The sequence below is a fragment of the Camelus bactrianus genome, chromosome 11 (assembly GCF_048773025.1).
Source record: "Camelus bactrianus isolate YW-2024 breed Bactrian camel chromosome 11, ASM4877302v1, whole genome shotgun sequence".
Lineage (NCBI taxonomy): Eukaryota > Metazoa > Chordata > Mammalia > Artiodactyla > Camelidae > Camelus > Camelus bactrianus.
Genome location: NC_133549.1, coordinates 81,973,927 through 82,045,239, shown reverse-complemented (window position 1 = coordinate 82,045,239; position 71,313 = coordinate 81,973,927). Strand labels below are relative to the sequence as shown.

Here is a 71,313-nt window from a genome sequence, read left to right as displayed (position 1 = left end):
CACTCTGCCACCATGTCCTTAGACGACCGTTGTCTCTGAGATCTGTACCTGGATGCAATTACTACTAGTATGTATACCAATAACTGACACTTGTTGACTATGCATTTGTGACTTTGGATTCAGCAATGTTCTTAATTCTTATAAGAGAATTAGGAGGTAGAGAAGTTTTTCTCACTTACAGATGAGAAGGACTGAGGTCTGGTGTGCTCAAAGAGACACACCATCATGCAGCAGCTGGTGATCCAGGTCTGTCTGAATCCATTACTTTCTCCTACCGGGAGCTACAGCATGGTGGTTCTCACCCAGTGGACACAGAGAATTTAGAGCAGTGCAGTCCAAGGTCTGGTGTGGGAGCCACTAGCCACACATGGCTACTGAGCACTTAAAACATGGCCAGTTGAAATTCAGCTTTGCTGTGAGTGTGAAATGCACACTGTATTTTTTGTAAATGTAAAATACCACAATAATTTTCATATCAATTGTATGTTGAAATAACATTTTCATATATTATTGGATATGTTGAGTTAGAGCAAATATATTATGAGCATTCATTTCACCTGTTTCTTTTTTCACTCCTCTGGATGTGGCTGTTAAAAAAAAATTGAAAATAACAGATGTGGTTCATGTGCGTGGCTTGCAAATTTCAGTGGGACGGTGTTGATGGAGAGCGTGCATAGAAATCCAACCTCCATTTTGTCATTTTGTCGTTTGGCTTTTCAAGACAAAAATGGCCAAGAGGAAGACATGCCCCCCAAAATAGTTCAAAAACCAGAAAGGAGCATTATGCATTTAACTTAGTTTCTCCTGTCCTTGGTCAGGATCATGTCACAAGCTACATTTCAGGAACTTCCAGGGAAAACAATGTGCCATTTCCTTAAGAACGAGAAGGGAAGAGAGAGGAATCATGAATACCCTGAGTGAATGCTAGTGAAATAAAAAGATGGAATTTTTTTTTCAAAGCCCTGAGGCCTACCTTCACATTTCCTTTATGAACCCACAGAGCTCTCAGCCAGAGGACATGAGCTCCTCCTCCACCCATCACTGAGTCGCCTGTTTCTGCAGCTGATACAGGAAAATGGGGTGCAAGAGATGGTTGTGTCCCAGATTTTGGCTGAGTCCCTGGGACATGCCCCACCAAGTGAGGGTCCTTGGCTTCTCATAGGAAAGAATTCAAGAGTGAGCCATAGCACAGTGAAGGTAGATTTATTCAGAGATGCCCACCCCATAGACAGAGTGCAGGCTGGCTCAGAAGGCAAGAAAATGACCATAAGGTGCCAGGTTCTTAGTCTTCATGGGCTTGGTAACTTCATGTGCTAACAAGTGGGAGGGTTATTCCAACTACTTTAGGGAAGGGGCTGGGATTCCCAGGAATTGGGCCATCACCCATGTTTTGACCTTTTATGGTCAGCCTGGGAACTGTCATGGTGCCTGTGGGACTATCATTAGCATGCTAATATATTACAATGGGCATATAATGAAACTCAAGGTCTACTGGGAGTTGAATCTTCCACCATTTTGGTGCCAATTTCTGTGTCATCTTTTACTGGTTGTGCCCTGGCCCTGCCCTCCTGTCTCACAGCCGCTCCCAGTCTGGGGGGGGTGTTGCCTGCTGCACCCCTCTGCCTGACCTTCTCTGCCATGCAGCCGGTGGCCATTACAGCTCCACACCATGAAGATGACCAGAGAAACGAGATGTCATTATGCAGCTGCGGAGCAACCATGGCCTGGCTGGTGGTTCAGGTATCGCCCCTGAGCTACCTGCCTGTCCAACAGTTGAAAAGGAGTCAGGAGCCTCAGGCCCAGCACAGGGCTGAGGGCACAAGCATGGTGTCCACAGCCCAGGATAGAGTTTCTGCTGAAGCCTGGAGTGTCCAAGCTGCCAAGGTTCTAGAAGTGGAAAAGAAATTGGGATTCCTGGAGAGACTGGGCCTGTGACTGCAGCTGCACAAGGACGCCCTTTGAGCTGCTGTAGGAAACTAGACTCACAGGAAATTTCTCCCACCGTGTGTGGAAACTGCATGACGATGCAAAGGGAGTTCTGGGGTTGAGGGGGTTCCCAATAAAAACAGTAATAATACTGAGGTATGATGACTACAAGGAAAGAAAGATGATTTGAGGAATCAGCTCCTCATTTGAACGGAACAATGTCATCCAGGTACCTAAGAAAACAGCTTCATTAGGGAGAAACAAGAAGGAGAAGGACTCGTAATGATTCTTCACTTCCTGAGTGCCCAGAGCTGGACTAGGGTGGGAGAGAAGTGCATAGATGTTCAAGCTCAAGGTCGTTCTGGTTGGAGGTTGGCTCCTGAGAGAGCCCATCTTCTTTAAATGTTGGGCCTTTGGTGGGTGGCTGGCTGGCTTCACCCTGGTGCTAACCTTGACCAGGAGATCTGTTGAGACCTATTTCCATTAGCTTATTTAATTCATACAAAAGCTTACGGTTCAAAACTCTGATTCTCAGTTTAGAGAATTTCATAAACTTTCCATTTTTGAGATAAAAGACACTGAGGCTTAGGTTCCAAGTCACACAGAGAATAAGCTCACACACATTCCCTGCCCTGCACAGCTCCCTGGATTTCATCTCTACCGTTTGCTCAGAAAGATTTCTGAGTTTTTCCAACCATTCAAACAATGCTGGAGGGCAGGTGGATGACTCTGGTCAGAGTCCTGACTTTGTCACTGCCTAGCTGTTTGATGGGAGGACAATTACTTAGTTTCTTGGTTTTAAATTGGGAGGGTTTGTTTTCAGGATGAAATGGAAAAAATGCACATCAAAGGCTCAGCAAAGCGCCCAGCACATGGTAAAGTCAGGAAACACTAATGCGTGTTTCCATGCCCAGGTACCTCCAGCAAGTTACTGTCCTTGAGGAGCTCATAACCTGGAGGCAGGACAGAAAAAAAATAAGCACAGGGGGTGAAGGAAAAACTTGAGTTTCCCAGGCAGATGGTGCATTCCAGGTGGCTGTAGTATAGCCTGGGATCTTTTTAGGAAGTGTTGGGGGTGGGGTGTGGTCCCAGGATACCTGGTATGGAAGAAGAGGGGAGAAGACAGGACTTTGGACAGGATGTTTGGCCTGAGAAAGTCAAGACATCAGCTAAGGAAGATGGTCATCACTGAGCTGTGAGACGATCACCAAAGAAGGCTTTGAATGGAGGGCAGTCAAGGAAACCCTTGGGATCTGGAAAGTGTATTGGTTAGAGAAAATGCATTTTTGCCATGAGGGCTTGCCCAGCCCAGGCATGTGGTTCTTTCACACTCTGATCTGAAGAGGCTCCGCTATTCAGGAATGAGTTGGCCCAATCCTGGCACCACAGGTAAGTCAGGGAAGGCTGAGAGTGGAGGGTAAGCTCCAGAACTTCCTTTCACCCATTTCAGGACGTAATCACTATTTCCTGCTATATCTCATTCACACAGGGATGGGTCCTTCGTACCTCTCCCCACCTGACCACTTCCTATGTCCTTTCCAGATGTGCTGCTTTTTTTTTTTTTTTTTTTTTGGTTGTTGTGGTTGTTGTTGGAATCCACCACCAACCCACTTCTGATCTGCTGTCCTAGAGGTACTGGCATGTGTGGTGCTGGAGAGTGAGAGGAGTGTTAGTCCATAGCATGAAAAGGGTCTCCTTAGCAGCCATGAGCAGAGAGAAGCTGGAGGCCCTTGGGGAGAGCACAGGTTTAGGAAGAAAGGACTACAGAGGCTGGAGCTCCCTTAGACAGGATCCTAATTCGGACCCCCTGTCTCTTAATGCCTTGGGTGGCCATGGTGAAAGAGGGAAGGGGGATAAATGGGGCATGGTTATCAGCTAGATCATTATTCTTACCTCCATTTCTAGGTAAAGAGATTGGGGTCCAGTGAGGTTCTGTTCCACTCAAGATTACCCAACTCACAGATGACAGAAGTAGGGTTCCCCTTCGACTTGTGTTGCCTCTGAAGTCCAAGCAATGTCCAGCACTACTTGTGGCCTCTCAACCATAAAACTAGCACCAATTTTCCCATCTTTCTGCTCTTACTTTGAATCAATTCTCTATTTTTATTGCTTTAGTGACACTAAGGAGAGGATACCTGGGCGGGTCTCCCCTGCTCCACCCACTTTCTTCTGTGTTTACACAAATAGGATTGGTCTTAAAATTGCTCCTGGCTAGTCACTTGGCCGCGGCCCCGCCCACTGGCCGCGGCCCCGCCCGGCTCTCTCACAGCTCTTTTTGCTTCTGGTGACTGCAGGACTCTTCAAGACCTCTGACTTTTTCTTTGAACACTGCTCCCTGGGATCATGGCCCCTAAAAGGAGGTAGAAACCTCTCTTCCTTTGCTGCCAACATCCCACCACCTCAAAAGGAAGTAGAGATTTAGCAGTCATTGTCTCTTTCCAGATAACATCTTGGGAGCCTCCTCTTTCACATTACAATGGAATACCAAGGTGTTTTGCTAAACAAAGACCATCTGCTCTGTAGTGAGATTGCTCCACTAATTCAGGTTCAGAACTCAGCAAAATGAATTTGGGGTTTGCTTTGTTTTTACTCTGCTGCACATTCACAGACACAAAGTGGTGCTTACTTTGGACTGTTATCTGTTAAGGTCTAGGGTGAGACTACCATCCAATATGTGGCTCATCACACATCCCATTGGTGCCTTCATCCCCAGTGTTGACACAAGGGACATTACTAGCCTAGCTCTGGTGTACCAAGGAAGGCCAGCAGGAGGAAGTAAGCCTCTCTGTTCTTTGAAGCTGTTGGCTGTTATCGTGCCAAGATCGTCAGACATTTTACATTTGGGCATTGTTTTAAGCAGTCTTCTGGCTCCATTTTTTAGATGAGGCAGCTGTGAGTGTTGTAATTGCAGTGACAAGCCCCTGACAACTTCCAGATTTCCTCTTAAAAATATTTTTTCAATTATAATTTAAGTTTATAATTTCATCATCAAATCACTCAGTAGAAAATGCTACATTTAGGCTCCAACATGGGTGATCACCTGAAAGAAGTGGGTTTCATTCCAGAAAAGACCCAGGTCAAGCAAGTTCTTGGTGAACTTATGGCTCATGAAGTCAACCCCCTTGGTGGGCTCAGAGCATTCAGTCCCCTAAGACAACTTAACTGGGAAGGACTAGGCACTGCCTTTCTCCACTTCCCTTTCTCTGCACCCTGAGTCAGGTGCCCTGCACCATCCTGTGACAAAGAAGTACTTCTACTTCCCTTTTCTTCCAACATATGACCTCACTGGACACTGCAGTGGAAACTGCATAGTAAAGGGGACACAGGTCCTTAGGGGTTGTGGTGAATGTTGACTTCCCCCCTGCAGGTTTGGAGGGAAGAAACCTGTAGAGGGCACTTTCCTCCTCTTTTCTTATTGCATTGTTGTCTTATTGTACCCTTCTCTGCCCCAAAGAACATTGTCTGTTCTAGACATCCTTTTTCTTACTTGAGGTCCTGTTTCAGTTCATGGAAACATTGGTCACATGCATTTTTTACCCAGAATATGAAAATCATAGATTAAGAGCACAGCTCCAGCTTGTTTGGCTGTGAGGCAGAGGGCAAACTGGACCTTTGTTTTCTACTTGATCAGTCTTCATCATAACATCATCGTCCACTGATATGCACAGCACTCAAAGGTTACCACTCATTCTTATCACTTAGAGTCACATACTTGGTTAGAAAGTAGAAGCAGAGGTAACTCCCCACCCCCCAACTCCTTGTTATAGAAAGGAAAATGAATGCTAAGGCAGGCAAGGTGCCTTTGTCAAACAAGAAATTGCTAGGTTCTCAACTATTTTAACTTTACCAGGATGTATCAAAGAGGACATATTTGCCTATTAGTCTATTAAATACTAGGACATCATTATTTGGATGTGAATCTGTTATATAGACACAAAAGGGAAACTTATCACCTGGAACTTTGATGACACCAGCAGAGCTTCAGACAACTCCTAAGGTATGTGAGAACTAGTAAATGAAACCAACCAGTGGTGGTGATCACATTAAAAAGCTAATTGTGCAATTTGATAAAGGGCATGTATGAAAAGCTCACAGTAACATCATACTTACTGGTAAAATGCTGCATGTTTCACCCCTAAGATTAGGAACAAGGCAAGGATGTCTGCACTTACCAGTTGTATTGAACATTGTACTGGAAGTTCTAGCAGGGTGGTAATTAAACAAGAAAAAGAAATAAAAGTGATCCAGATGGGTAAAAGTGAAAACTATATTTGCAGATGCCATGGTCTTGTATATAGAAAGTCCTAAAGGCTCTACTAAAAAACAAAACAAAACAAAACAAAACTAATAAAACTATTAAAAATGAATTCAGCAAAGTTTCAGGATACAAAATCAATATACAAAAATTAATTGTATCTCAGTATACTAGTGATGAAAAATCTGAAAGTGAAATTAAACAATTCCGTTTATGATAGCATCAAAAATAATATACTTCAGAATAAATTTTACAAAAGAAATGCAAAGCTTGTACATTAAAAACTACAGGATATCATTGAAATAAATTAAAGAACACATAAGTAACTGAAAAGACTTCCTTTACTCACTCATGGACTGGAAAGTTTAACATTTTTAGAATTACTTTCCATAATCTACATATTAGTGTAATTCCTAATCACTTCTTTTTTTCGAAGAAATGGGCAAACTGATCCTCATATTTACATGGAATTGCAAGAAGCTCTGAATAGTTGGAAAAAATCTTAAAAGAAAAACCAAAAGTTGGAAGACTCACACTTCTCCATTTTAAAACTTAGTACAACTCTACAGTAATCAAGACAGTGTGGTACTGGCATAAGAATAGACAAAGAAATCAATGGACCAGAACTGATAGTCCATAAGTAAACCCTTACATTTATGGTCAGTTGATAGGAGTCCAGACCCTTCAGTGGGAAAAACAATCTTCTCAACAAATGGTGCTGGTACAACTGGATAACTTCACGCAAAAGAATGAAGTTGGACCCCTACCTCATACCATATAGAAAAATTAACTCAAAATAGATCAAACACACAAATGTAAGAGCTAAAACTATAAAAATCCTTAGAAGAAAACATAGGGTAAATCTGAACAACTTTGAATTTGTCAATGAAGTTTTAGATATGACACCAAAAGCACATACAACAAAGAAAAAAATGTTAAATATGATATCAAAATTTAAAACTTATGCATCAAAGAACACTATCAAGAAATTGAAGAGACAGCCAATATAGGAGAAAAATATCTGCAAATCATATATCAGATAAGGGTCTAGTGTCTAGGCAAATAACCCAGTTAAAAATGGGTAAAGGATTTAAATTGACATAAAGGAGATAAGCATGTTGCCAAACAGCATATGAAAGGATGCCTAATATCTTTAAGGAAATGCAAATCAAAATAACTTTATACCCACTGGGATGATTAATAAAAAAGACAGACAATAGCAAGTGTTGACAATGATATGGAGAAATTGGAGCTTTTGATACATTGTTGATAGGAATGTAAAATGGTGCAGTCACTTTGGAAAACAGTTTGACAATTTTTAAGAAAGTTAAAAATAGAATTACCATATGACTTAGCAATTTCACTCCTGAGAATATATCCAATGAAAATGAAATGAAAACACATATGCACATAAAAACTTGTACTTCAATGTTCATAATAGCCAGAAAGTGGAAACAACCCAAGTGTCTATCAAATGACGGATGGATAAACAAAATGTGGTCTATACACACAATAGAATATTACTTGGCAATAAAAAATAAACTACTGAAACATGCCATAACATGGATGAACCTTGAAAACATGATAAGTGAAAGAAGCCAGACACAAAAGACCACATATATGATTTCTTGTATATGAAATGCCTAGAGTCAGCAAATCCATAGAGCCAGAAAATAGATTATCATTGCCAGTGGTGGAGATGGTTGAGGGTGGAGATGGGGAGTGACTGTTAACGGGTACCAGTTTTCATTTGAGGGTGATGAAATATTCTGGAATTAGATAGTGGTGATGATTGCACAGCCTTGTGAATATACTAAAACTCACTCAATTGTACACTTTAAAAGGGTGAATTTCAATTTTCCCTTTAATCATTTACTTGCTCCTCTTAGGTCTAGTTCTAGTTTCTCCATAAATTTTGGAAAATATGAAGCATAGGGATGGGTGTCAATTGTGGATTGATCCAAAATCAAGTGCAATTTTGTGGGGTCATCACTCCTGTCAAAGCAGCCATTCACTTAGGATGGAAGTTTGGGGTGTCTATCTGGCTGTGTAAGGTGGATCTGCATGGTAGTAGGCACAATTTCAGCTGTGCCTCCAGCTCATGGTTAGCTGTTACCATTCATCCAGCCTTCTGGCTGCTCATAGGATTTGTACAAAATCCTGGGCATTTATCCATCCCAAGAACACAAACTCCAACAGATTCCTCAAAAAATTAAAAGTAGACTTACCATATGATCCAGCAATCCCACTCATGGTCATATATCTAGAGGGAATTCTAATTCGAAAAGATGCATGCACCCCAATGTTCATAACAGCACTATTTACAATAGCCAAGACATGGAAGCAACCTAAATGTCCATCGACAGGTGACTGGATAAAGAAGTTGTAGTATATTTACACAATGGACTACTATTCAGCTATTAAAAAAAAAGAATAAAATAATGCCATTTTCAACAACATGGATGGACCTGGAGATCGTCATTCTAAGTGAAGTAAGCCAGAAAGAGAAAGAAAAATATCATATGATATCACTTATATGTGGAATCTGATAGAAAAAGAGAGAATAAAGAGAACACTAATGAACTCATCTATAAAACAGAAACAGACTAGCAGATGTAGTAAACAATCTTATGGTTACCTGGGGAATGGAGGTGGGAAGGGATAAATTTGAGAGTCTGAGATTTGCAAGTGTTAACCACTAGATATAAAAATAGATAAAAAACAAATTTCTTCTGTATAGCACAGGGAACTATATTCAATATCTTGTAACCTTTAAGGAAAAAGAATATGAAAAGAAATATATGTATATATATGCATGACTGGGACAGTATGCTGTACACCAGAAATTGACCCATTGTAACTGACTGTACTTCAATTAAAAAAAAAATTTTAATAACATGAACTGTACCTGCTATCCTGGCTTGCCTCCTCCTTCTGAACAGTCTCTTTACATTTTCCCTTTGTGGTATCCTGGAATGTAACTTCACACGTACCTCCATTGCTGGGAGTGGGTGGGGAGAGTGGAGGGTAGGGTAATAGGAGTGAGAAAGGGCACAGGCTTCTGAATCAAAATCTTTTGGGATCCAGTCCCAGCTTTCCCACCAGTCCACGGTGATACAGAATGAGCCAAAAGTTCACTTGCCTGTAAAATTAGAATAATAGTACTATTAGTAGTACTTTCCTTGCAAGAGTGTTGTGAGAAGGAAGGAAGGAAGGAAGGAAGGTAGGAAGGAAGGAATAGAAAGTGCCCAGAACTGTGTCCAGAACACAATCATCATTAATGTTAGTGAGATAAGATTTTAAAAACATTTTCTTCTCCAAAAGCTCAAAATCCTCATGAAAAGAACTGTCCATGAAAGGGTTCTGAACACCTGTTGGCTTTGAGGAAATGTACTGAGGGGAAAAATTAGACATTGTTCCTATTTTTATGAGCAACTTTTGTAAATAACATGGGCAATCCCACCAAACCAATCCCTTTCATATCATCTGAAACTAATCAGGTTTTATTATTAAATATTTATGAATATTTACCACATTTGCGGAAATGCTCATTTTAGAGCTCAAATAAATGAGATCTAATTCCATGTGCTTATAAAGCAATTCCTACATAATTTTAAAAGAATTTGAGACAGTTTATAGTAAAAGCCACTTTTACAATTCCAGTTAATGATACAGTGAAGTTGGATTTTTACATGGCATTACCATTTTTTAAAGCACCTGCACATGAAGTCCTCTTGTGTAATTAATACACATAATGCATTCATAATTAACATTTTAGTGAGCGGCAGTGCAAGGGGCATTTTCCTCCAGGACAGCACACTGGGTATAGTTTGCTCTGTGCCTTTAAGTAGCTGTGTGACTTCAGGCAAGCCTTCACGTTCTGAACTTCAGTTCCATCATTGTAAACCTAGGCATCTGAAAGAGTTCTGTGATGCCAATTACTGCTCCAAAATATTATAAGAATAAAAGTCATCAGTTCACATTATTTCAAGGATTTCAAATTGCTATGTTCACTAGCTTCTTGTCTTGAGTCATGTTATTTTTCATCTCTTTGATACATGTGTGTGTGTGTGTGTGTGTGTGTGTGTATAATTTTATGAAAGAATTTGATCTGGAGTACAATTCCTGGGTACCCCGGTGCACATATCTCTGGATTTGCTATCAAAAAATCTTATTCTCCATTACCGGCTACATGACATTAAGCAAATGAGGTAGCTAGCCTCCCTGAGCCATATCTCCTCCCTTCTGCATAGCTCTGCTCCATTCCAGACTTCCTGTTTCTCCAAGGTCAGGGAACAAAAGATTGCTCATCTTGACCTTTGCCACAGCTGCACAAGGCCAGCACAACACATACTTGTTTTTTTGTGAAATAGAATTTCACTTTTTTTGGTCATATGCTTCCCCGCACCCCCCCTCCCCAATTGATTGGCTCATTTGGAAAATTATGGTAGTATCAGATTCCTGCTGATATGGAAGATTATTCTGACGACTTTTCAATGTTAAACCAGCCTTGCATATCTGGAATAAATCCCACTTACTGGTGGTTTATAATTCATTTCATGCATTATTGGATTCACTCTGTTAATATTTTGTTCAGGATTTTTGCATTAAAGTTCATGAGAGATACTAGGTTGCAGTTTCCTAATTTTTTGTACTGTCTTTGGTTTTGTATCAGTGCAACCTCATAAAATGAGTTCTATTTTCTGGAAGAGATTATGTGAAATTGATGTTAATTACTCTTTAAATGTTTGGTAGAATTCTGCAGGGAATTCTTCTGAGTCTGGAGATTTCTTTGTTGGGAGTTTTTAAGTTGTGAATTCAATTTCTTCCGCTCTTAAAGGTCTATTCAGGTTGTGTATTCTATCCTCATTAAGTTTTGCTGGCTTGTGGTTTTTGAGGACTGGATCCATTTCTTCTAAGTTATTGAATTTATAAGAGTAAAATTGTTCAAAGTATGTCCCTCTTACCCTCTTAATGGCTTCAGAATCTGTAGAGACACCCTTTGTTTCATAACTGATATTGGTGATTTTTGTTTTCTTTTTTTTTTTTTTCTATGTTAGCCTTATAAAAGTTTTACCAATTTTCTTATTTTTTAAAAACCAGTTTTCATTGATTTTCTCTAATGTTTTTCCTATTTTTTTGAACTTTGTGAATTTCTGCTATTTATTGCTTTCTTTCTTTCATTTTGGGTTTATTTTGCTCCTTTTTCCCTAGTTACTTGAAGTAGAAGCTTAAATTATTGATTTGAGACCTTTCCTCTTATCTAAACTAAGAATGTAGTACTATAAATTTCCTTCTAAGCACTGCATTAACTGCACCCTGCATAGTTTGGTATGTTGCATTTTCATTTTGATTCAGTTCTATATATATTTTATTTCCTTTGAGACTTTCTCTTTGCCACATGGGTTATTTAAAATGCGTTGTTTAATTTCTAAGTTGTTGGAGATTTTCCTGTTGTCTTTCTGTTATTGCTTTCTAGTTTGAGTTCCATTATGGTCAGAAAACATACCTAATACGATTTCAATTCTTTTACATTTATTGCGGTTTGTTTATGACTCAGGATATAGCTCTATCGTGGTAAATGTTCATAGACAACTTGAAAAGAATGCATATTCTGCTGTTATTGAGTAGAATACTCTGTAAGTGTTAATTAAATCCTACTGATAGTGTTGTTCAGTTCTTCTATGTCTTTGCTGATTATAGTTCTATCAGTTGCTGAGCATGAGGTATTAAAGTCTCCAGCTGTAATTGTGGACTCACCTTACAACGCTGTCAGTTTTTACTTCATGTATTTTAAGGCTCTGTTGTTTGTTTGGTGCATGCACATTTAGGATCATTATGTCTTCCTGGTGGTATATATATTTTTTATCATTATGTAGTGTTCCTTTCTGTCTCTGAAATTTTCTTTCCTCTGAAGTCTACTTTATCCGATATTAATATAGGCACTTCTGCTTCATTTTTAAATTAAAGTTTCCATGGTATATCTTTATCCACCTTTTTATTTCATGTCTGTATTTCATTGTGTTTGTGTATGTCTTGGAGACAGTGTATTTTTGACCATACTGTTAAATCCACTCTGTCAATTTCTGTCTTTTGCTTGATATTAGATCACTTACATTTAAGGCAATTTTGTTATGACAGGACTTAAAGCTGAAATTTTGTTGTTTTCTTCTGTTTCTTATTCCTCTATTTCTCTCTTCTTGCCTTCCTTTGGGTTAGTTGAACAGTATTTTAGGATCCCATCTTGATATACTTATGGTGACTTTCTTTTCTTAATTAAAAGTAGCAAACATCAAATGTCATGAGCTTTTTCTGTGGGAAGGGCTCATTCCAGGCACTGCATGTGACTAAGGCAAAAGTCACAACATCCATGACCCAGGTGTCTTTGGGGTGGAGCACCTGTAACTGAATACAGGGCTTTTTCCACCCTTCAGCCTGAGAAATCTTTGACAGAACTTATTCTCTGCAGCAATGGACACTCTGGATGTCAATAATCACCAGGACCAATCTTCTGGGGCTGAGAAAGGATTTCTCAAATTTATCATGGGAGGGAGATGCCAGAGGGCGAAGATAGAATTTCTCACAGCTTGCAGGATAGATGCTCCAAATTTAATCCTATAAAGCTGTGTTGGCCTCAATTTGTACCCCAAACTCATGCAAACTATTCCAGACATGCCAATTCTAGCTCTTCCTTAGCCAGAAATAGCTATCTAACTGCAATCTTCCCTGGAGTGACATTTTGAATCCAGATTATCTGCCTTAAATGGCAGAAAAGATAGAGACAACTTCCACCACCCTGCATTCCCCACATGAGATGAGAGTGCACGGTCATGGTACTGTAGCAAGTATTTCCTCCAAGATGCTCAGAGCTTTCACATACTCAACCTCATTAGTCCTTGAGTTGAAGATCAAAGTCTTTATCTCTTTCGTATGAGTGGGAAGATTAAACAGCAACAGATACTTGCTCAGAGTCACATGCTAAGGCAGTCAGTGAATTAGGATTCAAACTCCCTCCTTGGATATATGAGATAATTGACTACCCCAGCTGATGTCTGCAATGCTAATTGTTTCTGATGCTTAGTTTGTAACCAAAACTGAGAAACTCTGCCCTCTCAGAAAGGAGCCTGTGGTCTGATTCAGGTAGACTTGACTCGTTCATGGTTTATTTAGCATGATACATAATGATGTCTGTGATGTATAATGATTATAGCTCACCTCATTCCAAAGCTTTCGGGACTTTTGCTGGGAGATTTCATTGGCTTTATCCATTCATTACTTCCTTCATTCATTAAACAATCTGTCAGATGCCACTAGAGCCCAGGAGTGCTCCCTAGTCAGGAGCTGCAAAGGTAAAACGTGAGGAAGGTGGCCAGGTAGACAAGTAATTAGAGACTCAGGAATACGTGCAATCAAAAAGGAAGCTATGAAAAGCCAGGAGATAGAAAAAGGAGCTGAAGAAAACTTTTCAGAAGGGGCCCTTTATTCAGAAATGGGGCAGGCATCCAAGAGGACCAAAGCTATTCTAAGCAGAGAATGTTCTAGATAGAAGGGACAGCAAGTGCAAAGATGCTACCTTGAGTGTTAATATGCATCCATGAGAGGCGAGGAATTCAGTGCAGCTGGAGACCGGGGAGGCAAATGTAGATTTATGGGAAATTAGGAGAGAAGCTGAGGCAAGATCATGGAAGGCCTTAAGCATCTACCATTTCCAGAGCAGTGCACTGTGGTAGAAAGAGCACCGGCTTTGGTGTCAGATCTAGTTTTAATACTAATGCTGCCTCTTTGATGGGATTCTTTGCTTTCCCCTCCTCCCAGCCACCCAGACAGTTGTCCAAGGTGTCGAGGCATTAGACAAGGAATAGATTTACAAAGCCATAAAAATACCAATGCAATGTCATCTAATAGTTTGGGTATGTGTCTGGATTTAAAATCAGACAAGTGGGGCTTGAAGCCTTTGTGCTCTGGTTAGAGGATCTGGTGAAGCTTCAGAAAGTGGCTGGGGACCAGACCGTGTAGAGTAATTGTTTGCCAACATCTGCTTCCAAGGTACCTGGAGCCACTGTCTTCAGTGGTCAGATTTTCCACTGCTTTCTTACAAACGTCTTAGGAGTGTGTTCCCCAGGGCAGAGCTCAGCATTAGGAATGCTGACATGTAGATCTTAGGACAGTTTATGTGCATCCACCAATGGCACCTGCATTCACACACTCATTCTCAATGCCTCCCTGGGAGAGAAGCTCCTGGGATCATTATCAGTCAAAATGGATATCTTTTCTCTTCTGCCTCTTATTTTTTTAAATTTCTTTTTTATTTCCTCCAGAGAAGATGATTGATTGCATACAGTAGCCCAAAGTGGAAAACATCTAACGCGGTGTCTATTAAACCATAACCAATCGACTTACCACTCCGTTTAGAAAGCTGTCTGCACCTACACTGGGTAACAGCTGTGTTGACAGCCCTGGGATGAATGAGGAAAATGTTACAGAGATTTAAAACGTGTGACTAAATGACTCAGTTCTTTGATGCTCCACTCTCAGAAGAGGGCTACTTGGAAAACTTTGATTCTTTTAGAGCTGAATTCAGCAACAGTAAGGGTGGTCACAGTTTTTCAGGTTTATTTAAGAATAGCCATTTGAATGGAAGCAATCTATATATTCAAATGGATTATATTTAAATTATAAAATGTTTTTGAGGCAAGGTTTGAGATAAAAATGGTTGGTATTTCAACCATACTTAAAAACGAAAATCTGAAAATTGAGTAAGACAGAAGAAAAAAAATGGACTTTTTTTTTTTTTTGCTCAGAAGAAAAAAGAATGGTCATTTGATGTATACACACTACTTTGTACATACCTCACACTTAAAAATACATATATCACATTGACACACACTCACCACAAAATGCGTGCCTGTATCTTCCAATTTCAAAGGGCCATTACGAGTACTACCATTAGGCACCTCCCGTGGAAAGAGAAGCAGGTAGATCAACATGACCCCAGTTGTGACCACATATACCTATATGTTTGGCCAGGTATTCAGATAACAAATCCTCTCAGTAACCCTTTCAGGCAGGCATTGTCTTTTTCACTCATAAGCAAGAAACAAAGGTTCAGTGAGGCTAAGTTATTGGCTCAAAGTCACACAGCAACTGACTCTAAGTTTGTCTGATTATCAAGCCCATTCTCTACCACTTCAGGAAAACAGACCATCCACTACAGACAAGTGAGTCAAAAAAATAAATATGAAGAGGCCCGATATCCACAAAAAGGCATAATTACCTCTTCTACCTTGCCAACCCATCATTCACAAATTAAGTCATTCATTCAACAATTATGTATATACAGAGTCTGCTGCCTGCCAGACACTGCACATTTTGAGAAGTGCATCCCAGCCAGAACCGAACGTGCTGAGAAAGAGCTTCAGATCTAGGATTGGGTATTATTTGCATCTCACGTGGCAAGAAGCAGGGATAATTTCCCAAGTCAGGTAATCAAAGGAATAAGAAGTTAGTGGTGTCTATAAACATAAACACCATGACAACTATTTCATCAGGGATACCCCTTCTCGCTTCTGAGTCAGGTGTGTTTGTTTCCCAGGACTGTTGTAGCAAATCACCACAAATCGAGCAGCTTAACACACCAGAAATTTAGTTTCTCATAGTTCAGGAGTACAGAGTCAGAAATCAAGATGTTGGCAGAGCCACACTCCCTCCAAAACCTCTAGGGGAAGATTCTTTCTTGCCTCTTTCAGCTTCTTTTGTTTGCAATCAACCCCTGGTGTTCCTTGGCTTGCGATAGAGAAATTTCTGCCCCTGTCTTCACATGCCTTTCTTTGGGTGGGGGGAGGTAATTAAGTTTATTTATTTTCTTATTTTACTTTTTAATGGAGGTACTGGGGATTGAACCCAGGATGATCTAACACTGAGCTATACCCTCGCCCTACAACATGGCTTTCTTATCTGTATGTGTATCTGCATGTCTTCTCCTCTTCTTACAGGGACACCAGTCATGTTTAGGGACCACCCTAGTCCAATACGACCTCATGTTAACTAATTACACCTGCAAAGATCTCATTTCTAAATAAAGCCATATTCTGAGGTTTTAAGTGGACACGAATTGGGGATGGATACATAAACCAACCCACTATAGTAGGAAAGAAATCAGGAAAACCCTAGCTTGTTCTCTCATCTACTCCCTTGCTTCCAACATGACAATCTACAAGTTTCCCAAATTTGTCCCTTGGTGCCTGCTTTTCTGACCCTGTACCTCTTGACCTAAGAGAAATCTTGGTTAGAAATCACTCTCTTGCCCCATGAATCCAAGCCCTTGGGCAAGTAATCTTCCTTCAGCCCTGGACCACCCAGGACAATGGACCCAGTGCTCCAAGACTCTTAGCCCAGGGAGGATATGAACCAATGCACAAGATGAGAGCTGGACCAGACTAGCAAGGAATTCATTTTCAGCCCTACTACCAACTAATGAGGTTATAGGAAACTCACTTAGGTTCTGTAAATCTCAGTTTCCTCCTCTGTAGAATGGGGAATGTATAACTCAGAGGTCTAGTGAAAGGAGTAAATTAGGCAATAATTTTATGTCATTAAATAGTAGCTATTAGTAGTAGCATTCAAGTGGAAGAGGCACAAGACCCATGGGAAGACTGTACTAAGCTCTAATACTTGGTTCACTGGGAGGAGAATGGCTTGGATGAAAAGAAATAGGAACTCCCTCCTCCATTCAGATTGCTCTGGAAATCGTAGAGTCTTCCACCCACTGGACCTAGAGATCTATTTTATTTGAAGTAAGAGCTCCATTGGGAGAGAAAGGGGTGGGAGGCGGTATCTGAAGATGCTTAACAGCTGTGTCCTTGGCCATGAACCATGAATAGTGCTTCTCTGGCACTTCCTGGAACTCCTCTGTGTTGTGCTTCCAACTGTCCATGAACTCCTCTCTCATTACCTGTCTCCCTCCCCAGTAGAAGAGTAAAACTAAAGGACTAGCTTACATAATTCTGAAAAGAAAAAAGAAAGGGAGTTAAACGTATTAAGACAGGTGAAAATCATATTGCATAACTATAATAATTAAAGCAGTGTGGTTGTTATGGATTGAATTGTATTAATAATAATAATAACAATAATAATTAATAATAATGTTAATACAGTGAAGCCCTAAACCCTTGGTGCTTCAAAATGTGAACTGTATTTGAAGATCGAACCTTTAAAGAGGTGATTAAGTTATGATGAGGCTGTTAGGGTGGTCAGAAGAGTAATCTGTCTGGTGTCCTTATAAGAAGAGAAAATTTGGACACAGAAAAAAAGATATCATGGGTGTCTTAGGAGGAAAGGCCATGTGAGGACACAGCAAGTAGGTGGCCATCCATAAACCAAGGAGAGAGGATACAGGAGACCTCCTGACATCTTGATCTTGGACTTCTAGCCTCCTGAACAGGGAGAAAATAAATTTCTGTTGTTTAAGTGGCCTAGGCTGCGGTATTTGGTTATGGCAGCCCTAGTAAACTAACACAGTTGTGCTGCCATGATAAAAACTAGACAGGCAAGGTGAAAACAACTATCATATTTCTGTATATAACAAGAAAGTCAGAAAATTAAATACAAAAATACACCATTTAGAATATTGCCAATAAATAAATAAACAGAAAAACAACAAAAAGGGGCCTGTATCCAGAATATACAAATAATCCCTACAAATTAGAAAGAAATAAGGCACAAAAAAAAAAAAATGGGCAAAAGACCTGAACAGAGATTTCACAGATCTATTAATAAATCTAATAAAAGTTGTACAAGACCTCTACACAGAAATCTCTAAAATATTACTGAAAGAAATTGATATAACATCTAAATAAATGAAGAGGTCTATTATGTTCTTGGATTAAAAAACTCAGCATTATAAAGAGTTTAATTCTCTTTTAAATTGACCTATAGATTTCAGGCAATCCGGATAAAAAAAAATCAAGTAGGTTGTTTCGGTGCAAATTCCCAAGCCAAATGAAAATTTATATGAAAATGCAAAAGGGCTAAGAGTAGGCTAGGTAATTTTAGCAGAAAACAAAGTCAGAGGAATTACTCTGCTGAGTATCAAGACTTACAAAACTTCAGTAGTTTTAAGAGTTTGTGATATCAGGAAAGAATACACAAAGAGATAAATGGAAAGATAGAGAGCTCAGAAACAGACTCAATCAAAGGTAGGTATGTAATAAATGATGAAGAGGAATTACAGAGCCATGCTAAAGAAGGCCTTTCTGTGCGGTGGTGCTGTATCTGCTGGAAGTCCTTTTGTGCAGGCGGGGGAGATGAAGCTTGACCCCTCTCTTACATCATAGAAACATACCCAAAAATACTTTCCAGGTGGATTATGACTACAAATGTAAAAAATAAAGTTTTGGAGAGATGATGAAGGAGAATATCACATGATTTGGAAGATGCAAATATTCCTTAAACAAGTGCTAAAAAGCACTAATCACAAAATAAAGGATTGATCTGATAAATAGGACCTCATTCAACTGAAGAATGTCTGCCCATTGAAATATACAATTAAGAAAATGAAAAGGCAAGTCGTGGAGTTGTAGAAGACAGTTGCAACATATCAAACAAAAACAGAAAAACAACAAAGGTCTTGTATCCAGATATATATCCAGAATATACAAATAATCCCTACAAATTAGAAAGAAAAAAGGCACACAACACCAAAAAAATGGACAAAAGCCCTGACAAGAGATTTCACAAAAAAGAATATTCAAATGATAAATAAATCTATGAGGTTTTTCAATGGCATGAGGCATCAGAGAAATGCAAATAAACACCACAGTGAGATGCAAATGGAAAAAGTGGAAAAGACCAAGTGTTGGACAGAACATGAAGCAACTTGGCATCTCTTTCACTCCTGGGAGGGGTATAAGTTGGTGATATTTTCACTTAGATAAATGGTATTGTTCATAAATGTGGGAATGATATCCGTGTGATAGAATCTGTGTGTGATATTTACATGATAGAATCTCTACATAGATGTTAAATGAAATCCATCCGACATGGCGACATGGAGATATCTCAAAAATACCAATGGAGACAAAGAACAAGATGAAGAATAAGGTACAGGGAACCACACCATTTACCTAAATTCAAAACTCACCTACATACAGAGAAACCAATACCACATATTCGTTATGAAGATATATGTTTGTAAGAATATAAAAAGTGATGACTGGAAAACATACACCACACTTATCACAGTTGCCACATAGGAGGGAGGAAAGAAAGAAGATGGCAGTGAGTGGTTAAAAGGTATTTTAGTTCATTTGAGAATATTTTCTCTCTTTAAAAATAAAAGAATATGGAAAACAACAATTAATTCTAAATGGGAGAAATATATTTGTTTACTTTTTGATTTTTTTAAGAATTTAATTTGACTTTTTTTCTCAAAACATGGAAATGAACTAGCTTCAGTTCCCTTGACACCTTTGGGAATTGCCTGATTGCCCCTGCCTCTGCACTGACCACCATCTCTATCCTCGTTTGAAACATCAGCTCCCATTTTTTCTTCTAGGAACCTGTTCTGCATCATAGCTGGACCTTCCCCTTCTCCAGCAGCTCTGTGACGAACTCTTCGAGAAGACGGTCCAAATGGTCTCACCTACTCAGCCCGGCCTCTCAGACCCAGGCTTCTCCTACAGAAGAAAGAAATCAGGTCATCCCAGGGGGTTCCCCAGAATTCTGGCTCTCTGCTCTGCTTGTGGGGAGGGCAAGGGGTGAGGACCCAGTTAGAAGGCAGTCCCGCTGTGTCCATTTGGGACTGGTTCAGATTGAGCAAAAACTCAGTTTGGAGCTATCCAGATCCAGATGCTGAACTTGGCTCCATATTGAGTCTCATTTTCAGCTGTGTTGAGGAGAATCATCATCAGAGGTGAGTGCACCTGTGTGCCTGCCTTCAGCCTGGGGCCCAAAGCCATGGTTAGGTCAGGTTAACATGGCTGTCTCCCCTTGTCCTCCAGTATCACACATATGACGATTTGGTGCTCATCAGCCCCATCAATTATTTTCTTTTATTTCATTTTACTCTATTTTATTTTAATTTTTATTTATTTTTTTTGTCCTGGGGTAATTAGGTTTATTTATTATTTTTAATGGAGGTTTTGGGGATTGAACCCAGGACCTCGTGTGTGCTAAACACACGCTGTACCACTGAGCTATAACCCTCCCTCTGAGACCCATCGATTCTTGACTCAAGCGAGACTCTCAAAACCAGACTCCTGAGTAAATCCCAGGTTTTGAGACATCACGGATTCTACAAAAGGTGAGAGAAACTGTGGGAGAAAGTGGCATTGTAGGGGCAGAGATTGCCCATGAACAGGAAGGAGAAATTTCTCTCTGGACCACAGAGAGATTTCTTTCTTAGCTGGAGTCTGAAGTTTGTGCAAGAGAATAAGCAGAAAATAAGGCCTGGGAGATAAGCCCAGATCCTTTTTTGGAGGTCTGAGAAATCGGTACTTTCTGTTGAGAACACAAACTACAGTCATTTTCAGAGCAAAGTAGAGGTATCACTGGATGCACTTCAGCATCAACGCTTAGTGAGCTACTCGGTCTACAAAGACATGGACGTCCGTCTACTGCCTCAGAGTCACTCATCGTGGGAAAAGTAGGCACACATGCCTCCAGGGGAACATCTGCTCGTCTGCGCCTTGGGAAGACCTGGATGCTGACAAAGTGGTCGCTGCCCCTTAAGCCAGACTCCTGATGTGTGCACTTTGTTCTCTCCTTTCTCACATCCTATGTCTTTGCTCCACTTCCCTTCATTTATTTTATATTTTTAATGACTCTCGGGCACAGATTGGTAAGTACCCATGTGGTTTGACACTCCTGAAGTGTTCTCAAGCTACAGAGCAGCGAGCAAGCCCCAGAAACCCACCCACGCCATCCTCAGGGCCATCTGGGGTGCAGAGTACCCAGCGCCCTAAAGCTGCTCATGCCCTTTGCCCCACCCACTCGCTTTCTAGGAATGACCCTAAAGAAACCCCAGGGACACAAGATGGTTTGCGTGTGGTGCTGTTACAGCAGCCGTGTTTATAGGAAGAGATGAGTTAGATAAATCACAGCCCATCAGATGACGAAATGGTGAGCAAGCTCTAAGACACATTTTTTTCCCTAAGAAAGTTGAATAATGTGGGGAAAATGCTTCTGTTGAAATCACAGGTGAAGAATCAACTACATATGTAAAAATTTATATAAATGATGACCCCAGCTTTGTTAACTATATATGTAAATGTATGCATCTATTAAAGACCAGAAGAAGATATGTTTAAACTTTGATGTGTATTTGTCCAAGTTGTGGAAATTTAGAGAATTTCTCTTTTCCCCTTTATACTTATCTATATTTTCAAGAGTTCCTCTACTTGGACTCATATCAATTCCATAACCAAACACAAAAGGTGTTATTTAAAAAGAAGAATAAAGTACTATACTTAACAGATATTTCCTGAATACTTATTACGTGCCTGGCACTGGTCTGTTCAAAGTGAAGAAAAAGAAAGAGAAAGAGGGAAAAAAAGGAAAATAAAGCCTGATGCTCTTCAGAAAGGGGAAAATGTTTCCTCATATGCCACACTCTGCTGGAGGGTCACAGGCTGGGCTGGAGAGACAGACGTGCCTCTTTGTGCTGCAGAACTGAGCTCAGATGCTGAGGCCACGTGGGTCCACATCCGGGAGCGGGAGCGGAAGCGGAGCGAGCCTTTCTGGCCCTTCTGGTCTGCAGGGTCCTGGCGGGCACTCGGCTGCGAGGCAAACTTCTGGTTCCAGGCCCAGCCCTGCCCCTGCATCTGGGTGACAGGGAGCCTTCCCCTAACTCTCTGAGTACCCCGTCTCTGCCACTTCCAGCAAATGAAGACACGGAGACACTCTCTTGCTGTCTCGCGGCCGTGAGATCCTTCTGGATAACAGATTGCATCTTTCCTTTAAGCATGCGTGCCTTTCTCCCAGATCCAGCTGTCCCATCCAGATGTCCTCCCAGCCCAGTTTACAGTCCAGGTCCTGGCGTGGCGGAGGCAAGAAGGACAAAGATCAGAAGGGGTGGATTTGCTTTCTTCTTCTTGCTCAGCTGTAAACGACGCTGCTCTGAATAATAAACTGGCAGAATTACTTTAAAACGCCCTTGGACCCCCCCAGCACCACCACCTGCTTGATTTCCCAGAGGTGTAAGGTGATCCCCGAAGGCTTCAATCACTTCCACGTGTCCGCTGAGCCGTGCCGCCTTCTTTCTGCACTCTGTTTTGTCTTTTTCCTCTCTGTCTCTTCACAGATTCTTCTGCAGAGTCTCTGTTGTTCTGTGCCTTTTGCAATAACGCATACTGTGAGCAGAGTCTCAGCCCCATCTGTGTTCTCCCTGAAAATGAGCGCAGAGTCAGCTGCAGACTGGGATTCCATTGGCTCCGCCCATCCGGAAACCGGGGTCTGGTTTCAGGCACAGCGCAAAGGAGCCACCACCCTCTGTCCCTTTGCCCTGCCCTTGGATTACCGAGAAGACGAGAAACAGCACTACCACCTGCTTTCCTGATGAGGTGATGAGAAGCATCAATTGGGCTTTCCTGGGTTAAAGAGCTCTGAGATTTGCGAGGTCCTGTGCAGGGGTTAGCCGTCGTGATTATTAGCTGAGAGGGGGTCATGACTCACAGGATACAATTAGAGACTGATTCCCTGCGAAATCCTAGGGCCCTGACCACAGCTGTGCCGAAAAAAGGCTGCCAACGAGGCCAGCATGACCCTGGAGTAGACGGGCGGTGCCCGGAGGAGAGAAGGGAGGATCAGGAGTGCAAAGGCCGAGGGAATGGATGCAGGGGACAGTGCGCAGGCGCGCCTGACCTGCATGGCGGGGCGTGGTCCTGAGCTACCTGCCCGCGTGCACACACAGCACTGGCCAGCACTGGTCAGTCTGAGGGGGGCCCATCCTCTAGGTGTGTGTGTTTGTAAACCCTTAATTTGAGGGTTTCTGTTTAAATTCCAGCTTAGAGCGGAACACAAATTTTAAGAGCTAAATTGTGGTGTTGAGAGGTCTGGTGGGTGTGAATTTCAGGGGATCATGCCTGGTCTATGTCCTGGAGGAGGTCATCCAGTCTCCCAGTGCCTCAGTTTGCCCATCCGCAGTATAATAGAACCAGCCTCGTTGGGTTCTAGTCTGTGCGAATGAATACACGGGAGCCCCCTCATGGTAGGGTCTGGTGCAGAATAAATGTTAGCTATGATTGTTATAGTGATACCTGGAATTTAAGTTTAGATCTGCCCATGATCTACAGCTACAATCTGAGCAACTTCAATTCTCACGTTCCTCAAATGAGTGCAGGTGCCTTCAATTACAGTTGGGCACAGAGCAGGTGATCACACATAGCCAGGAAATGCTAGAGATATTCATGGGCACCTTGCCCGGGCTGCTATAGGCACATGAAGGGGTCCGAAATCCCCACCCTCCCAAGCCCCAGGCTAGCGAGGGCTTCTAATGACCAATGCCTGTGGGGAAGCAAGATATGCGATGGGACAGAGCAGGTGGGCCCAGAAGTCACCCAGCTCGGTGTCCGGGGAGTCCCGCCACCCCGCCGCAGACTGGGAGCCAAAAGAGCAACCTCCCAGCTCCAGCCCTGCCCCTAGGTGAGCTGCCCAGGCCACTGACCTTCTCGGGACCCCACTCCTCAGGCTCTGAGAGGACTGAAAACAACCTGAGTTGAGGCCCAGCTTTCCAAGCACCATCGCTCTAACCGGCCTAGCATCATCTCCTTAGAGATGGCTGGATTTGCTCCCTGCGCTCAAGCCTATGAAGAGGATAAGACACACTCATAGCCCGAGCTCCTCCCACATAACCAAGCCCAAGGCAGAGGACAGCGGGTGGGGAGGGCTGCACACGAAGATGGGAAACCTTCTCAGCCAGCTCTGGGGGACAAATCTGGAATAGTTTTCTGCATTTGAGCTGGGCTTTTATCATGGATCTGATATAAAAACTGCAAGTTGAAAGGGGGCAGATGAGAGGCATTCTAGGAAGAGGCATGAGGAAAGGAAGAATCCAGAAATACTCAGGGACCATTTCTGAATCGCTTTACATATGTGAACACCTAATCTATGCTAGGGATATGCAAGGATGAGTAGGCAATTGTCCCTAGGCTCAAGGAATCCCTACTAGGGAGGCAGAGAGGCTGCAGAGAACAGTCAGATAAAGGATGTGAGAGTGGCATGGGGGCCACACCTGCAAAGACTTAGGGCTGGGGGTTTGCTCAGGACTGTCCCCATTGTAGCACCCAGTCTTGCATTTTGAGAAACCCCCTAGTCCCCTTCAAACCAGGGCAATTACTCCCCTATAGTTGGGACTTGGTGTTCTGGGCCAGGGTGCCCCCAAATTCATATGTTGAAGTCCTAACACCTGATTCTTCAGAATCCAACTGTATTTGGAAATGAGGCCTTTAAAGAGGTAGGTTAAAAAGAGGCCATTCAGATGGACCCTCAACCAATCTGACTGGTGTCCTCATAAAGACAGGAGGTTAGGACAGAGACATGCACGTACGAGGGAAAGACCATGTGAAGACCCAGGACAGAGACATGCACGTACGAGGGAAAGACCATGAGAAGACCCAAGGAGAGAGGCTGGGAACAGATCCTCTGCTCACCGTCCTCAGAAGGAACCCACCCTGCCCACACCTTGATCTCAGCCCTCCCAGCCTCCAGAGCTGTGAGAGAGGGCCTGTTGTATCAGCCACGCAGGTCGTGGTGTCTTAGTATAACAGCCCTGCAGGTTAATACACGGGGTGAGGTGCAGCCTTGAAACGAGACAGGGGTCATTCATTCAAGAGGCCCATTCAAGAGGGAACAGCCACAAGTGACCAGTGATGTTGTGGCTTCATAAAATATCCAAATGGGTGGCTTGGCCAGAGACATAGACAGGACTCTGACAATTAAAGCCACAAGTGCCAGACGGGGAGCTTGGGAATTTACCTCAAGGACGAGGGGATGCTGGAAGAAGAAGGAGGGCCTGTGACATCTGATCAGGTTTGAGTTTTAGCCTGTTTCTCTGCTGGGTAGAATCAGAGGCGAACGGGCTTGGAGAAGCCCAGCGGAGAGACTCAGCAGCAGCTAATGGAGCAGCTCAGAATCCCACAAGATGGTCACTTCCACCTTTGTCAGTAGGATACTGACATGTGCCATCCGCGGGTTCGTCCTGACCTACAGCCCTCAGTTTCTCCAGACAAAACATAGGTGTTACCTTCACTGCCCACCACCCTGGCAGGGGTAGGATCCTCCCACACAGTTCACCCTGCAGAATTTGAGGACAGGACCCCAGCAGTCCCCCCTTCTATCAGACACCCCTCTCCCTCTTCTTCCTAAGGAAGTTCTGGAGATGGTGGGACCGTTTCAGCCCTGTCCACAGTGAGCCCACCTGATCCTTGTGTCCACCTCCACCCTGGGAGCCCCACCACATTCCTAGTGAGTGAAGCTACAGCCCTCAGCACACACATGCTCAGTGGAACCGTCACTGATGGATCATATGGGTAGGTGCCGGCACCAGAAGGACAGACACAATCACAGATGCAACGCAGAATGGAAGGTCAAGGTCAGCCATCCAGCTGCTCTGGGCCCAGCCTGGAGGCCTAGTCTATGCAGAGGACATCTGCAGATGGTGAAAGTTCTCTGACCTTCATTCTTGGTCTGGAAAAAAAAAAAGCTTGTTGAATCAGGTGGGGAGAATGATAACTTTGGGAGGGTTCACACAGAGAAGAAGCAGAGATGTTACTGAAGACATTTCCAGCCCAGACTCTTCCAGGTGGTACTGGATCCCGCCTGTGGGATCCTGGAGGGCGGTTCCTCTCCCTCCGCTTCTGTGGCCTCTACTGAGACACGGGTAAGCACGCTGGATGATGGGTTCACGTCAGAACCAGGTGACTTTTGGAGACCTGGCTGATCGCAGTGCATTGAAGACTGGCTGGGCCACGTGTGCTTGTGAGTGGCTGAAAGTCCACTTGGAGGGACCTCTGCACATCCCTAAAAACCAGCTGACCACACATTGATGGTTAGGCAACAGGATCATTCACTGCTGGATGCCTAATTTAATGTTTTAAATGGAAAACATTTAATGTTCTAAATGTTTCAAATCTGTGCACTTGGCAGCTTTACCAAAAACATTTAAAATATTTATTAAAGTCTCCAGCAGTTTATATTTGATGGATTGGCAGGACCTAAGAGAGCTGTAGACGTCAGGGCTCCGGGACGTCTCTATTTTCTGGGTACCCCCAACCCCCCTCTCTCTGAGCCAGGCAGTCCAGGGAGGTCCATGCTCTGACTGCCTCTGCCTTTCCTCCACCAGAGAACTACCCCCTCCCTATCCCAGTGCCCTCCAGCATCCCTGCAGCAGCACGAGCGAGAAGTCCCTTAAAATATCAGTAAGCTGATAAAATCACCCCATCCAATAAGAATTACCAAACTCTATCTAAAGAGTCACAAGAAACAGTTGTTGAAGAATCTGTGTATTTGATATGTTCACTGGGTTAGTCATTTTGCCGACTGATGTGTGACTGAATTGGCTTTCGTTGAATTGGGACAGTAGCTAAGAGCAGCCCGGGAGAGACAACGAAATCTGCAACAGGACAGTAGAGAATCGGACCTAGAGACATGAGACGGGGGGCACCAGGAATGGATGTGGCCAGGGGGTTGAGGGGGTGGTGAGGATGGAGGGGGAAGGAGCGAGAAGCGTTAATTCTGCTGCACCTCTCTGAGGGTGCGTAGTCTGGATTATTATCAAATAGTAGAGAATCATCTTCCCATCTTTTTTTTTTTCTCATTTGATCCTCACACGATCGTGTGAAGCACAGCAAGTATTTTAGTTCCATTTGCAGATGAATAAACAGGCCTAGAGATGTGGTTTTCCAAGATTAAAGTTAATGCTTTACGGAATTCAGAGCTCAAACCCAATTCTTTCGACTCTACGATCCATGTTGTTGTCCATCTCACAAATGAACTCTCAGTAAAGGACAGAGACCCAGAGGGTGGACCATTGTGTTCTTGGGGCTTTGCAGACAGCAGGTGCCCAGCAAATATATTTTTAATAAATGAATAATGATAATGATGACAAGGATAATCATAAATTAAACAGCTAATCTACATTGAGTTTGCAGGGATTACTTAATTTTCAACCATATGTAGTAGGTCGTATTATAAATCCCACTCTGCAAAGGTGGTTTAGATAAAGCAACGGGCTTCAGGTGGAGCCAACAGACCTTGTAATGAGGCATGAAGAGAACAACGCTGGACCAAGCACTGCTTCCCCCCAGGCAAACTGCAGAGAGTGGCTTGACTGTGTAACAGGAAACCGCGTCTATAATCTAACTCCTGGGTCCTTAATTTATACCTGGATTCCTGGGCCGTGTGGTTCAGATATTTAGAGACATTCTAAACAGCCCAATGGTGCCTCTTGGCTATTTATCCTTATAGGGGATGCTGTGAGGAAGTGCTCAGAGTCCTTACCAGCCTCCAAGTCCCAGGGCTTTGCCCATCACTTCTGCCCCCTCCTTCTCTCCTCCTGCACTGGTCCAATTATGCATGACCTCTTTCCCAGAGACAAGTGTCTGCTCTCTCACATCAGCCTGCCCAACAGACCACAACCAGGGCTCTCTGACTTAAAAGCAGCTCAGATCACAGCACTCTCCTACTCAAAACTGCTGAGACTCTTCCCGAGACCTGGGAGCAGAGGGTCTCAAACCCAAGCCTGCATCAGACGTTGCTGGGCTCCACTCCCAGAGTTTCTCATTTAGTAGGTCTGGGGTGGGACTGATAATGTGTATTTCTGGTAAATTCCCAGGTGATGCTGCTGCTGCCCATGCAGCTGGTCCAGGGTCACACTTTGAGAAGCACAGCTTGAAATGAAAGCCAAAGGCCTTGCTCTGGCATTTGAGCCTTTTCCTCATCAGGTGGCAGTCCACTGTCCTGCATTTTATTCCGCTAATCACCTTCCGCACATTCATTCAGCTGTTAATAGTTAGGGCTTCCAGGTGCGTTCCTGCTTCTGCATATCCGCTCATCCTGCGTCTGCCAGGAATCCCTGTGCCCCTACCCTTCCCCACCTGCCCCCCAGCTTCTCTGCACATCTGTATCTTACAGATTCCTCCCCTTTTGCTCCAATCCACCTGCTCCAGGAAGCCTTTCCTCACCTCTCTTAGTGGGACACGTTCATTCCTCCTTTGCTCTTAGAATATTTTATCAGTTCCTTCCTTCTGGTGCTTATCAATTTCAGTCCTATAGAGCTCTGCTTTCTGTGCCCTGCTGGAGTGTGGGCTCCCACAGAGGCAGGGTAGGGTACAGGCTTTGAACTCTGACTGAGCGGGTTTCAAGTCCCCTCTCTGCTACTTACTAGCTGTGTGAACCACCGTGGTCACCTCAGCCTCTCCAGATCTTAGTTTCCTCACCTGTAAAAGGAGAGAACTAAATACTGTCTGCGATGGTTTTTAGACATGTCTGAAAGTGCTTTGATCCTCCCACCTTGATTATGGTCCTACCTCAGTGACTGGCTCGTAACAAATGCAGTGGAAGTGATGTTACATGATTCTGAAGTGAGGTCACAAGAGGCTGGACAGCCTCTGCCTCATCCCCTTGGGCTGCTCTCTCTCAGCACCCAGTCACTGTCTGTGAAGAACCCAGTACAGATGTTCCAGCTAACAGTCCCAGCAGAGGGTCCAGTGGCAGCACGCCAGCCAGACCTGTGAGTGTGCGGACCTCAGGCGAGTGTGGTCCTCGGCACCACCTGGGCCACACCCACTGCCAGCTGAGCCTGGTCCACCCAGAACCACGAGGATGAATAAGGAAATGACTGTCGCTGCTTCACACCGCTAGATCTGGGGGTTCTTGTTTCAGCAACAATAGATAAGCCACCTTATGTGCTTATTTTAAAGGTTAAATGAGACAATGGAAGAATTTTGATTACAACTCGGCATACGATACAGTGAGCACACTCAGAGGAGATGTCTTGTAGCACATGTCCTTGGCCGTCCCATCAATCTAACTCACATTAAAATTCTAGGTTTTGCCTCTACACCCTCTTCCAAGTTTTCTACTCTGTCACCCAGATTAGATGCGCTGTCCACATGCCACAGGCCTCTCCCAAAGCTCAGAGCAAGGCTGCAGCCGTTAACCTGACGGTTGGTCCTACCCACGACCTGGGACAAATGTGATCTTGACCGTCCCCTCTCACCTCCAGTAGGGAGATGCATTCAGAGGCTATGTGACGATGCCGGGGCTCTTGGCACAGATGTAGCTTCAATCTGTTCTTCACCTGGCTCCCTAGATAACTATCAGGAAATTTCACCCTGTGTCCGATCCAAGTTCTCAGAGGGTCATTGTGAATTTCACAGTATGAAGGCTGTGAGACGTGGACCCACACTCCTTGACACTCTCCCTGTGGAGAGATGGGCTACACCCCCTGCCCTTGAATCTAGGCTCAGCCAATAGAGCATGGAACAGTGATGCTCTGTGACTTCTGGGGCTCAGCCAGAAGAGGCCTGCATGCTTCAGCCTTCCAGTAAACCCTCTCAGATCATCCCTCTCGAGCCCCTGTGTGTTAGAGTTCTCTAAAGAAATGGAACTAGGAGAAACAGACTTAATAAATAGAAATAATAATGTGTTTTAAGGAATTGTCTCAGATAATTGTGGAGGCTGATGGATCCAAAATCTAAGGGGTGGGTAGAGTGGCAGGCCAAAGACCCAGGGAAGATCTGATGTTGCAGTCTGGAGTTCTAGGGAAGTCGGGAGGCAGAATTCCATCTTCTTTGGAGGAGGTTAGTATTTTTCTCTTAAGGCCTTCACCTGATTGGATGCAGCCTACCACCCACATTATGGAAGGTAATCTGCTTTATTCAAAGTCTACTGATTTAAATGTTAATCACAACCTAAAACAAGGGAAAACAAAAACTTCGCAGTGACATTTAGACAAGTGTTTGACCAAATATCTGGGTACTATGGCTTAGTTGAGTTGACATATAAATCAACCATCATAGGCCCTGTCTCTTGGAGGCCTTTGTGCTGTGGTCAGCAGTCCCAGTGGATCCTAACCTGCCGGCTGTCTAGCCCAGGTGCCAGATGTCAAGAGAAGTCACCTCCAGAAGATGCCAGTTCAGCCCTCTGCTGTTACCATCACTCCTGGCCATTCAGTTCTTCTGAGCTGAGACCCTCAAGTTCATGGAGAGGAGACAAGCCACCCCCTTCTTCTCTGTTCAAACTCATGACCCGCAGACTCCGTGCACATAGTGAAATGGTGGCAAAGTGGTTGTATACCACTATGTTTGGTATGGCTTGATAGACAGTAATACATACCTGGGATACTAAAATTTTAGGCAAAATATTCCTATGAGCTGTCACATGTTGCTGAGGGAGGATTTTGCTGGCATGGCTGAAAGCCTGTAGCCTCCCAAACAGTCCTCATTCAACCAAATCATAAGACTTCTCACCTTGACCTTTCTCATCTTTCTTTGTTTTCCTCCCTCCAAAATCCGGCCTTCTCTGAACCATCCCAAGAAGTCTCAGTCTGGAAGCATTAACTCCCCAGTTCTCTTCGTCTCATCTTCTTATGTTCCACTGAAGCCTCAACAACCCAGGTCTATGGGATGGATCAGCTTAAAGCTGAAAAAGAAATCCCGTTATGTATAGGCTCTGGAATTTTTACTTGATAAATTACTTAGCTGAGGATACATCAGGGGTTACTCTACTAATAAAAAGAAAAAAAAATCATAATTACTGGAGTTAGTGAGTGATTCTTTCCATCTACAAGGGCTCTCTTGTGAATTTCACAGTTAGCCTTGAGCTGGCCGGGAGCCACCTGTAATGAAAGACACTGAGAACATACACAAATAATAAGGTTGCTTTGGAGGGACGTGCATTTCTTTAGGAAGGAAAGAGAAAGGAACAGGCTATTTGTTTCCCAGTCTCCACTGCCCAGACTGGTGTAAAAAGCCATGTGCACTTTTGTCGAGGGCAGGGGACAAGGGGTTGGAACATCTGGTTCTCCGCACCCCCAATGCAGAAGGACATGAGGCTTACCCCTTCTCTTTAATATTTTTTGAGGAAGAATGTTTGGAAAGCTGTCATTAGAATCTTGGTGTATCTCTAACATGACATGCTTTTGAATTTCAATAAACGGGGGAAAGAGAGAACTTGAATTTCAGGGACTTAAAGGAAATGACAGGAATCTGCCTGTGAACTCTTTAATTACTGTATAGCACGCTGAAGCTCGTGATGATTTTCAGTGACCTGGAGTAATGAATCCGAAGTTTAAAAATATCAAACTTACTTAACCAGGAATAAAATCCAAGCACGTGTTTGAAGAGCAATTCTTTATTTCTGCTCTGGAAATCTTACAAAAGGGTTTAGACATACGGACCTCCCTGGGCGCAGACTGGTAAGATGGAGTTCCCGGGAGGCGACATCTCTTTAAGGAACGTTCCTAATGAACTCTGAGGAATAACTTCTCTTTTAGTCTGGGAGCCAGGGAGAGGGCAGCTGGAACAGCTGGGAGGTCTCCTGTAGCTTAACCACTAGAGGGTGGATGTTTCTTTCTGCCCCGGATGACTGGGGGAGGCATGATGGTGCTGCAAAGACGAACTTCTCCAAAGGGTGCTGACAGCCCAGAGGGCTAAATACTAGGTACACAGTGAAGTCGCATGGCAATACCTCCCAAATGAGGTTTCATGTATCATGTGATCTTGGCCCCTCAACGATGAGTGGGATTTAAATAGGTGGAGAAATGACCCTTCAGGCAGAGGAAGGAGCAAAGATGAGCCTGTGGGGAAGGAACTCAGAGGAGAGGAGCCAAACTGGAAGATCTCCAGGGGACATCGTCTTGGAAAGGGGGCAAAGCACAGACTCGGAAGGTCCTGAAATGTGGGAGGGAAGGACGAACTCTTCTGTTCTCCAGCTTGAGGGAGCAGTTAACGGTGTTCAGGTAAGAGACGGAGAGAACAGTGCAATGATCAGTCCTGGAGTCATCCTCTGCTCCGTGGTTCACCCTGACGAGCTGCACCGCCTCTAAGCTTAGTTGTCCTCTGTCTGTCTGTCTGTCTGTCTGTCTGTCTATCTATCTATCTAATTTATTTAAATTTTTGAATTGAAATATAGTTGACCTACAATAATATGTTAGTTTCAGATGTACCACATAATGATTTTGTGGCCAGAGAATAGGTTCTTGCCTCCCGCAGGAAAGAGTTCAAGAGCGAGGCATAGTAAAGTGAAAGCAGATTTATTTCAAGAGATACACACTCCATGGACAGAACATCTCAGAAGGCAAGAGAGAGCGACCATGAGGTGCAGTGTTGTTCGTTTTTATGGGCTCGCTAATTTCATATGCTAATGTGCAGAAGGATTATTCCAGCTACTTTGGGGAAGGGGCAGGGATTTCCAGGAATTGGGCCCCCCGTCTACTTTTTGACCTTTCACGGTCAGCCTAGGAACTGTCATGGCACCTGGCTTCACGATGGAATGACTTTCATTTGGGTGGATGGTAGTCTTTCATCAATGTGTTCACACTCAGTAAACAGCACCTACTGCATGCAGAGAACCTAGTAATGTGTTCAGAGGTGGGGGGGGGTGGCTACTGCAGAAATAGGAACCCGCTTTTACAGAGCAATTCGATTTTTTCTTTTGGATGTATTCCCTCCATCTCTGTACGTCACTTGATGCTCAGAGGCCAGGTTTTTGTTAAGTTTGAGGGGTCAGTGGGGAATCAAGCTAGAAGTGGTAATAGAAAACGGGAAACTGAATTTTAGAAATGAGATGAGGACCTGGTGGAGATTTGGGAGCGATTTATAAGGATCAGCTCTGCAGGGGAGAGAGTGGACGGAGGAGGGAGAAGAGGGCTGGAGAGACCGGTCCAGGATGGAGTTAAACTCCTTTATCTCTTCTCCATCTTGCCACGCAGCTCCCCAAGGGCACAGCTTGCTGCCCTGGGTACCACACAGCTGATGGCTCAGTTGCTCCAGTGGACTGAGCAGGACCTACTAAAGGGTCTCCTTTGCAAACACCTTCAGTTTCAGGAGCTTTAAACTACCCAGTCTGCCATGGCCCACACATGTTTCCCTGCTGGGCAGCCAGCAAGCAATTTTCTTAATTATTTTAATTAAATCTTTTTCTTGATTTTTAAATGAAACACACCTATCTGTTTAAATGGCTGTATTCCCTGGCCTCTACACTGGTTGACTTGGAAGTGTCTGTTGGTGTCCATGTTCAAAGTCATACAGGACTCAGATGCTAATGAGAAATGTGCATCCTCTGTTCCCCCCCACGTCCTCACACTACTTTCTCTTTCAGGCCCCAGCCCCAGGAGGAATGCCATTTGCTACAATTTCTGTTCTCACCTCTCTGCACTTGAGGGTCACATCTCCCACGGAGCATCCCTGGGCCCAGCTTAGGAAGCAGGCCCTTAATTCCTAGCAAAGATGCAGTGGGTGGGATCACAGATGGGGAGAGAAGGTTCTGCAGAACAGAATCTCTGTGCTGTTATGAAAGGATGCTGGGAGATCTGGAAACAGCAGTATCACTGCAGATGCTCAGGGAGCACTTCATGGGTATCCAGGACCCCGAGAAGGGCCAAGGACCCAAGGCCCTCACTGGCCCAGGTACAGAGGCCTCCAGTGGGGATGGAAGCAGTACGTGAGCATCACAGAGAACCCAAGGAAAGCCCACACTCCTTGCAGACAGCCACTTAAAAGCAGATCTTTTAGATGGCCTTAAACAAGGAATTATCTCATTGTAAACAAGGAATTTGTTCATTATAACTGTGATGAGTGTTTAGAAGGCAAAGCACAGGATGCTGTAAGAGTACCTAATGTGGATGGGGAGAGGAGGACTCTGACCTGGTCAGTCAGTCAGGAAGGCCTTCCCCAAGGACATGATCTATATGCAGACACCTGAAGGATGTGCAGGAATTAGCCACGCAGAGTGATTTAGGAGAACAACATGGGTGAAGGCCCTGAGACAGGAAGAAGTGTCTGCTGCATTTGAAAAACTGAAAGCTCTGTATTGATGGGCCATCCAGGGAGAGGAAAAGAAGGGTGTGAGGGGAGGGTGGAGAAAGAGGTAGCAACCACATCATATGGAGCCATCGAAGGCCATGTTAAGGATATGGCCCTATATTGGTGAAGTCTCTTTTTGGTACATATGACAAAGACCGAATGCAAATGAGTTTAAGTTGAAAAGGCAATTTATGGGTTCAGACAACTGGGAAGTCTGGAGTTAAATCTTCAGGTACTGCTGGATCCAGGAGTTCAAATAGTATCATCAAGACTTTCTTTTCATATGTAAACAACAAGTTTCTACTGTAGAGCACAGGGAACTATATTCAATATCTTGTAGTAACCTATAATGAAAAGAATATGAAAACGAATACATGTATGTATATGTATGACTGAAACATTATGCTGTACACCAGAAATTGACACAGCATTGTAAACTGACTAGATTTAAAAAAAAAAAAAAAGACTTTCTTTTCAATGAAAAAAAAAATAAAAGCAGATCTTTTAAATTTACTGCACATGGCCAGGGATAATTTGACAATTGCCATGACCTCATTTATGGGGCCTCTTTCTAATTCCCTTCTGATAGAACCCCCAATCCTGCAAACAAATGGTGCCTGAGGCCCATTCTATATGCTGAGGCTACAGCAGTGAACAAAGCAGACACGGGCCAGGCAGGCATCATGAAGGTCGAGAGGGCAGAGAGGAAAGAATACATATATAGTAGGATGTCAGGAAGGGATAAGCTAGGAAGAAAAGTAAGTGGAGACCAGATGGTGAAGGTTTGTTCAGTTCTCCATGTTGTACGAGAAATCCTTCTGGGTTTCTGAGACCAACGAAGCCCTTTGTCCTCTCGACCACAGTCTTGATTGGAAATGTCCACACTGGACAAGGTGGCTGACTTGAGAGGAACAGAGGGCATCCATTCCGCAGACAGACAGAGCCCAGGTCCAGTTGTTCCTGAAGCTCCACCCACCTGCATCAGTCCAGGCTTCATAGGTCATCACATCATCTGGATGAAGCTGAGTTGATTGATTTTGCTTCAATAGCAAATCTCCAGCCAGGAGGTGCTACAGCCGAGCAGCTGTGTGCATGCACGAGGAGAGGGAAGAGCGAGGGACCTACAGGTGGTCCTGAACTGACAGGACTGAGTGACACGCAGTGCTGGACTGAGACGCTCACTGACCAGTGGACCCTCTCTGGGTTGGAAAGGAGAGGGAGACCAGGTGTGGGGAGAGGAGTAATGATTTGGATCTGCTCCGAGTGTCAGAGGAAGGAGAGATGAGTTGAATATGGTCTGAAGCCAAGCTGCTTGGATTTGAATCCCACATCCTCAACTGTTCAGCTGTGTGACGTCAGGCAAGTTTATTAACGTCTCTGAGCTTCTGTATTAGCGTTCTCCAAAGAAACAGAATTGACATGATATACATATATATAAACACATAGATAGAGAGTAAGTGAGAGAGATAGAGACAGACAGAGATATTTATTTTAAGGCACTGGCTCACATGACTATGGGGCTGGCAAGTCCAAATTTAAGAAGGCAGGCTGGCATCCTGGAAATTCTCACAAGAGTTGGTGTTGCAGTCTTGAGTCCAAAGGCAGCCTGGAGGCAGAATGCTTTCCTCTTCCAAGCGCCTCATTCATTTCTCTTGAGTCCTTCAACTGATTAGGTCAGACCCACCCACAATCTGGATGATCACTTGTTCTATTCTCTCTACTGATTTCACTGTTAATCACAGCCCCAAATACCTTCACAGCAACATCTAGATTCGTGTTTGACCAAACAACTGAGCAGCATGGTCTAGTCAAGTTAGCACATGAAATTCACCATTACAGCTTCCATTTCCTTATCTGTGAGAGGGGCTACTAACAGAACCTCCTTGTGATGGTTGTTGAGAGAACGGAAGGGGCTGCTCTCTGTCACGTGCTGAGACAAGCGCTAGCATATGTCTCCGCCAGGTAAGTGTCAGTGGGCTTTGCCTGTTCCCATCTTCCAAGTGGCGATGCCAAGGAAATCTTGCTTGCACTGGTTTGAGGCAATACAGACTCGGGTTTGGAGCCGTCGGGGCGATCCCAGAGGCTAGGCGGAGGGAGAGTCTTCTGTTCACAGGGTGAATTCATTCCCCCGGCACCACCTCTTATGACCCTTCCATCTGTCACTTCAAGTTCCCTGACTTTCCCCCGAAGAGCCAGGTTTTTCCTCCCTGATTCCGTGCACGTCCCTCCTGCAGGGATCCAATGCCCCGCCCCGTGGGACTGTTCCCCTTACGGCGCAGGCACTGTGGCTGTGAGGGGTTGGGTGCTGCACTATCCCACTCCTAAGGCCCTTGTTGTGCGATGTTCCTTGAGGTCTTCAAAGCCAAGGACGTGCCCAGCTCTGCATGGCGCTGATGAGCAAAGGCTTGGGAATCAGCAGGTGCTGGTGGGCTTTGCCACCTCATGACTGAGTGGCCTTTAGACTGGACTCAATCTCACTGCATCTCAGGTTCTCTATCTGTAAAATGGGAATAACATCTACTGAAAAGGACCCCGAGAGGTGAAAGGAGAGAGGTGTGTAAAGCCAGGAGTGAAACATCATGGCTGTTGTCACTCACCTCAGCAGCTCCTGCACACAGCACCGCCTGTGAATGCCTCCTTTGTGAAGTCCAACAAGTTAGTTTCGAAAACCTGAAAGATCATCTTTGATCGGTGCCAGGTGATTAGAAGAGGTGAAAGGCCCATCAGACCTTCCCTCTGTGTAGGGAGCACGCAGGTTTTCCTTAGTCCACTGGGCATGGGACCCTGCACACCCATCCACCCAGATGTGCCCCTCAAGGTTGATGCCCGTCACCCTCAGGCAGCTCGGCTGTCTGATGTCCCTGTGGGTACGGCGTGTTCTGTTTGCAGATGACTTGCCCTTGCCTCATTCCTTCTGAGCTTTGAAGACAGCCTTGAGAGGTTGCTACTCTCATTCTCCCCATTTCACAGACGAAGAAACTGAAGCTCAAGATGCCTCAGGACTTCCTGAAGGGCAGGCAGCTGGCTATTGGTGGTGCAATCTCACCCCTAGAGAGTGTCCCTTCCACTCTCCACTTGGCAAACATGCGGGTCCCCAGAATTCCGGCGTGATCAGCCCTGGTGCAGCAGAAAACCCCTACCTGGCCTCTGTTCTGAGGGCTCAGCAGGAGGCTGCAGGGGGCCCAGGAGGACTCGGTGTTGGTTCCCGGGAAATCAGGGCCATGAAAACCTTCCGGACCCTGGCCACCTTCCCCAGACTGGGGCGGAGCCGCGCAGGAGGGCACACGCTAGAAAACCGAATTGCTGATGAGACCCATTTCTTTAAGAGAAGGCTTCTGACTTGCGTGTTTGCAAGCAGGGGTCCCCAGAAGTTCTAACCTAGGAAACTCAGATGTTGGTCCCTTCAAAGTACCTCTGGCTTTTACAAGTTCCATTTTGTTTAGTGGCTTTACTTCAGGGAAATCATATAATCACTCAGCTCTTTCTTTGCTTCCTCCCCTGTGTCTCAGCCTCTCCTGCCCTTCCTCTTTTGTCTTCTCATTTCCTCCTTTTCTCATCTTTTTTCTCATGTATTCCTCCTTCTTCCCTCCCTCCCCGCTTCTCTCCTCCCTCTTCTCTCTCTCCCTCCCTCCCTCCCTGTCCAGCCCTTTCATAGTGATTGAGTCAAGAGGGAAGAAAGTGTCCTCTCTTGCCAATTCGTCTTCCTGCACTGGAGCTGTGACTTTAAACCAACAGAGAAACTGTTTGGGAGAAAGAGACCTAGGCGGGTTTTGAACTTATCAGAAGCACATCAGCGTCTGGGCAGTGGACTTCCTGTTTATACAGCCCCCCTTCTCCTGGGAGGCTCAGCTGAGCCTGGCCAGCTGTGGTCGGGGCCAGACGCCTAACTCCAAAGCCCAGGATCCCACCAGTTGGTGTCAGGCCCAGGCCCACTGGAGACCCGCAGTGTCCATACCTGCCTCCACAGTGCTCCCCATGCCTGAACGTGTGCGGTACCCAAACACCCCCTCTTTGTCCATTCTCATTCTCCCTCAGTCAGCGGCACCAGGAGCCTGCCCTCCACAGGAGCCGGGCTGGGGCACTTCCCACCTTTCTCCCTGTTGTGCAGCGAGTCCACAGGGGAGCACAGCTACCTGGGCTTTTCCTGGGCCCTCCAGCCTGGAGCCAGGACCCAGGTGGCTCTAAACTGAGGGCACCTGGAGAATCATCACCTGTCCTTACATATTTATGAACTACTACTCTGGTCTCTGCACCATTTTAGGGCGCTAGGGATACAGATGGAAATAGACAAGGCTTTCTGCCTGTAAACGCTTATATTCACAGACAATGAATGAGAAAATGTAAAATGATGATGATGGGGGGCAATTAGGGTGCAGAGGTGGGGCTTGCAGGGAGGGGGGGGGTCTGCCTGGAGTGACCAGAAGGGCACCCCCCAGGGGATTTCTTTAAGTTGAAGGTGAAGAGGGGACAGTGCTCCAGGAGAAGGGAAGCATCAGTGCAAACGTCCTGGTCCTGAGGAGGGAGCTGGCTGGGCTTGGTCAAGGGGCAGAGAAACAGTGGGGAGACTGGGGCACTGGAAACAAGGGACGGGGTGTTTTTTGGTGAGCCCTGAAAAGTAACCAGAGGCAGAGCTCCTTGAGCCCATGGGCTCTAGAGAGACGTTTGGATTCTATCCTAAAGACACAGAAACACCATTAGAGAATTTGACTCGGGAAGAAGGGTGTGAACAGATTTATATTTTAAAAGTCAACCTGGTTGATGGGAGCTGGTGGATGCCCAGCAGAGGGTCTGGAGCCATAGAGCAGCCCACGGTCAGACATGTGTCCTGTAGCTGGCACTGGGGGCTGTATGTGAACATGGGGGACTGAGCCCCTAGCCGCAGGGATGTCACACACGTAACCTCCATGATCCTCCTGCAGACCCGGGCAGAAGATCAGTGGAGGGATAATGGCTGGGGCAGAGACAGAAACAAGAGTGCGGCACCTGCTGTCCTTTGGATGCCGTCCCAAAAGCCTCCCTTGCAAGCCTTTGCTCCCAGACCATTGGGGTTGGACCAGGAAGTGGCTTCAGTCTTTCATGCCTGGAGACAAATGTAGCTTCAGATCAACGGTTCCTACCTTCACTTCTGATGAGCCCCTTATGGCCAGCAACAAACGCATTGTGTTTTTTCCACAGAGTCATGGCAGCAGCGAGGTGAAGGGGCTTTGACTGTGGGCAGAGTGGTTGGATGGACAGCAAGGATGGGGGGCCTTGATAGAGGAATTGTCCTGTGTCCATGTAGGGGTCCACCTGGGGTCACTGAGCTTGAATCTCATTCAGGAAAAGACTCTTTTTCAACAGCAAACATTTAAAAGGCCCCAACACCACACTGAACCAGTCACAGAGCCCTCGGGTGACCGACAGCAGGAGGCTTGTCCCAAGCTGACCACCCAGGCTGGCAGCCAGAGTCCTGGGAGCCTTACTGGAGGGAGCTTTCTCCCTCAGACACCAGGTGGTGACACCTGTGTACGTGAGGTGAACTCTGAATGACCGCAGGTCCCCAGGCTGCAGACTTTCTGCCAACTGTGACAAAGCCCTGGGCAGGAGGGCTTGCCACCCCAAGGATGGACAGAATAGTGCCTGAAGACCGTGAAGAAGCCCAGGCCAGACTGGGACAAAAAAAATCTCTTGCTACACATGTCGGTGTGAAAAAGAAACTAGAAGCAGGTGTCTTATCATTCACCTTACTGTCCTAACTGCTCCATATGAGGAATAGCATTTATAAATATTACATGAGAACTATCTCCATGTTTTGAGGACTTGCTGGACGCTCATTATGCTCAGCATTGAAAAATACATTATCTCATTTAGTTCTCCCCACAGCTAATATTCTGCCATGGACAAGGTTGCGGCTCAGAGAGGTTAGGTGACTTCTCTGAGGTCACACAGGCAAAGCCTGGACTGGAGGCTGGGCTTGCAGCTGTGTGATGCAGACTCTGAAATTAATGCAGATGAAAGTGAGAACATTCAGACTTGGAACTCCAGAGTGTGAACTGAGTCATTGCCAGCAAATCTTTTTTGCATCATCATAACTCACTGAGTTGAAGTTTCCCCTTGGGTGCTTTTATGCACAGATGCAAGAAACCAGGTCCACTCTGGTGTCCCCTTTGGCGTTGAAACCTGGGCCCAGCGTGAGCCAGGTCAGGGAGCAGCTCCGTGCCCTGGGCAGTATGCTGAATGCTGCCCTCCTTTGTTTCGTTTTGTTTTGTTTTTAGTTGAAGTACAGTCAGTTACAATGTGTCAATTTCTAATGTACAGCACAAGGCTCTAGTCATCCATATACATACATATATTTGTTTTCATATTCTTTTTCATTAAAGGTTATTGCAAGGTATTGAATATAGTTCCCTGCACTATACAGAAGAAAATTTTTAATATATTTTCATATCTAGTGGCTAACATTTGCAAATCTCAAACTCCTAAATTTATCCCTTCCCATCCCCTTTCCCCTGATAACCATAAGATTGTTCACTATGTCTGTGAGTCTGTTTCTGTTTTGTAGATGAGTTCATTAGTGTCCTCTCTTTTTTTTCTTTTTTTAGATTCCACATATGAGTGATATCATATGGTATTTTTCTTTCTCTTTCTGGATTACTTTACTTAGAATAACGATCTCTAGGTCCATCCATGTTGCCACAAATGGCATTATTTTACTCTTTTCATCACTGAGTAGTATTTCATTGTGTAAATATACCACAACTTCTTTATCCAGTCATCTGTCAATGGACCTTTAGGTTGCTTCCATGTCTTGGCTACTGTATAGAGTGCTGCTGTGTACACTGGGGTGCACGTGTCTTTTTGAATTAGGGTTCCTGCAGGACATATGCCCAGCCTTTCTTTGTTTTTGATCCTTGCTGTTTACTGTAAAAGTAACACAGTCTTGTCATAAGAAATGTGAGCATCATGGAAAAACAGCTTCTGAAAATGTGAAAGTTAGCATCACAGTCAGGGCCCCAGCAGAAAGCACTCAAGTTTGGGTCATTTCACAAGAGTTTAATAACAGGACTCCTTACAAAGGTGCAGGTGGGACAAAGAGTCACCTTCCCTGGAGAGGGGAGCTGGAGGGGAGCAGTCACCAGATACAAAGTCAGGGAGCACCCCTGGACAGAGTTCCAACCTTCCATCAGCAGAACTGGGGCGACTTGGTCTCAGGGTTCCGGGGAATACACAGCCCGTCGTCCTCACCTCCTGCTGGTGATGCCGACAGTAGTGTTGGTCGGGTTGGTTCCCAGGGCAGAGATCAGGCCCAGGAGAGTGGGACTGGGTCTGGAGGGTGACAGAAGATATTGCACACAGTGCCCCAGAATCCCATCCCATAAAGTCACCTCTGGCATTGGTAATGTCTCTAAACATCATATTAGGAACTGAGTCCTCCAGACACTCACTGCACCTGGGTAGTTCCTCCCAACTGAAGCCCCTGCAGCCTGCTGCCCTCATGCTCTGCAGGGCACAAAGTGAGTAGAATGAGGTCTGCCGTATACAATCAGAGAATCCCATTAATCAAATGACAGCAATGGAAACATTAATGAGGAGTGAGAGGAGGAGGCAGCATGGAGGCTGGGTCCACAGCGACTGGCTGAGAAGTGGAGGAGGAGGATGCCCAGGGCTGGAAGAGGCAAATGGGTGGGACTCCTGCCCCAACAAGCCTCCAGAACTGGCCCCACTCCTGCCTCTGGACAACCCTCCCACCCCACGTGCCCCCCACCCTTCGCCCACACACTGAAAGCTCTCTGTGCAGCCAGGTGAGGTGTAGGCAAGAGTGGGTGTAAGGAGGGCTGTGGGAGGCTGTTAGAGGGTTTGAGTTTGATTTAGGTTTTTTTTTTCCTCTTCTCCACTTTATTTTTGTCGAGGTACAGTTGATTTACAATGTTGTGTCAATTTCTGGTGTACAGCAGAGTGATTCAGTTGTGTATATATATATTCCTTTTCATATTCTTTTTCATTATAGGCTATTACAAGATATTGAATATAGTTCCCTGTGCTACACAGTAGGACCTTGTTGTTTATCTATTTTATATATAGTAGTGTGTATCTGCAAATCTCATACTGTCAGTTTATCCCTTCCCACTCCCCCTCCCCTCTGGTAACCAAAAGTTTGGTTTCTATGTCTGTGAGTTTGTCTCTGTTTTGTAAATAAGTTCATTTGTGTCCTTTTTGTAGACTCCACATATAAGTGATTTAGTTTTGGAACAATCCCTGTGGCTTTACCTTTTCCCCAAGTCAAAGTGTCCCAGGTCCAGAGCATAGGCTCTCTCTCATCCTGTGGTCCCAGACCCCCAGTGCCACATCCCTGGGACCCATCAGAAATGCACCTGTTAGGTGTCACCCAGACCTGCTGAGTCAGAGGCTCTGGGGGTCCAGCCAAGAAATGTGTGTCCTAACAAGCCCTGAGGTGATCATCTCTCAAATCTGAGAACCACTGGCTTCGAGCAGTGATTTTCCACTGTGAGATTACAGAGCAAAAATAGTGCTGCCGCCTGGACCCCACCCCTAGACTCTGAGTTCACTGGTCGCAGCCCAGGAATCATGGTCCTGACTTGCAGCTCAGGCTGAGCCCTTGTCTGGACCTTTCCCCAAGAGGTATCTGTTCCCTCTAGACTGGCACTTCCTGTCTCTTTGCTTCCCTGCACTTCTTTTACTAAATCCTCTTCTTGGATTTACCTTCTCTTTTTTTCATTTATTCACTGAAAAGGGATTAGGGTGATAATCTCCTTTCTAAACACTTACTGAGAAAAAAAGTGCCTGTACAAACAAACAAACAAAAGGAGATATATGCACCCCAATGTTCACAGCAACGCTACTTCACAACAGCTAAGCTGTGGAAACAACCTAAATGTCCATGGACAGAGGAATGGAAAGGAGCTGTGGTATATTTATACAATGGAATACTACTCAGCCATAAAAAGGGTAATGTCATTTGCTGCAACACGGATAGACCTGGAGATTATCATATTAAGTGAAGTAAGTCAGGCAGAGAAAGACAAATATCATATGATATCACTTATATGTGGAATCTAAAAAAGTGGTACAAATGAACTTATTTATAAAACAGAAATAGACTCACAGACATAGAAAACAAACTTACAGTTACCAAAAGGGAAAGTAGGGTGAGCAGGGAGAGACAAATTAAGAGTTTTGTATTAACAGATACACACTACTATATATAAAATAGATACACAAGGTCCTAATGTATAGCACAGGGAACTATATTCAATATCTTGTAATAACCTATAATGGAAAAGAATCTTAAAAATATGTATATATACATATGTATAATTCAGTTGCTTTGCTGTACACCTGAAACATTGTAAATCAACTATACTTCAATAAGAAATAAATTTTAAAATTTCCTAAACCAGATAGAACCTTGTGAACAAATCCTTTGCACAAGTATGTTAAAAATAGTGTATTCCATTTTTTCAAATGCTTCAGTCTACAGTCTTGGGGAGTTACGGTGTTCCATATTAAACTTGCTAAACTAAATTATTTTTTAAATAAAATAAATATTTTATGTTAATATATGAATATATATTGCAAATGTAAGCACATGAAAGTGTTTAGAGAAATACTAGCTTGAATAAATTGAAATATTATAAATATTATCCAAATGATGTTAATTTGACCAGGGGGAAATCCTAAGGGCTTGTAAGCAACAGCCACAAAAAGTGTACTGCTGTGAAAATAGTTAACAGGGGACAGTTGTGGGGTCTTCCTTGTTGGGACAGTAGGTCAGACTTTGGCCAAAGAGAAGGTAAACAGACTTGGACTTGACTGCGTGATGGGAGAAGACAAGACTTCAGAATGCCTCCGACTGCCCTCAGAAGGCATCCTAGCAGGGACAGCTGGGGTGGGGGATGGAGTAGAGTGGCAACCAGTGGAGAGGACAGACCACAGACACCCACACATAAACAAGGGGATAAAGATGATGCAAAGTTGCGTGGGTTGTGAGGGAAACTGGGTAGAGGTTATCAGGGAGGCATCTTGGTTGAGGGGAGGGTCTGGCAGAAGGATACATAAAGCCATGGAGCAGAAGGTCTGGGAAGAAAACTTGGGCAAAGGAAAGATGCATTTGAGGATCCTGGAGGAGGTTGGAGTGAGATGGTGACTGAGGATGGGAGGGGGAGTGGGACTGGAGAAGGGAGCTGTGGGAACTTCTTGGAGGGTTTCAAATAAAGGAGTGGTAAATCCATGCAGAACATTTTTATTCTACCATGAGCCCACCCTTTTTCTGAGCACATAGGTATGGAACCTTAAAGCAAGGTGAGGTTGATCTTTCTGCCCCAAAATCTAAGACATTGCTACCTTGGAGATGCTTTTCAATCTTCTGTGAGGAAAGACATTGAATCCCAAATCCTAAATGGTTCAAGACCATTATAAAGGCTAGCCTCACATTGTTTAGAATTAAATGCTTAATATTATTTTATAAGTTACGTGTTCCTTCTGTCCATTTCAACTTTGGTTTATATATGTGCGTGTGTGTGTGTGTGTGTGTGTGTGTGTGTGTGTGTATGTTTTATGTTTTTTGTATTTTTATTTTAGGGAGAGGTAATTAGGTTTTTTTGTTTGTTTGTTTATTTTAATGGAGGTACTGGGGATTGAACCCAGGACCTTGTGCATGCTAAGCATGTGCTCTACCACTGAGTTGTACCCTCCCCCTTCCCTTTCAACCTTATTTTTTGGTTTTTGCCTTCAGAGTCTTCTTAAATCTCTGCATATTTTTTCTCAACAGGGATGACCTCTGCTGGTTATATCCAGGGAATTAGGTAGCCTCTTTGTTTCCATTTCTGGATGCTGGGAAGTGCAAAGTTCCATGAACCTGCCTTGCTTTGCCATAAGCATTTGGGATATACCCAAAGAGGCTGGAAAATACACAGAAATCCAGCTGGAGCTGGTCCCAAAGGCTGGCAGCAACCCTCTGACTCATTCACTTTGGGTTTGGTTGCATCCGTGAGGTAGGATTTGCCACAAGTGTCTTTGGTTCCTGCCACAATTCCAAGCCCAAACCTACTGAAGATGCCTCCTTCTGTCTTGTTTTGTTTCACTTGGATCCTGAGTGGTATGAACGTGTGAACAAAAACAATGGGGACGGTGCATTCCATGGCTGGAAACCTCACAAATTTGTTCCACTTTGATCTGATGCCTCTAAAAGAGCCTAGGATGTGCGTTGGGAGAAGAGGAGGCCGAAGTCATTTCCCAGCTGTGGTGACACTTCTATATGCCCTTCTGAACAACCTTTGCGTGGGGACCCGGTTGACGGGTGGGTGGCTCAGGTTCAGAGGACCAGGTGGGAGGCTCTGTCTGTCTGTCTTATTTTACTTGGAAACAGAAGGGACGCATCTTTGTTACACTGGCATGAGGTAGTGCTGGGTCCCCCTGGCAGGACAGCTGGTGAAATGAAATTGCTGAAGCTGGAACAGTTGGGAGTGAAGGTTGAAAGTTAGGCATTTGAACTCCTGAGATACATGTACATTCCACACCATGGAGATCTGTGGTTTGTGAACCTTCTGCCAGATTAAGAAATGGTCAAATCCAGTCTGGCGCATAATCAGCACGTGGGGAACATTAACTGCCATCATTTTTGTCATTATTATTCCTGTGATTCTTTATCAGCCTTTGCCCTGTCTTCCTCTGTGCCAACTGCTCAGGGCAGGGTCTAACTCTCCCTTTCTCTAACACAAGAATGCCTTTCTTTCAAAAAAGAGTACACTAATGAACTCACCAAAACAGAAACAGACTTGCAGACACAGTAAAACAATCTTATGGTTACTGGTGGGAAAGGGGGTGGGAAGGGCTAAATTTGGGAGTTTGAGATTTGCAAATATTAGCCACTATATATAAAAATAGATTAAAAAAAACAAATTTCTTCTGTATAGCACAGGGAACTATATTTAATATCTTATAATAACTTTTAATGAAAAATAATATGAAAACAAATATATGTGTATATATATGCATGACTGGGACATTATGCTGTATACCAGAAATTGACACATTGTAACTGACTATACTTCAAGTAAAAAAATAATAATAAGAAGAAGAATGCCTTTCTTTCACCCAGACTCCTGAGCCCATGGATGTGCATGACTGTGGGCATGCCAGTCAGAAGGGTCACATCCAGGAGACACTTCTGTGTACCTTGCATGTGCCAGACCCATTCACCATCATGTCATCCCTGTGTCCCAGGGCAGCCCTCAGCTCAGCCGATGGTGAAGGAGTGTCCAGTGCCCAGGCTCAAAGTGACTCCCTCCTGCTGCCATGGACTCTCCCCACCCGCAACACCTCCTGTTCATCCTTCCACAGCTGGTGGTGACTCCTGAGACACCCAGGAAGGAGGACTCATTGGTGATAAAGATGGCTCAGTACAAAATGTGGTGACTCAAGTTTCTGCTACTGTTACACACATGCCTGGGAAAGTGCTTAACTTGATTTTTCTGTGTGAAATAGGACTATATCCCTTGCAGGGAGCAAGGAGCATCCATTAGTGTGTGTTGGGTGCTGGTCACAAGGAAGGATGCAATGACTCCTAGGCTGGTAGCCTTACCTGCACTTGGGCTCCAGCCCTGCCCTCTCTCAGGGCACTCCAGGGCTGCCTGTCCTCCCCACTCTGTGAGCTATAGCTGAGTAACCACGGACAAGGAAGGACACCAGGGCTCAGGGAGGTACAGAGGCTTCCCTGGGTCTCCAGTATGGTCTGTGACAGGGTGGGCATTGACTGGAGGTGCAGGGATTCCTCAAAAACTCTGTGGATTCTGATCTCTCCTCTTCCTGGGCTGGCCTCCCTGTCCTGTACCTGGTCTCTGGGGAGAATGAGGAGACCGAGGCCCAGCCAGGGATTCAGGTGCCCCAGAAAGCAGCTCTGGGTTTGGGTGAACAGAGGAGATGAGGACCAGAGGAGGAAGTGGGACAAGGACTAGGCTTGTTCAGGCTTTCCTGAGGGAGGGAAGGGGATGGAGAAGATACAGGGCTGGAGAAGCTGAATCCTTGGCCATTCGAGCCATGAGCTTAGCACAGTCCACAGACTCATTCATTCTTTGATAAGGGGGCCGTATAATTTACCATTCACACTGGGGCATTCTGAGAGAGAAAGGGCATTACTAGGCATTTTGTTGGCAGACACTGCGACTGTCTTGGCACAGCAGAATGCATGATCTCTCCAACCTTAAGGACTTTGAAAGAGCCTCTCAGTAGCATCACTGACCCTTGACTGTCCAGGGGACTACTCCCTCCGCTTCCCCTCTTCGGGAATTTTGGGGTTCAAGTCTTCCCCTTTCTGGGACCCTAGTCTCCAGGCTCTTGCTCTCTGTGGCTTTCCAGATGCAGACCAGACTTGGGGAGGTCATCAGGGGGCCCCATGAGCCCCACCCCTTTGGAACTGGGCTCCCTGGAAAGACTCAATGACAGAGGTCCTCCTGTCACCTGAGAACATGGGCCTGGGTACCTGCCGGCAAAGTACCTTGTGGGTTAGATCTGATTTTGTTATTTTAGAAACGCCCATGGCTCTTTAGGAAAGAAAAACAAAGTAACTATCTGATGTCTACTGTAATTGTAATTGTATCCTGATTTTAGATACAGAAGAATTAAAAAAAAAAAAACCCTCTTATTAAATCAAGGAAATCTAGTGTTATCCTCTTTTTCCCTTCTATCCAGGGAGGGTCAGACACTTTCATCACTGGGTTTTATGTACACAAGACCAGTAAACTTTTAATCACAATCTACAATAAAAATTGCATTTGACATTATGAAACACACACACACACACACCCCTGAGCAAACGTTCTTCCTTTCTGTAAATGTGACCTATGCCAGTGTTTTTCAATTTCTTTTCTTTCTTTCCTATTTGAGGCTATTTCATTTTTAAAAATTGTTGCTTCTGACAGGCTATACTGATTTCACAGCCAGAGTTTGCCCAGCGATTTTTTTAAAAATGGACTCTCATTGAAGGTCCAGAAATGCTCTTGGGCCAAACAGGGCAGACCTGGACGTGAAGGTTGACAGCCCCTGCCCACCAGCTCCTCCTGGGATACAGCTGTGCCAAATGCAAGAACGGGTTGTCTGGGGCATGGGAGCCAAGCAGCCTAGGAGAGATCTGTCCTCCCTGCCTCCGAGCCTGAGATGTGGATGCTCCATGGCCACCCTGGACCTTGGTGCCTGTGTTCATCACATGGGAAGGGGCTGGGCTCACAGGGGATTGTTGAGAGGACAAGAAGACTGCACCCAGAAATTACTGCCAGGGCCCTGGCGGGCACAGGCTGCCCCGAAATGTCAGCAGGATGGAGAGTGCCTGACCAAGGTGGTTGCTTGTCCCCACTGGGAACTTTGTCCTGCTCACCTAAGGAAACACATGGTGAATGCATTAGCCTCCGGTCCCCCTGGGCCTCCTGGGCAGGGTGGCCCCTGCTCAACCTGGCTGGGCAGGTGATCTTTCAGGGGAAGAACCAGAAAGAGCTGGTCCCTCATAGGCCTGGCTTCCAGGCCCCAGGGCCCCCAGGCGCCCGGGCGCCCGGGCCCCCGGTATGGTGCTGGGGGTTCCCACAGTGGCTGGAAGGACAGCCGCCTCCCCAGAGCTCAGGAATGCCCAGAATGGTGGTTTCCTCACGGCCTACAAGCCCACGTGACCTAGGCTGAGGTTCCCAAGTTCAGGAAAGTGCCTGGGAAGAGGCCGGGGCAAGGTGAGCCTGTGGCTGCCTCTGGGGCCTCTCAGACTGACCAAGACCAGTCACACCTTCTCCTGAGCAACTTCCACAGCTGCAGTGTTAAGCCTGGCTGCTGCTCGGGAAAGCTGGGCACAGTCCTCGCTGCCACCAACCCTTCCTGAGCTCTCGGCCTCTTGCATCTTCCCCTTAGAGGGTCCGCCATCCCTGCTGGGTCTGACTGTCTGACTGCATTTAGGCCAAGCTAGCAGTGTCCAGGTGCACTGAGGCCTCCCCCTGGGCAGGGCGGGGCAAAGGCATGGAGACCCCGAGAAGAGCATCCTGATGGGTATGGAGGTTGGAATCCCTCCACTCTGCTACTTCCCAGTCGTGTCCACGTGTGGAAGGACACAGCCTTGGTGTCCTTTGCTGATCCCTGCTGATTGTTCTTTCCTGCTTTGGTAGCTCTGGACTCATGCTCCTCTAGGGCCTTGGCTGTGCCCTCTGGTCTGGCCAGCCATCCACTGCCCCAAATCAGGCGTGTGATGAAGAATCAGCAACAGAGATCTCATCCCCGGGGATCTGCACTGGTGGTGGCCATTCTCCCCCTGGGCCCCCGGCTGCAGAGTCCAGGCTTACTGGACCTCAGCCAGGCACTGGTCACCCAGGTGGTCTGCAGATCCCCAGGGGGGAGGAGCACCCAGAAGGAGGGGCCTCTGGGGAAAGAGATGATTCTTTAATCTTGACTCACTAGAGTTTTTCTATAGTGGGGACTCCCGGAGGGAAGGGACAGGCACAGGGGATTCCAGAGAAGGGGCAACGTGTGCGACCACTGATATGTGGACATAGGAGTGAGATGAATTTGAGTCCAAATAATGACTCACCAGTGTGACCTCAAGTGCACAAATGAATGCACAGCCTCGTGAAGTGGGTAGTGCCATCTTTATTTTAGAGATGAGCAAAGAAAGGATCCCCTGTGTTAGCATCCTGTTGATTTATCAGGCAGCCACTCAAAAATGATTTCTTTAGTAACATCTATGTACCAGCTGCAAAGGATAATTCATGAGCAAAGCAGACCAAGCCCCTCCCTTCCTGCATGGTATTAACCCTGTCCTGTGGGGAAGCGGTCAGCGAGCAAGTCAACGGGGCAGGTGGTGCTGTGGGTGGGGAGAGGCAGGAGAAGATGGCCAGGGCTCATGCGGGGGAGAGGCTGCTGTACAGGAACCGGGGTCTGCAAAGGCTTTTCCGACAAGGTGTTGGTGATCAGAGATGGAAGGAAGGGAGGGGTAAACCATGTGGTTTCTAGGCAGAGACCGCCAAGTGCCAAAGTCCTCTGCCAGGGGGACTGGACTTGTTCAAGGGAGAAGAAGCCAGTGTGGCTGGAGTAGAGGGGGGTGAGGTCAGAGAGGAGACAGGGGCCAGCAGATGTAAACTGGAGGGTCTCCGAAGGGGTGACGTGGGCGGGCATTGTGATGGGCCACTCTTGCTGCTGTCGAGAGGACACTGCAGAGCATGACGGTGCCCACCTAGGGTGCTGGTGTAGTGAGTCAAGTAGATGGGACTTGGATCAGGGTGGTGGCATGGGAGATGAGCGGGTTCTGGATATATTTTAAAGGTGACTAATCGAGGTTATTAATAGTTGAGCTGAGGGTTGTAAGCTAATGCAATACATCAAAGATATCTAAAAGATTTTGGCCTGAGCGACAGGAAGGAATAGAAATTGTCACTTGTGAAAACGGGGATGAGCCAGCTAGGGGAAGCGGGAATCAGGAGTTTCATTCTGCATAAGGTAAGTTTCAGAGGCGGAGCTGGGTTTATAAGGAGGGAGTCCAGGAGAGTGATGGCTGGATTCCTTAGCTTTAACAAGGTTTTAAGGCCAAGAGAGGGAATGCGTCCACCTGGTGCTAGGGAAGAGAATCTGAGGACTGAGTCCTGGGGTGTTCTTGTCTGGATGACACCTGGAGGATGAGGAAGAAACAGTAAAGAGACACCAGAAGGCACGAAACCAACGACACAGACGGGAGTGGTCCCCTGTGAGCCAACCAGAAAATGTGTTTCCAGGAAGCTGATCTACAATGTCCAGTGATGCTGAGAGACTGAGGAAGATGAGAATTGCTGACTGAGAATTTGGCTTCCCGACGGGGCTCAGTGATGTCGCCACCAAGAGCAGCTCTAGTGGAGTCGGTGGTGGTGTGGAGTGGGTGGTGGGGTCAACATTCTAACTGGAGTGGGTTCAGGAAGGATGAGGAGGAGAGGTGGAGGGGAGGTGGACATAGGAAATACAGGCCAGTCTTCTGAGGACATCTGTGTGATAAGAAACAGAGAAATACTGTAGAAGCTGTAGGGGGATGTATGGGTAGAAATACATAGTATAGACACTGTTTTTATTTTTGCTTTGCTTTGTCTTCAGTGGGAGCTATTATAGGATGTTGGCGTGCTGATGTAGACAGTGAAAGATTTATGGTGCAGGAAACGGGGGCTGTCAGGAGAGATGGTCCTTTTGTAGGGGAGAAGCACTGGGCTCCACTTCTAGCTGACAGCAGTGATGGTGGGTACAGGGATGAGAGGGGAAGATCAAGGAAACTCTCTTCTTATCGCTTCCTTTTAGTCTGACATAGAAGCCAGATCATCAGCGGAGAGTACAGGGAAGGGGGATGAAGATTTAGAGAGAGGAGAAAATGTGGGATAAGCACCGAGGAGAAGGAGGAGCAAAGGGGACAGGGAAATGTGTTAGCATCCGAGCAGCACTAAGGGCCTGCTTTTGGTGAGTGTCATGAATTTAGAGACCAGACAGCAGGGACAAATTTTCTTCTCTGAGCTGCAGTCAGCTACAGAGGGACACACAGGGGCAGTGTGGACCGAGTTAGATTTAACTGGCGATGGGTCATCCAGAAATTCACAGCTACTCGCCTTCACTCTAAGACCGAGCTCCTCCCACCCAGCCTCCCAATCCACCAGCACCTCTTGCTAATCCACTCTCCCCTCCTCCAGCTAGGGCTTCACTCTGCTTTGTTTCCAGTTGGTTTCTTGGGCCAAGAGGAAGCTGCAACTCATTTGCTCAAAAGTGAGCGTTAGCTCCTGAAACACTTAGCAGAGCAACCCCTTGGCATTTGAGATTAGCTCCTGCCCCAGGTAGGAGCACCGGGGCTTGGTTGTGGCTTGCCCAGGAGGCTGCCACTAGGGTCCTTTGCTGCTTCACAACCTGAGGACATCAGCTCACATACCAAATGTCCATCAGACACCCACTATGACAAGCGTTCCTCTAGGCCCTGAGAACTCAGCCCCCCCACCCCCCAAAAGACACCAGAGTCTGTAGCCTAGAGGCGGATGCCCTAGGGATGAACTGCACTTGAGAGTCCACTGTCCCAGTTAGTTCTTCTCATCGGGTCCACAGGTGGCGGGTGGACCTCAGCCACCCCCCACATACACACACTTCCGGGGCTGGGCTGGAGCTCTCCACAGGCTGATGGTTCAACCATCCCATCACAGCTTATGTTGGGCAAGTTGCATTGGTGCTGGGGTTGCCTTCTGGGAGGGCCCTAAACAGAAGCTGTGTGATTTTCATGGGGGGGAGGGGCTTAGGGGGTGCCTCTCGGTCACTTATCAATCTTGATGGGATAGAAGCATAGGCCTTTCCTGGGAGTTCAAGTTGAAACCAGGGAGAAGGCTGAGAAAAGACCCCAGGGGAGGGTGGGGAGGGGGAGGGAGGCCTCTAATGTAATGCCTTATGCCAGCGCCAGCCCACAGCCTCATTGCTCACCTGCCTCGCCTACTTTGCCTGATTAATTGCTCCAGGTGATTGTTATCTGGACATAATTAGCAGAAATCCTCGCTGTCTGGGGGGATTTGTTTGGAACACACAGAACCCAAAGGCAAGGAGTGTGGCTGGACCTCCCTGGCCACACCTCACCTCCATCTCAGGCTACCTGGTCTCTCACCCGAATTCTTTCTCTGAATCTGTTTCATCCTGTGCTAGCTCCCTCTGCTTCTCTGTGTCCAGCTACCCACACTCCCAAGAGCAAGGATCTCAGCTGTGGGCCCAGACAGACCCAGAGAATCAGATCAAGTCTGAATCACAATTCTGCACTCCTTGGGCAGAAAATTGGGTCAGCCATCCTGGGCCAGGTATCTAAACCATCCCATCAGCTGGGCCAAGGGCACCCCCTCATATGCTTCCCAGCTGTCGGGACCCCATCCTTACCCAGGGTGGGGGCCCAGCTCTTCTCAGCTGCATTTGTGCCATTTGTGCCCTACACGAGGGTGCAGCCGGGGACCGAGGGGCTGGAATCCAGCTCTCCCTGCCCTTGTGCCAGGCTCCCCATGGGAGCTGCGCCCCTAGCAGAATAAACTCCCATTTCTAAGTCACAGCAGGACAACACATGGGTTCATGAAGGCAGTCCTGATGGGTCAGTAGACCCCCACCGCCAAAAACCTACTTCTCTCAGGTCTTGGCTTCAGCAACAGGGTTTTTAGGGAGCCCCTGATGGTACTCTAAGCTCCCCTGACACCTGGATGCACCCTGACCTACACTTACCAAACTTTATGAAAATGCTCACTTCATTGCAAGTCAGTCCCCCAGAGCGCAGGATCCATGAAATCAGGGAGCAAAGATGGCTTGCTCTCCACAGTATCCACACTGCCTAGTATGGGGCTTTTTTTTTTTTTTTTAATGCAGCATCACTCTGAGGAGTCAACATCATTCCGGGGAATGAACAGAGAGGTTGTTCATTCCTGGTGCTGGGACAGTGGTGGAGCACGCTGGAACCAGCACTGCACGGGCACTCGGGGAACCAACAAGACCCCACCCAATGGGCGTCTCCCCATTGGTCAGCTACCAGGGAGCAGCTCAACTCTGAAGAGCACTGTGAGCTCCAGCTGGTATCTGAGCTTTGCTGAGGGTCTAAGGAGAGGCCGGTGGGATCTTCTTCCAGCTCTGCAGACCCCAGGGAACAGCAGGGGGAGAGAGGGAGCAAAATGGCTTCCACGCACACTGTCCCAGTCTGAGTCTCACCACCCTCGGTGACACTCAGCTCAGGGTTGGGTGGGGAGACTGAGACTCAGGGCAAGCGTCTCAGATCAGAGAGAAGACCAGGATTCAAGCCCTGGTCTGTCTGTTCATCCTCATCCCACGCCTCTCCCAGGACACCACGATGCCTCTGCTGTGGCCTCTCAAATACTTCCTCTTTCCTCCAGGCCATTGGCAACTTAGCAATCACGCCGCAGCCACCCTATAAATAACGGGGCAGTTCTAAGCACAGGGGATGCCATTGTTACGGCTGGGCCAATGGACAAGAGCGTCTGGAGGACAGAACAATCTGGACTCGGAAATCTGGGGCTTCGGTGCTGGCCTCTCCTTTCCAGCATGGCAGACAGTGGATGAGCGAGAACATGGTGGCAAGTTTTGAAGGCTGACCTCTGGGAGCCTGTCTGTCGGGCACACCCCCTGTTCCCAGGTGCATCAGCACCTGGCTTCCAGCAGTGCCCCCTGCCCCGTACAGGAAAGAAACTATGAAGGATGCTGGGTCCTTGGCAGTGTCTTCAGGGACGGGGCCTCGGTTGCCTTCTACCAAGCCTGAGGAGTACAGAGTGGAGGTCTCTTTCCCCACAGCCGACAGGCAAATACCCAAGCCCTTACACAAAACTATCCCTTCTGGAGTAGAGGTCTTGCTCACCTTTAAGAAGGGATTCCGGCAAAACGAGGGACATTTGGAGAGAAGGGAGTGCCTTTCCCCTCTGTTAAGGATGCAGACTAGGAGTGTATTCACATATGTCCCCAGGATTCCTGCCTGTGGTTAGTGTGATTACAGTGGCCTGCTTTCCACTGCCTACAGCAGCTAGGACTATATGACCCCTCTGGGCTGGGCTGGAGGAAGAAAACTCAAGGCTGGAGAGTCCCCACTGGTAACACTGATTTCAAACCGTTGGCTACTATATTTGCATACATGTCTTTATTAGGAAAATTATAAGTGCATATACATCTTTCCATTGATATGATTTCAAAGTAGAAATTGTTGTTTCTCAAAAGGAGTTGTTACTTGTCAAAAAAAAAAAAAAAAAAGCACACTGCATACAGGAAGCTGCCTTCTCCTGGACCATTTTCACATTATGTGGGAGATGCAATTTAAACAATACACGATACAGTATTTATCACATTTAACACTGACCCCATCACTGCTCAGAGACTGAGAGTCCAGCGAGGTTACAGAGTAACAGGTTTCCTGTGGGATTTTTCAACCTGGCCATGTCAGTGGTCTCCTTAGGGGGCCGGGAGGTTTCTAGGGAGCATTTCCCAGGGATGGGGCTCCCTTCGGGGAAGACTGTAGAGGGATCAGGACCCCACAATTCACATCCAGCGACACAAGGGTGCACCACCTGGGGAAGGGGATGAACTCCCAGTGAGAGATCCCACAGTGATAACACCAGGCGGTAGTCAGGAAAGGAAGGTCAAATCGGATCCAATGAAAAGAAGTTCTCTGGGCTTCACACGTGGGGACTGCAACCTTTTGCTACTCAGGCCCTCTGCTCCAAGCTGACCCTCCGTTCTCTGGAGGACAGGCAGTCAGGCAGAGGGCCCCTTCTGAGCATCCTCGCTGGGGTCTCAGCACCTGGCTGGAGCAGGACAAAGAACAGTGCAAACAACACAAAGCACAGATTCGGATTCCAACACACAGCATGTCTGTGAGCTCAGTCCCCCAGTCTTCCCTGCCCGGGTCCTGATGCAAAGGCTGGCAGTGGAGGACCACCCTGGAGGTTATGGGGAGCCCAAGGGAAGGTCAGGGAGAGGCAGTACTGACCCAGGAGGAAAAGCTGGGTCACCACTAATCAAAGTGATGCATTGACCTTATATTTTGAAAGCAAATGGAGATTCAAAGAGCCTTTTCCTTTGCAAATGGTCTATTTAAATGCATATTTGCTTTAGCTGGGCAGTCTCCACCTTGGAGCAGATCCCAAAAGGAGAGGAATTGTCACACAAATCATTTCCCCTGCCATTCTCCTCTTACCTATTTCCCCCCATAGGGGAGAAACAGAAATTATTCTCTATCTAACTGTAGTCAAGATTTAGGGCTGCATTAATTTTCTTGGAGTAAGAAATCTAATGGTTCTGGTTCCTGGGTCCCTGGGAAAGATGTTTCCAAATTTTCCATGAGTTTTTAAAATATGTTGGATTACTTGGAAAATGACTCTCCCACTGAAAATTCAATCATTTCATGTATAATTCAGGAGCCCTGCAGGGCTGACAGGTTAATTTCAAAAGAAGGTTTTGAAATCAGTTCTATATCCCTAATAACTCACAAAGACCCCTCCAAACCTCTATTTTTTTTTTTTAACAAAGCTGGTTTGAGAATGTAAATTTCTGTTTCGTTGATGGATTCTCTGTCTACCATGAAGATCTAATTTAAAGGGATGTTTATAGAAATGCCTACACCCTGTTACTGATAAACCAGATGATTTAATCTAAGAACACCTACAATTCAAGATTGTTTTACTAGAATATACTTTCTGTATGTTATTTACAGCATCCTGTCCATGGATACATTTCCTTGTTTTGCCCTTCTTTTTTTTCTAGTTTTAAAAAAAAAATGTACTGGAATATAACCAGAGGAAAAGTAGGAGTGAGACCAAATGAAAAACAAAACAAGCAAAACCCCCTCAAGAGCCTACTTTTTCAGAAAGTGAATTTTTGAAAAATCGTTTAATGCAACTCTACAAACTGCTCACAGTAAAGGGAAACCAGCTTTTCTTTTCTAAGAGGAATGCCCTGCTGGACGTCTTGGAAGGACAAGATGATAGAGCAGTGAAGGTCGAGGGGCCACTGTGCAAGGTAAGATGTGGTGGGATGGTCAAATGGTGAAAAAGATGAGGTGAGATTTTAACTGGGAAGGAGTCTTCATGTCCAGATTGATTGTCTTGTGGATTGGGCTTTCAAAACCAAAAATCAGTTGAAAATTCTTTTCTTGTTATTCCCTGAAAAAAAAAACTTTCTGCGGTTCTGAGATACCAATAATTATAGAAGCCCTGAGGGTCTGTATCCTTGGAGGTCAATACTGCAGCAAACTGAATTCCCTTGGGCTCTGGTGACCCGCCGTGGGTTTGTGATCATGAGGAAACCAAGGTTCCACCCCACAAGGATCAGAAACTTGGTCAAAGGCCCCGAGGGGCACCTCCTCACTCTCAGCCTTGGCATAGGATGTACTGACAGCGCATGCACCGAGGACACTGGCTTTGAACAAAAACACAGGATTGGACAACGGACAGTATTCCAAACAAGACACAGATGTGCACAGTGTTTTCAGGACCGGGGAACACGAGACATTTTGATTTGCTCCTTGGTGCCCAGTTTAAAATAAAGCTTTGGTCTTGAGAGAGTCCTTTTCCGGGGTCACGGAGACAGTCTTGGATACACATGATGATGGATGACAGAGACAATGATGGGAAGGACGTGATGGGATGCAGAGGAGAGCTGGGGATGCGGGCTGCACCTCACCCTGCCCTGTGACACTGCTGCCTGCCTTAGCTCAGGGCAACCCTGCGATGCTCAGTAAAGGGGACGACCCTCGCTCTCACCCCAAGGAAGGGCCCCCTGGAACCTATTTGTTCACCACCCCTTGCACAGGGCAGCCTTCTCTAGGGTCCACCCATGCTCACTGGTGCTGACACCTCCTGGTGGCTCTCCACCCTGGACATGGTGATGCGGGCAAGGCTCCCTCTGTCTGGGGTTCTGGGGTTCTATCCTGCACCACTCAGAGAGACATACAACTCAGGAACCTCTGGCCAGATGAGAGGCTCCGTGGGAAAGATATTATAACAAAGCGAGTAAAATAGTGGCCTTAGTCTAAGTTCCTATCTGTCGCCAATGACACTGGATAATCAAACTATATGAGGAATAAACACCATATTATTTTTGCTACATAATCAAATGGTGAAAGAAAGGCAAACTGCACAAGACAAGGCCCCTGGCAGTGCAGCTGACCCTGCCTGGGTGCAGGGGGCGGCTGCAGCCCCTTTCCTAACACTGGTTTCAGACCTGGGCTCCTACTGAAAGGTTTCCTCAGGCGTCTGACCCAACCTGCGCCTCTCACATCTTGAACCTCCTGTTAACAAGAACAGAGGGAGACACCATTAAGGCGGGTTCCTTCAGGGGCCGGGCCGCACACCTGAGACAGGGAGCCCCGCTCCAGCCGCGGACCCACTCCTGATGTCCAAACCACTGCGGTGAGTCTCCCTTCTGAGGCCCTGAGCCAGGGGGTGGAGTGAGAGAGGCAGCCTGGCAGAAGCGAGGGATGGATGGAAGGCGGGAAGCGGAGAGGGCAGGTGGGTGCAGCAAGCACATGGTGGACGGAGTAGGGCACGGAGATGGCAGGGCACAGCGGTCACACGACAGGACGGGGTGCGATGCCTTAGCCCAGCATAGGTATCGGGCCTGGACTCACACGGAGCCCAGCCCCAGGACCGCTCAGCTGGCGTGCCGGGGTGGCCCCAGAGCTGGGTGGGCAGGCAGCGCTGGGACCGCGCACCGCTCACCTGGCGGCAGACACATGGGCGCGGCCTAGTTAGTTTCAACCCACAACGTAATGGAACGGAGGTCCGGCTCTTCCGCTCTTCCATGGCGACCCTGTCTTCTGTGGGGCTGGGGCTGTGCCTGCACCTGCCTGTCAGACACAGCGAGGCCCCAGGGCTGATGGAGTCATATAAGGACAGACAGGGGCTTGCCTATGTCTCTGAATGTGGGGCCAGCTCTTTGAGTCCCCGCAGCCCGGGCTCCCCCAGGACAGGGCAGGTGGGAGACACTATCTCCCCAGCACCACAGAAAGCCCTCAGGGAAGCAGTAGATAGACCCGCTGTTGCTACAGGGCAATCAGCTCTCCCAGAACAGACCCATCACCCTCTTTGGCACAGAGATGCGCTGTTCCTGCAGTGGGAAGAAGAGGGGAACAAGGACACAGGCCTGACCCGCCGCAGCTGCTTCTGTATGAGCAGCGCTACCCAAGCCGAGGTCCCGCAGCCCAGAACCGCTGGCTTCGGCCATAGCCCCGGGCAGCCCAGCAACCACCCAGAGGCCTTCAGAGGCACAGAGGGCAGGCTCAGGTAGGTGGGCAGCCCGCACCCCCAGGAGTAGGCCTGCCATCCTCAGGGCTGGTGAGAGGACACAGGCTGGGGGAGCCAGCCAGATGAAAGGGACGGCTGTGGGAAGGAAAACGCCTTTGGCCACAGCGCCCTGGGGGGACCCTTCTCCTCTGGGGAAAAGCAATGGCTGTAATTCCCTCTGTTATAATCCCAAAGGGGCGCATTAAAGCCAGAGGGGGACACGGCACTCCGTGACCCAGGGGACAGGCGAGGACCTTGGGTTTCTTTCTGAAATCCACCTGTTTCATCCTCCAGCCCTTTCATCTTTCTGCATCCAGGCACTGAAATTATGACCAGGGGCTGGGGTGCAGGGTAAGGCTGTGCCCACGTGTGCAGAGGTGGGGAGGCAAGAAACGTAGCTATTCAAGGTGTCCCTTTTCAATGCACTGCACTACTGAAGTCAGGACCCTGCTCTCCTATGTGATCCCCTTCCTTCCAGTCCAAATTAGAGAGACTTGGCAAGAAATCTCAGACACAGATCTGTGTGTGTATGTATGTTGTGTATGCACTGAGGGCAGACTGAGCTGTGCCCAGGAACCTAATCACACAGGGTAAGGCAGACTCTCCCAGCAGATGAGGGGAGGGGATAGGCTAGGAGTCCCCAGAGCTGCAGGCCCTTCACACAGCTCCTCCATATCAGGGACCTCGGGGACCCATTTAAAGAATCTACAAAGTGAATTGTCCTGCCAAAAGGCTCCCTGAGAAGCATTTCCACAGCTGCTCGCTGGGAATGCAGAGATGCCATCCACTCTCCCCATGTGGTCTGCAGAAATTCTCCCCCAGGCTTGGAGGTAAAGGTGCCCACACAGCCCCATGCCTGGGGAGGGAGAGGCCGGAGAAGTCCCACCCCACGAGGCAGGATGGTGGAGGGACAGGCAACAGGCACTTGAGGAAAGGAGTCAGTTATCACCCACAAAGGGCATGGCCACAGTCGGCCCTGCCCCACAAAGGCAGTGATGGGCAAGTGAGGGGGTCTAAGGTATGTGCCCCTTGCTGGTCGAGGCTCCCATTGCTGGGCTAGCAGACTGCCGTGCACAGGCCAGGTGGCTACACCCTGGCCCCAGACAGGAATGCATACTTTAAGTGTGTGGAGCTGTGTGAGCTCTGAGCCATCAGATCACGGGCCTTCAAAGAGAGGGTAGAGGGCAGGGTGGGATGCTGGAGACCCTGGGCCACTCTAGAGAGAGCCCCGGGCCACCCCGGAGTCCCAGGCTGCTCCAGATAGAGTCCTGAGTGCAAGTCTCTGCATCACAGACCCCTGACCCCGGTCTCGACACAACTACTTTCTTCATAACTTAGCAGACCAGGAAGGGCCCTAACAAGCACATAAATACAGGAGCCAGTGTGGCCTCAGGGTCGGCAAAGCACTGCTCCCCCACAGAAGTCTGAGCGCCCACCTGGGAGGCACAGGGGTCTGCCCTGGGGGAGGGTTAGAGCAAGTTTACAAAGCGCCGGGAGAGACAAGAGCACAGTGCACTGCAGTCCATCTCGAGGTGGCAGATAACTAGTTTTTCCTTTTCTGAGCAGCCTTTCTCCTCTTCTGTCGCTTCTTTTTTCCTATCTTTTCTTTTTTCCCCACTTTTTCTTCTCTGCGCCCCCTTAGATAAAATTAGTAGAACCATTAATAAGGTTGAAATAAACAAGTGTCTATCTCAGTCCGCACAATATTTAAAACAGGCCTGGGTACTGGTTTCACTCCATCTTTAGTCTCAGGCCTTGGAGGACCACTGTCTGTCAGTACTTCCTTAAAATAAATTAGACATTTTCCTCCCCACTCAAAAAAATGTTAGATGGGTTTCCAGGATGCTGACATTGAACTGGGTATAGCAACTGCCAGTTTGCTAACTTGACTCTGATTCCTGCTACTGCTCGAGGTTTCTAACCGGGACAAGGAATTCACATATAAAAGGCATACCCAGGGCCAGGCTGGACCCATCTTGTCTCATCCCAACCTGCTCTCCTAGGATTTCTTTCCATCTCAATGCAGAGCTGAACTCTCTACTGTATCTCATAAAATCTCTGCATTTCAAACCGAATAGGGCTCTGGAGGTTGGAGGCCCGAGGTTCAGGTGGCCATCCAGGGGAAGGGAAGGAAGCTAGCCCCATTCCAACTTCTTCTTTCTGGATGCCCATGGACACCCCCGGGGAATGACTGGGATTGTTCTGGAGAGCAAGGGAGAGAGCTGGTTAGCAAGAATTTTATTAGAGCAATTTTATTAGAGCAATTGGCTCTTGACTGTCACATTAAAATGTTTCAAGCCGAATGGTATTTAATGATTTATGGGGTAAGGCCACCTGTTCCTGAGAAAGCTTGATATTAACCATGGGCTGGAATGATGGGAGTTTTACATGGGAAAATGTGAAGGCTGGGTATTATGAGGGTTGAGTCTCTGGATATTACATGGGGATGTTAGGAGAACTGGAGAGAGGGAAGGGAAAGAGGAATTAGTGAGTCAAATATTATTCTTTAGAAAACTACATCTCGGCTTCCACTGGGTTAAATGTGAACTTGGCAGGAGAGATGCAAAGCACCCCACCAGCCTGCTAACTTATCTTAATAAATCCCAGAAATGGGTACAAACTCCATGTCTTAACAACTACTGGATTTCATCTCAGGTAAATAAATTCCCACATACAGTAGGAGGAGTATACCATGAAACAATTAGCGTTTTATTGCTAGTGCATATAATGTCACATTTGATACATTTTTGGTACAAGTGAAAAAATACACTGTGGCTAACATTATGAAGCTGCAATCACACGGATATATCATATATATTTCTTTACAAACTGCCAGTAGTTTCAGATAATAGAGAAATGTAACCTACTGACGTTTGTATGACTCCACCTCAAATATATGAACTGTTCGACTATAAATATATTCTGAAATACATTTGCTTACTAAAGAAATGTTTAAAAAATTGTGCACGAAAATATATATAAAAAAATGCCTCGCAAAAAGTTACAAATACCACCAGGCCCATCTGTGGATCACATGGGAATTTCATCTTGCCAACATTTCTGACTGGAACCTGAAACCATGCTGTGGCTTCAGGAGGAGGGGTGAGTGGCCAGAGACTTGTTTATTCATCTACTTCTCTCCACTTCTGATTTCAGAAACCTCAGAATTGGTACAGCCTCCATGGCATACACAGGCTTCAGAGGCAATCACAGAAACCAAATTCCTCGGAGCAAGCTCTCCGATTGAAAGTTGCATTGGATTCCGCAAAGACTGTCTTTCATGGGAAGGCGGAGACATGATCTCATACCCCCAGGAGAGGGCCAGCCCATTCTGGAGGAGGCCAGAGAAGGATCTCACAGAGGGCCTGCTGAGGAGGAGGGGCGGGCAAAGGGAGGAGGGGGCTGCCGGGTGGGAACCCCAGCCATCACCCTCCTCCGGCTAGGCGCGTACAGAAATGAGAGGCAGAAGCAGGATGACAGCATGCTCTGGGAGGCTGGGAGAGGCCGGGAGTGATCCGGAGAGGGTCTCTGAGCACAGTCCCCAGTGATGGCGGTTCTCCACCCACCCAATCACTGAGCCTGAAAGAGGAGGGGAAGGTGGTGGCCGCTGCCTAGCACTCGTCAGTATCTGGGTTGTCATCCCCGGAGGGGGCGCCCCCTGCAGGAGCCGCCCACAGTCTTCCTCTGAGCCTCAGCCTCTGGAGGAAGGATGCTTTTCTAAGCCCCCTCCTGGGCCATCACCAGACTGTGCTCAGACTCCCCAGGGGAGAAAAGGAGGATCTCCAAAGCAAACCAAATACAGATCTTGAAGTAATCATCTATTTAAAGAAGGATAATGAGAATGACGATGATGGTGATGATCATGAGGGAACGGATGGGTGAAAAATGCTTATGGGGATGATACAATTTCTTAGAAAAACCCCAGTTATAAAAGGAGCCAATGTGAAGGGTACGGGACACGGATGAATACACGCTGCAATATTGTACCATATGCTATAAATGCAGTTGTCTATAGGCTGGGCAAACCTCACGTCCGTCCCCAGGTCAATGCACTGCCCTCCCAGGCACACCTGGTCCTCACCATTCAGACCTTCCTCCCCCACCTTCATATCTCACACATGGGTTTAACTTTCCTCAAGTGGCTCTAGTGGAAAGTCCTTTTTGGTTGTTGTGCTTACTTGTTTAAAGCTTTCTCCAGGTATTCCTGAATCCACTTCAGTTTCGGATCAATGCACACTTGTCTATTGGTGCTCTTCAGTCTTGCCCTGCCGAAACAGAAGAGGCGACAGTGTGCAGCTGAACGGAAGGGGTCACGGCTGTGACCCGGGCATGGGCTCATCGTCTGACACCAGGGTCAGGACCCTCCAGGAACTGGGTGCCCCAATTGGCAGGCTCAGGTTCGGGAGGAACCTCAGGGGTGCTGGGGAGACCCTGTGAGCAGTGCTGTAAATTTCACCCCAGAGATACTGGAAGTGAAAGAAAGTCTTTAAGGAGTCCGGGGAGAATTTACACAGGGTACATCTGAGTTGGGTTTTGAAGGATAAGTAGGAGCTGGGCAAGTAAAGTAAAAAGAAGGGGTAGGCAAGAGCAAATATCCCAAAGGGGTAACAGGGCCGAGAGGATGTGGAGGAATTTGGGAGACAGGACACTCAAGCTTGTGGCCAGATATAAGGGGGAAAGCAGTGGGGCTTTATCTGTAATTTTATTTATGATGGGTACTTGTGGGGACTTCAAACTGGAGGGTGGCAGAAGCAGATTTTTATTTTGATAAATCATCTTGATAGTACGTGGAAGAAAGACTTAAGAGTAAGCCTCGGTGGGGAGGGGTATAGCTCAGTGGTAAAGCACATGCTTAGCATGTACCAGGTCCGGGGTTCAATTCCCAGTACATCCAATTAAAAACAAATTTAAAAAGAAAGGAAAAAAAAAAGAGTAAGCCTGGAGGCAGGAGACCTACAAATAGGTACATAATAGCCTGGGGGATGGGGAGAGGGGACGGACAGTGTGAGGAGGAACGGCGAGGGGTAAGGTAGGGGGTTTGCCAGAGACCTTACAAGTTCACTGAATATTCAAGGTCTCATTTGTTTTCTGAAAGTTCAGACTGGACCTTCCCCCCTGCTTCTCACCTCTACTCATAGCCTCCCTCCCTGAAAAGTCCTGGGGGAGGACCTGCACTTATCTCTGCATCCTCTCCATAAGCCCTGGGGACCAGGTAATCTCAAGCAGCCTTAAGACACCACTACCCACCCATTCTGGGTCTATGATAACACCTGCAGCCAGCACAGTGGCTGGGGACACCCACAGGAGTCTTCACACGACTGCCAGGTAAGCTAGTGAGCTGTGCAGAGGGGTGTGGCTGGAAGCAGGGGAGATGGAGGTCCAATTCTGGTACTGCTGCTTATTAATGTGGTGTTTGCCCAGACAGACCTGAGGGTCTATTTGACTTCTTCAACCTCAAGATATATTCCCAGGCAAGGGAACTGGCAGAGTCTGCCCTGGAAGCAGGCTCATGCTCGCTGAATTCAGTATCTGGTTAAATACCTCTCAAAGGAGAGGTAGTATTTATTATAAGCAAAGAAAATGAAAAAAAAATACACATTCAACTTCTAGTGCCCTAAAACATACTGTAAATGACAAATACATTCAAGCAAAGGCTAGGAAAAAAAGACAAAGAGAATCAAATCTAAAACCAGTACGTGCTGGGTGGAGAGTTGTCAGTGGGTATAGTTTTTGTTCCAACTGCTGCGTCTCCATCTCGCTTTTAGAGCTGGGACTTTTCAGGAGGTGAGCTCTGCCCAGGAGACCCCGAGCCTCACCTCCTTGGCATCTGGAGTCATGACCACGGTCACTGGGTGCAGTCACAGCACGGGAACACGTGGGACACATGGCACTGGAGGGCAAGCAATGGGTGGCCACGTGTATCTTTCTTCCTGCACCTGGCCCAGCCTCCTGTACTCCAGGAGAGAGATCTTTGTGTCTCATGTATGTGTGATTTCGTTTTGTCTATTTCCCACATGAATGGAATCGAAGGTTAGCAGCTGCCATCAGCACCAGCAAAACTAAAAACTCATCTGTTGTGTCTGAGAAAATGCAGTTAAGTGAGCTGGCAATTTTGAGTTTCACCAAATGGTTTAATGATGACTTCAAATGAATTTGGGTCTTGTGAGTTTGTGCTCGGTGATAAAGGATTAAATTAGGGCCTCAAAGCCCTGATATTGGCAGGACAGAAGTGTTACTAGCCAGGGGCTGGATAATTTATTGTACTTTAGCAGAAAGAAGCTTTGGTGAAGCCCATGTTTCTCATCCGAACGTGCTCCCATCTCTTGCAGTAAAGGGAGGAAGCTTGGAAAGAAGCGACAAGGACCTCTCTGAGCACAGCACCAAGGGTTAGGGCACAAAGAATAAGAGCGGCTTTTGGAACCCCTGCCTGGTGGTGATATCTGCTGCTGTAATTATGCCAGGTGCAAGCCTGGACATTCAGCATGTGCCATTTCTCTAGCTCTAACAAGCTGGTGAGTTAGGTGTTACTCTGCCTGTTAAATGCAGCATCCCTGGGGGATGATGTTCAGACTTACACAATCTGAAGGGCACAGTTCGGAGCGTTGAGGATTTTGAGATGCTTGACGTTGGCTCTGGCGACGTGGCTCTCAAAGAATCGGCAGGGACATCTGTAGCTCAGGCTGACTGGTTTCCCTAGAAGAGGTCATGAGAGCAAGGCAGCTTGTTATTATCCTGCCAAGCCTTGGGGATACAAGTGTGTCTGGGTCTGCAGCCGAGGGATCAGATGGGGAGCGATGGGCAGGGTCACAGGCACATCCTGGCAAAGACCTGCTCCTTGGGTGGCACAGTGAGCTCTGTGGGCTCAGGCTGGACCTGAGGGGAGCCAGATCCTAGGAGGGCAGGGAAGTTAACATTAGATGCCCCCTACTCAGGATAAAGGATGAAAGATACAGGATATTAATCACAGGAGAAAACGTTTAAGCCAAGGTCCTGAGGTTCTTCGTTATTCTTTGCAAATAAACTCCTCCAGGGGAATGGGGAGGGGGAAGAAGGAAACCCCAGGCTCTCTCCTCCTCGGCACAGGTCTCATCCCAGGAGCCACTGCCACTCCCCTGGGAATGCTGCCCTCCCCCACCTGCAGGCTTCTCTCTTGACATTTACCTTAAGCCCGGGCAGCCACAAAAGAATCCCAGCTGCCTTCCTACCTGGGAGTCCCCAGAGGGCAGGCAGGGGCCCACCTTCTCCCCTGCCCTTCCAGGGCTGGAGGCAAATGTGCCTTTCATTGCCAGAGCCAGGATGCTACAGCCTCCCGGGTTGTATTACATCTTTGTTTGCCAATTCGCCAATTTCCAAAATGCCATAATTGACACTCATTAGTGTAAATTAGCAACGGGCTCCTGCAGAACCCACAGCTTACCCTGTGAGTCTAGGATTGCAAGCCCGGAGGGGCTGGGATTTGTGTGTGTGCTTGCGCGCCTGCTCATTTTCTGCAGATATTATCCAAGCTCTACTTAATACCCTAAATTATTTGAATTTGTGGATCCTTTCATCAGGGATTAAATGTATGTCTGAGAATATTTAGTCCAGAGATTAAAAAAAAAAAAGTTTGCCTGTTTACAGAGCTCCCAGAGGGCTCCTTGTGGTTCTGAAATTCTACACTTTGGGGCAAGAGGGCCGGAAAGTCAGCAGGAAAACTTGTGAGGGAGGGAGTTCATCTTTTTTCTAAAGGCTGCATGCAGTTGAGGGGTGGCATGATCTGGGTATGGCAGCCTATTTAGCCACTACGTCAGGGGGAAAGGAGACCATCTGGCTCCTCAGGACGGAACTTGGCTCCCTAAAAACCAGGAAGGAGAAAACCTGGCTTCAAGGCGCTCAGTGACTGGAGAGCCTGGAGCAGCCGTCAGGTTTATACCCGGTCTAACTCCAAAAAGTTGCAGCAGGGGCCTGGCTTTTAGCAAATGCACAGGGTCCCTGCAGGAGAAGTCTGTACTGCCCTGTAACCAGATCACCTGGGAAAGTGACCTGGAGCTAGGGGCTGAGCAGCCTGGGGTAAGGAAAAGCCAGTCTCCCCTCTGAGTGTCCTGCCTCCAGGTTTCCCTAGAATTCTTAGAGGGTCCTTCAGAGACAAGCAAAACACAAGGCAGAACTGGCCCCAACCCCAGAGCAACAACAAGCTAGAAGGCACACAGCATGAAAGATGTTGGGGGCAGCGCTGAGAGGGGTGGGGGCTGCCGCTCTCCTATGTCTCTGAGAGACTGTTCTGACTCCATTAACCAGGCAGTGGAGATCGGGCCAGAAATCAGAGCCTGTTCTGAGCTCAAAATACAAGCTTTCTCTTTTTCTCCTCTCCCCTCTTCACCCCTGGGATTATCCATTTCCTTCAAAGGCAATTTTTATTCCTGCTCCCAGGACCCACTTGCCTGCCTGTCAAGTGGAGAATTTCAACAGGTTTTTTAAAGGGACAGGGCCCCAAGTGTTCTTACCAAGAGAACTAGGTGCTGTGTCCACTTGGTGACCTTCCTGCCAGCTTTTTGCCAACAGCACTAATTTTTCCAACTGTTTTGGATATGACTCTGTATAGGCAAGAGGCTTGACTGGCCCAGATGTCACCCAGGATTGGGGTGAACTTGGCTCTGCTCCGGAGCATTCCTTCCACTCTCATGCAGAGACAGGAGCCCCCTGCGAGCCCCTCCAGCCAGTCCTGGGAATGGGGCCCACCCTGGGTTTAAACCCTGGAAGCCCAGGGCATCCAGAGGCCCACCTGCTTGGCTGAGGTCAGCCAATGGAGGGAGGCAGGAGCCAGAACCAAAGCCTGAACCAGGGGACACAGCATGGACACACAGGCTCCAGGGAGTAAAAAAGCAAGGGGAGGGTGAGTGTTGGATCCCAGAGGCTGCGGGCCGACTTGGGTAGCCATCCAGTCTCAGCACTTCCCGATGTCACACACGGCCAAGCAGGTCCATGCAGCCCAGATCCCAAGCAGCTGGAAAGTGCTTGTTCCTTAGAAGTCCCTGTCCAGGATGCTCTCCTGGTGACACCAGGGATGCAGAGCCCTGCTGCTGCTGCTCTCAGGGGCACAGTGTCCTGTGCTTTGTGGGGGGTGTGCTTATTCAGAATAGCCTATGCATGCAAGGAGAACCAGGCTAACCGGGAGCCCAGGACCCTGACCTGGCCCTTGGCTGTCAAGAGGGCAACTCAGCAGGGTGAGCAACCAGTCCTTCTCAGAATTGGGCCCCAACTCCTTCTGTGGAGTGGATGGGGCCCCCTATTCCTTCTGTGCTCCGCCTTGGTCACTCAAGGACCTGAGTCCCTGCATTTCAGTCATGTCTACAGGCCTACAGGCCCCCAGAAGAAGGGGTAGCTAGAGAAGGAACCATGTCCTCAGACAGCTGGGCCATGACACCACTCTCATCAAATCACTCAACTGTTAATACCCAAACGAAGACCCAGGACCGGTTACTTTTTCAGCTTAGGAGAAAAAAATTCTTCATTGCCTTTAGGTGCTAGTCCCTCTGCAGCTCTGACCAGCTGCTCTTTTAAAGAACACTTCCCAGGTGGTCAGCCAAGAGACCCTTCTGCCTGCTCACTTACTCACCCTTGCTCCCTGCTCACCACCAACCATCAGGAACTTAGCAGTTGTCCTCAGCCCCAGCCCAGCCTACTGCTCCAGGCTCTCCTGCCCTGCACAGACCTCAGCTGCACCAAGAACTGTGTCAACCCTTTGCAGGATTTGTTGGAAAGTTCGCAGCCAAGTACGCTCAGCATGGCCTGGCCAACGTGGTTATGTTTTGTGCGTTCAGAAGCAACAGTTTATTTTGGTTTGCAGCAGTGGTGTCTTGTAACAGGACAGTGAGATTTCTCTTAAGCTTCAAAAGAAATAAAAAAGCTCTCCCCCTCTCGCAGTGAAACGGGACACCACCTTTCCCAGTGGCCTAAGGCCTTGGCGACTTAACTTTGCAGCACCGCTCACTCTGAGGTAGAGTGCTTGCTGGGCTGGTGACAAAGGCGCCTGTCTGCAGGTGTGGTTTGGGGGCTGGGTAGGCGCATGCAAGATCCGGATGGCCCCCGGGCCTCTCTTGGTGACCCCAGGAAGAGGCAGGGAAGACAGACGCTGGATGCGCGCCCAGGTTAGCAGAGTCGCTACGGACAGCGGAGCTGTACAGAAGCCGGGCCAGGCGGGTGGCGCAAACCCGACAGCTGCTCGGTACCACGCGCCCGCGGAGCCTCGCTTAGGTGGGTACAGAAAGACGGCCGGCCTCGCGTAGAGGGGACGCCACGCAGCTGCACCCGATCGCATCGCCACTACGAGAGCGTCGCGATACGAGACAGCCTTTGCAAAGCTCTCCCTCCCACAAGAACAGCCGATCGCTTCTCCAACACGGTGCGCAGCGGGGCCTCCGAGCCCACTTGCCTCTGGAAACTGAGCTGGGAGCGGGAAGGCACTAGCTGGGAGGTGGGCGGTCAAAGTTCCGGGCCCGAGGCCCCGGACTGGGCTCCACACCTCCACACCTCCTCGGCTCCAAACGCGCCCTCGGGGCGCCCGCACCCGGTTATCTTGCCCGACCTCACTGTGCAGCCAGCCCGAGGTCTGGCGGCCGCTTCCCGGATCTGGAACCCGAGTCCGGCTGCGGGGTGCGAAGCCTCGGTGCGGCAGGGACGCTACGCCGGGGGCTTTGAACACTGCACCGGGAGGGAGCGCACTCCGGCGAAGTGGGCGGCCTCCACCTTCCCGGTGCAAAGCGGCGCAGAGTAGGTTCGGTCGGGACGGCGCGGGCTCAGGCAGAGGAGCCGCGGCCCCGCACTGAGCCCAGAGCCCGGCGCCTGCCCACGCCTCCGCCGCCGAGCGCACTCACCGTCGCTGAGGCAGAGCGCAGTCAGCACGAGGACCAGCACCGCGACAACCTTGGCATCCATGGCACGAGCGGGCGGCGGGCGGACGGAGGCCGGACGCTAATGGGGACGCGACGGCGGCGAAGAGTGAAAGTGTGGCAGCAGGAGGCGCGCGCCTGGAACTTTAGAGGCGAGAGCGGGGCGGGGCGGGGCGGGGCGCGCGGCGAGGGGCGGGCCTGGAGCCGAATCCCGGCGGTGGCCCGGGGCTCGGACCAGCGTCCCCCTCTCAAACGGCCGCTCCCCCTGTCTCCTCTCTCCCACCCCTCCCCCGCGCCTGGGATGCTCCAGGGGCTGCAGAGCGCTCCAGCCTTTGACCTGCTCAGGTTCCACAGGGTCCTGCTCTGTAGGCCCCAGACCTTCACCTCGGAAGCCAGCAGCTCGGTGAGGCTGGGCTGCGCAGGGCTGGTTATTGTTCCCATTATGCAGATGGAGAGATCGAGTCCCAAAGGCGGGAACTGAATGAGAACCAAGGAAAAACAAACAGGTCAGTCCTAGTAGTGAGAGCCAGCTAGGCCAGCGGCGTCCCGAGGTAGGTAAGAGCATCCTGTTTTGGGACTGTAGGACGTGGAGCTGACCAGTGGCCTCTGCTCGCTGCTCAGCGGCCGGGACAGCTGGGACCAAGGGAACCAGACAGGTCTTTGCAGTTAGAGCGACTATCATGATTCCAAGCCAACGTTATCACTTAATAGCTGAGCCTCAGTTTCCTCAATTGTAAAATCAAAGCTCTAAAATAGAATGCTGGGGGGAGGGTATAACTCAGTGGTGCGTGCACGAGGTCCTGGGTTCAATCCCCAGTACTCCCATTAAATAAATAAATAAACCTAATTATTGCCCCTCCCCCCTCCAAATTAAAATGTAATGCCCTGCCACAGAAAGGAAACAAAGGCAGGTCGGCCCGGAGGTTCTTAGTAAATGGGGATTGACTTAGCCCTTTGCACCTCTGCTCTCTCAACTGTAAAGTGATTTAAACCCAGTTCACAGCCCACGTTGTGGAAATGGGGGAATTGGCCAGACCCTCCACCCGACCACCGCGAAGTGCTGAGCATCGAGGCTGACACACAGTACTCAAGGAGGGAAGCTAGAAATAATTGTTTAAACGTCAGTATTTTCTGCCTCTCCCAATGGATGCCCTGCGCCACCCAAAGTGGTGAGAGAACTCCCCACTTCCCCTCACACCCAGGAAGGCTTTTCCGGTCCAGAGAGCCCCCACGGGGTCGTCCCTCAGCGGTGTCCAGCCCTCCTGGCAGGCCGCCGCTCTCTCCCCAGTTTGGACACCTGGGGTGGCCCCAGCAGGTCTGGGAGGCGCAGGAAGAGGGCCCCGTTGGGCCTCGCTAGTGGTCACAGGCCTCTCCAGCCACCTCCCACTGCCCTTTCCCTCAGAGCTTGACAGTGGAGTGGGTTCTGTCCCCGCGTGCATCCAAGGGGATCGGCCTCTGGAGTGCGGGAGTTCTGGCCTTTGGGGAAGTGG

At 47.3% G+C, this 71,313-nt stretch overlaps 1 protein-coding gene and 1 long non-coding RNA gene across 5 annotated transcripts; both read right to left on the bottom strand.

Moving 5' to 3' along the window:
- Positions 1-31,510: 31,510 nt before the first annotated feature.
- On the bottom strand, positions 31,511-37,790 carry LOC141579178 (uncharacterized). The gene is made up of 2 exons (XR_012510349.1): positions 36,798-37,790; positions 31,511-34,544 (listed from the first exon to the last, which is right to left on the bottom strand). It is a non-coding gene; the product is annotated as an uncharacterized LOC141579178 (long non-coding RNA).
- A 3,427-nt stretch (positions 37,791-41,217) lies between these two features.
- CXCL12 (C-X-C motif chemokine ligand 12) lies at positions 41,218-69,966 on the bottom strand. 4 transcript variants are annotated; one of them, XM_010967075.3, is made up of 4 exons: positions 69,809-69,966; positions 65,531-65,648; positions 63,134-63,220; positions 41,218-41,505 (listed from the first exon to the last, which is right to left on the bottom strand). In XM_010967075.3, exons 1-4 carry the CDS (start codon positions 69,867-69,869, stop codon positions 41,421-41,423), a joined length of 351 nt encoding a protein of 116 aa, XP_010965377.1. In that variant the 5' UTR covers positions 69,870-69,966; the 3' UTR covers positions 41,218-41,420. The 4 variants fall into 4 exon arrangements, with proteins under 4 accessions (XP_010965377.1, XP_010965378.1, XP_074230513.1 ...); XM_010967076.3 differs by lacking the exon at positions 41,218-41,505 and adding an exon at positions 54,796-57,961; XM_074374412.1 differs by lacking the exon at positions 41,218-41,505 and adding an exon at positions 57,969-58,519.
- Positions 69,967-71,313: the final 1,347 nt, after the last annotated feature.

Bases quoted from the DNA above. Each gene is read 5' to 3' on its own strand.
- CXCL12 (XM_074374412.1), bottom strand. From the start codon at position 69,869: ATGGATGCCAAGGTTGTCGCGGTGCTGGTCCTCGTGCTGACTGCGCTC. The intron at 65,649-69,808 runs GTGAGTGCGCTC...GACCTCTTCTAG, and splicing joins TGCGCTCTGCCTCAGCGACG to GGAAACCAGTCAGCCTGAGC. The intron at 63,221-65,530 runs GTAAGTCTGAAC...CTGTTTCGGCAG, and splicing joins AACTGTGCCCTTCAGATTGT to GGCAAGACTGAAGAGCACCA.